Source organism: Hordeum vulgare, chromosome 2H (assembly GCF_904849725.1).
Source record: "Hordeum vulgare subsp. vulgare chromosome 2H, MorexV3_pseudomolecules_assembly, whole genome shotgun sequence".
NCBI classification, from domain to species: domain Eukaryota; kingdom Viridiplantae; phylum Streptophyta; class Magnoliopsida; order Poales; family Poaceae; genus Hordeum; species Hordeum vulgare.
The window spans coordinates 62,819,534-62,891,622 of NC_058519.1; the positions used below are offsets into that span (position 1 = coordinate 62,819,534).

At 45.4% G+C, this 72,089-nt stretch overlaps 2 protein-coding genes across 2 annotated transcripts; both read right to left on the bottom strand.

The window, feature by feature from the left end:
- Positions 1 to 16,802: 16,802 nt before the first annotated feature.
- Positions 16,803 to 18,585, bottom strand: LOC123429563 (hydroquinone glucosyltransferase-like). The gene has a single exon (XM_045113588.1). The coding sequence runs from the start codon at positions 18,547 to 18,549 to the stop codon at positions 17,065 to 17,067; it is 1,485 nt and encodes a 494-aa protein (XP_044969523.1). The 5' UTR covers positions 18,550 to 18,585; the 3' UTR covers positions 16,803 to 17,064.
- An 8,301-nt stretch (positions 18,586 to 26,886) lies between these two features.
- LOC123425006 (tRNA ligase 1) lies at positions 26,887 to 48,969 on the bottom strand. The gene is made up of 27 exons (XM_045108679.1): positions 48,804 to 48,969; positions 48,397 to 48,729; positions 47,075 to 47,125; positions 46,863 to 46,945; positions 46,687 to 46,786; positions 46,116 to 46,194; positions 45,764 to 45,887; positions 45,274 to 45,380; positions 45,029 to 45,157; positions 44,130 to 44,194; positions 43,864 to 44,028; positions 43,553 to 43,713; positions 43,130 to 43,161; positions 42,833 to 43,014; positions 42,432 to 42,511; positions 41,941 to 42,006; positions 41,565 to 41,854; positions 40,729 to 40,836; positions 35,793 to 35,890; positions 35,656 to 35,716; positions 29,096 to 29,172; positions 28,941 to 29,012; positions 28,782 to 28,858; positions 28,356 to 28,436; positions 28,101 to 28,203; positions 27,734 to 27,892; positions 26,887 to 27,571 (listed from the first exon to the last, which is right to left on the bottom strand). Exons 1-27 carry the CDS (start codon positions 48,897 to 48,899, stop codon positions 27,179 to 27,181), a joined length of 3,372 nt encoding a protein of 1,123 aa, XP_044964614.1. The 5' UTR covers positions 48,900 to 48,969; the 3' UTR covers positions 26,887 to 27,178.
- Positions 48,970 to 72,089: the final 23,120 nt, after the last annotated feature.

The following is a 72,089-nucleotide window of genomic DNA, read 5'->3' on the forward strand; positions in this document are numbered from 1 at the left end:
GTCGGCGGCCACGTCGCTGACCTACCCCGGCTCTGATCCATCACCTAGCATAGTGTCGGACCATCACACTCCCACTCCATTACTGCACTCGGCGTGGGGAACAGTGGAGGCGGTCGTACTACCTGCCCATGAAGAATCTCGCGGGGCGGCGCTTGACGTACAGCGCGTGCTCAGCATCAACCTTACGCGAGAGCCTCGTTGGTCAGCCGGCGGGTCCCACAGGCAATCGAGACCATGCAGCCGGCGGGCCCCCCATCGACAAGACAAGACCCTTGTGGGCCCCTGGCTAGCCGGCGAAGCTGCCAGTCGGGTCCCACACTCGTACCCTTTATCCATATTGTAGGCCGGTGGGTTCGTCTATAAAAACCCCCGGTCGCCCTCCATGCAAGGGGGCCGATCATTCACCAGTCATTCAACACAACACATTCACCAACCACAGAGAGAGAGAGGTAGAGATGAGCCGGCTGCTCCCCTCTTCCTCCTCCCAACACAGCTCCAGGAGCGACATTGTACTCTGTTCCTATACATCAAACACTCTGGCAGGATTAGGGGTATTATCTCTACGGAGGGCCCTGAACCTGGGTACATCATGCGTCCCATGCGTGTCCCAACCTCGTTCCCAGCGCCCACCTTTGTCCCTTCGGTTCTCACCGACTTTAGCCTACCTATGGCATATGTTTTGAGTATTCACCGACATTTGGCGCCCACCGTGGGGCCGATCGCGGCATCGGCTGGCTTTACACGTTGGGCGGGGCCCCGCACCTACACTACCGAATGCATCGCGTCCGGATCAGTTTGCATGCCCGTGGAGCCCGCTTTCGACGAGGCAACACCCATAATGATCGACGTCCCCGTCCGCCATGCGGATTCGGACGAAGATTCTGATGACGAGGCGCTCCCTAGCGTCGTCGTCGCTGCTATGGAGAACCTCAGCATTCTCTTCAGCGACCTTCGTCTCAACGACGACACGCGCTACTTCAGCGAGGACTTCGACGTTGAGGCACTCTGCGCCAGCTTCAGCAGTCTCTCTATCGCTGAGACGCCTGCCCACGACGTTTATCCCAGTAACGTCCTCATCTTCGACGGCCCTCCGCCATCGGTGGGGTTCTTCACCCCATACCACGTTGCTGCCGTCTCCAACACCGTGGAGGTGATGGTTATCGGCGCTGGCACCAGCACTGCTCACGGCAAGACCTCCGCAGGCGCTGGCGAGCCTGCTACGGCCACCGCTGATACTCTTCGGGACGCCATCGCCGGCCTGAAGACACCCGTCACCACTTCCGCCGACCCTACTGACGCTCGGGCCTCGCTGGTGGAGGCTCGCAAGCATATCTTGGAGGAGGGCATCGCCGTGGCTTCGGCGAAACGTCGGTTGGAGGCTACGCAGCGCGAGTATAACTTTGCGTACGGTCTCACTCCGATTTCCGAGGCCCCTAGCTGGCTTGGATCGGTCCGCAGCCGCGGCCGGTTCATCGCCGAGGTTCTAGGCGGTGATCTGCCCATCTACGAGACTCCTGCGGCCAACATGTGAGCGGCGCAGGCAGCCATGGAGGAGATGGCAAGCCTGGAAGGCGAGGAGCGCGCCTTCCAGGAGAAGCGGGTCAAGGATCTCCTTGACGCCGCCAACTAGCAACACGCTCGGCTTGACCCCGGTCAGGCTCAATCAGAGTCCCCGGGACCTAACTTGGGGGCACGCCGCAACCCTAGCGGCCAGCACCATGCAGAAGCATCTTCCTCGCATCTCCCTTCCGGTTGGAGGGGCGAGGGAAGCCAAGACCGGCGCTCTCAGCGCCAGAGCGAGCATACTTCGGGCTTGCGTCGCGGAGGCGACGAGGGCGACTCGGAGTGTGAGGTTCTTCCTCCGCGAAGAACTCACGTCTCTGGCTCACGAGGCGCCTCCCCTCTTACCACCGGGGATGGCGCTCACGCCACCCAGGATGAGCGGGACCCCCGCCGGCGTCTCATCGTCCTGGCCCAGTCAGCCCTCCTAGAGGAAGACGGTCCCGTCGGTCCGGCATGCTTCAGCCCCCGGATCCGAAGGGAGCCGTTCCCCCGAGGTTTCACCCTACCTCGGGACACGCCAAAATACAACGGCACGGCCAAGCCAGAAGACTGGCTGATTGACTACACCACGGCCGTAGGCATCGCCAGGGGCAACAAGCGCGTAGCAGTTTGCTACGTGGCACTTATGTTGGCCGGCTCGGCCCGGACTTGGCTTAACAGCCTCCCAGCCGGCAATGTCAACTCCTGGGTGGACTTCGAGGAGGCATTCGTCCGCAACTTCACCGGCACCTACAAGCGCCCTGGCCGGCCCCGCGAGCTGGCTATGTGTGTCCAGAAGGCCGACGAACCCCTTCGCGACTACGTCACCCGGTGGACTGAGCACCGCAACTCCTGCGAGGGGGTGCACGAGGTACAAGCCATCCAGTACTTCATTGACGGTTGCCGAGATGGCACCCTCCTCAAGCACAAGCTCATGTGCGCCGAGCCCACCTCTCTGGCGGTGCTCATGGCCAAGGTGGAGAAGTACGCCACGGCCGACTTCACAATGCGCATCAAGGTGACCGCCTCGGACAAGGTTGTGTCTACGTCGGCTACTCCCAAGCCGGCTAGGGACAACCGAGGTGGCCAGAACAACTACAAGCGCAAGGCGGATCAGATGGATCCCCGCTCCAACAGCAAGTTGGTGGCCAATGTGGAGGGCGAGGCGTCGGCTCCTTAAGCCGGCCCTCCGCGAAAGCGTCCCAACCGGAGCAACCCCAACTGGCTGCCCAAGCAGTCCTTCAAGAGCTGCTCGACACCCCCTGCAAGATACATTTTGGGGCGCAGCCGTCTTCCCATACCCTTCAACAGTGCAGCTTTGCACGCCGGCTGTCGCAAGGGGATGGCCTGCCGACTCCTCCGGGTGCACAGGCGGCACCTCGTGCACCGGCTCCCAACCATGCTCCGCCTCCGCCATCGCCGCCTCGCGATGACGGTCATCACCCAGACGACTATCCTCATCAGGACGGAGCGTTCGTCGTCTTCACCAGCGAAGGCGACGATAAGCACAGCCTGCGCCAGAGGCGGCGCGAGGTAAACGCCACTGTCCCCCCGGTTCCCCAGTACATGCATTGGTCTAACAAACCAATCACATGGAGCCGGGTGGACCATCCTGCGGTGATGCCCAACCCGCGATCATACGCACTCGTCCTCGACCCCACCTTCGCCTCCAAAAGGCTCACCTGCCGATTCTCCCGGTTGCTGGTCGATGGCGGTAGCAGCATCAACATCCTCTACCTCGACACTCTCCTCAAGCTCGGGCTCAAGGATACGGACGTCCTGCCGACCAGCACTGTCTTCCATGGCATCGTGCATGGGCAGTCCTGCTCGCCCATCGGCAAGATCCAGCTGGACGTCCTCTTCGGCGACAAAGCCCACTTCCGCCGAGAGTCCATATGGTTCGAGGTAGTGGACCTCAGTAGCCCGTATCACGCGCTGCTGGGAAGACCGGCTCTGGCCAAGTTCATGGCTATTCTGCATTACGCCTACCTAAAAATGAAGATGCCGGGTCCCAAGGGCATCATCACTATTGTTGGCGACTACAAGAAGTCGCTCGAGTGTGCCCAAGATAGCAGCCGCCTCGCCGACGCCTTGGTGATTGCTGAGGAGAAGCGGCAGATCGACCGGCTCGTGGCCCAGGCTACCGAGCAGCCGGCGATTCCTCCTCCTCCGTCCCAATCGGCCGGCGAGGGCTCTTTCAAGCCGGCTAAAGAGACCAAGCAGGTCCTGCTCGACCCTGCCAACCCGAAGCAGTGCGTCACCATCGGGGCTGGCCTCAACCCCAAATAGGAAGGCGAGCTCGTCGACTTCCTCTGTGAGAATCGGGACATCTTTGCATGGTCCCCCAAGGACATGTCGGGTGTTCCGAGGAAGTACGCCGAGCACAAACTTCACGTACGACCGGGTGCGAAGCCGGTGAAACAACTCCTGCGCCGCTTCGCCGAGGGGAAGCGGCGCACGATCGGAGAAGAAATCACCCGGCTCCTTGCAGCCGGCTTCATCATGGAGGTTTTCCACCCGGACCGGCTGGCTAACCCAGTCCTGGTGTTGAAGAAGAAAAACACATGGCTAATGTGTATCGACTATACTAGCCTGAATAAGGCCTGTACGAAAGACCCTTTCGCGTTGCCTAGGATAGATCAAGTGATCGACTCCACTGCAGGTTGCGAACTGCTTTCGTTTCTGGATGCTTATTCAGGCTACCATCAAATCAAGCTGGATCCAGCTGATCGCCTGAAGACCTCCTTCATCATGCCCTTCGGGGCCTACTGCTAGACCACCATGACGTCCGGTCTAAAGAACGCAGGTGCGACATTCCAACGCTGCATGCAGCAGTGCCTACTGCCACAGATTGGCAGAAACATCCACGTCTATGTGGATGACATCGTCGTCAAGACGAAGCAACACTTCAGCCTCCTCGACGACCTACGGGAGACGTTCGCCAATCTGCGCGAATACAAGATCCGGCTCAACCCTGAGAAGTGTGTCTTCGGGGTCCCAGGCGGCAAACTGTTGGGGTTCTTCGTATCCGCCCGCGGCATCGAAGCGAACCCTGAGAAGATCAGCACCATCGAGCGGATGGTGCGGCCGGCTCGGATCCTCGACGTCCAAAAGTTCGCCGGCTGCTTGGCATCCCTCAGCCGGTTCGTCAGCCGGCTTGGCGAGAAGGCCCTTCCACTCTACCAGCTCATGAAGAAGACGACAAAGTTCGAGTGGAACGACCAGGCGGACGAAGCCTTCCGCGACCTCAAACGGGTAATCTCGAGCCTGCCAATCTTGGCAGCCCCATCTGAAAGGGAAGCCATACTCATATACATCACGGCGACCACTCGTGTGGTCAGCGTAGTGTTGGTAGTTCAGTGTAAAGAGGAAGGCAAGGCCCTGCCAGTGCAGCGCCCTGTCTACTACCTTAGCGAGGTCTTGTCCACCTCTAAGCAGAACTACCCTCATTATCAGAAAATGTGTTATGGTGTTTACCTTGCTGCAAAGAAATTGAAGCAATACTTCCAAGAGCATGCCATCACTGTGGTGAGCACGGCTCCGCTTTCAAAGATCATGGGCAACCGTGATGCCACGGGCAGAATTGCCAAAGGGTCCATCGCCATGGCGGATCATGATATTCGGTACGAGCCTCGCACCGCCATCAAATCACAGGTGGTGGCCGACTTCTTAGTCGACTGGGCCGAGACCCAGTTCGAGCCACCGCCTCGAGACTCCATGCATTGGCAGATGCATTTCGACGGCTCGAAAATGCGGACAGGGCTGGGAGCCGGCATCATCCTGACGTCCCCGAAAGGGGACCAGCTCAAGTACGCTCTCCAGATCCATTTTGCCGCCTCCAACAACGTCGCCGAGTACGAAGCACTAGCTCATGGCCTCCGGCTTGCCAAGGAGATCGGCATCCGGTGGCTCATATGCTTCGGCGATTCAGACTTAGTGGTGCAGCAGGTATCTGGCGAATGGGACGCCAGGGACGCCAACATGGCGAGCTACCGCTTCCTCATCCAACAGCTCAGCGGCCCTTTCGAGGGTTGTGAGTTCCACCACGTTCCCACAGCGGAAAATGAGGCGGCCGATACACTGGCGAAGATCGGCTCCACGAGACAGACCATTCCAGTCGGCGTCTCCCTCGAGCAACTCCATAAGCCGTCTATCAAGCCATCTCCCGAGTCGGCATCGATCATTGTACCGGCCGACTCTATGACACAAGCGTCGTCGGCTCCGCCAGTTACGCCGGCTGCGCTAACGGCACCAACTCCAAATGCGGCACCGACCGAATCCACAGTGCAAGCGTCGTCGGCTCCACCAACTACGCCGGCTGCGGATCCTACACCGGCTCCATTGGTCCCACCGACTCCAATGGCGGCACCGGCTACAACAACAACCCCGGCTCTACCCAGGCTCAAATCCTCCCAGTGGGTGGACGTCATGGAGGTAGACAGTGAGCCGGCTGCAGTAATAGCACCAAAGACACCATCAAGCTCTGGGGCTGCAGAAGCCTCCAACAGTCAAGACGAAGCAGTGGCGACCCTTGTGTCGGCTCCATCATGGGCTCAAGCCATTCTAGCCTTCCTTCTTCACGGCGAACTTCCTCAGAACGAGGCGGAGGCGAGACAGATCCAGCGCAGGTCCGCCGCCTACGCCATCATCAATCACGAACTGGTGCGACGCAGCGCGACCGGTGTGTTCCAACGCTGCGTCGAATCAGAAAAAGGGTAGGAGATCCTCAGAGACATCCACCAGGGGGAGTGTGGGCATCACGCCGCCTCCAGAACCCTGGTGGCCAAAGTATTCTGCCATGGATTCTACTGGCCCATGGCCCTCGAGGAGGTCGTGGATCTGGTGGACAAGTGTGAAGGCTGCCAACGCTTCAGTGCACAGAGCCACATGCCGCCTTCGGCACTCAGAACCATTCCCTTATCATGGCCATTCGCCGTCTGGGGACTGGACATGGTTGGGCCCTTCAAGACGGCTCGCGGAGGGATGACACATCTTTTGGTAGCCATCGACAAGTTCACCAAGTGGATCGAAGCCAGACCTATCAAAAAGCTTGACGGCCCCACTGCTGTCAGGTTCATCACACACACCTCTGTCCGATATGGCGTTCCCCACAGCATCATCACCGACAATGGCACCAACTTCGCCAAGGGCGCCCTGGCGCTCTACTGTTCCAAGGTAGGCATCCGGCTCGACTTGGCTTCAGTGGCACACCCTCAGTCGAATGGCCAAGCAGAGAGGGCCAATGGCCTGATCCTTGCCGGCATCAAGCCAAGGCTGGTGGCACTCAGCCGGCTGCTGGATTGAAGAACTGCCGGTTGTGCTATGGAGCCTCCACACCACACCCAACCGGTCAACCGGCTTCACTCCATTCTTTCTGGTATATGGGTCTGAGGCTATTATTCCCACGAATGTTGAGTTCGACTCGCCTCGGGTCACCCTATACACAGAAACGAAGGCGAAGGAGGCCAGAGAAGACGGTGTGGATCTCCTGGAAGAAGCAAGGGACTTGGCTTTGAGCCGGACGGCCATCTACCAACAGAAGCTGAGATACTACCATAGCAAAAAGATCAGGCATCTCACTTTCAGGGAGGGAGACTTGGTCCTCAGAAGAATCCAGCGCACTGCCGGCCAGCACAAGCTCTCATCCCCCTGGGAGGGACCCTTCATCATCAGTAGGGCACTGCACAACAACGCTTACTACCTGATTGACGCCCAAAAGCCAAGGAAGCGCAAGAGGGACGACTCCGGCCAAGAAACGGAACGTCCATGGAATGCGGCGTTGCTTCGTCCGTTCTATTGCTAAAAGGCAAAAGTCAAGCAAAGGAAAGAGCATGCACATGTATCTTTCTCCCTCTTCAGGGAATAATAAATGCAATAAAAATAGCATGCTTCATGTTTCTTTTTATTGAGAGTTTTCACTCAGTGTACGCCCTCTGACACGCTTCATTAAGCTCGGGTGCTACACCGCGTACAACCTCTCGCTGGCTTAATCAAGCTCGGAGGCTACGCAGCGCACACCCCTTGCTGGCTTTAACAAGCTCGGGGGCTCGCTAGCCGCCCGGACGCCCTCCCTTGTAAATGAACACATAGTGTACCGGCTGATCCCTGGTCACCTCGTACGAGCCTGCGGGCTGGCTCCGGCCGCTCAGTTTGCGAGGTGATGCCAGGTCAGGTCGGATACATGCAAAGTTCGGCTACACTTGGGTCGCCGGCTCGGTCTGGCTCGATCATATATACGATCTCATTCAAGTCGCCTCTGATTGGCTTATGTCTTGTTCTTTATGTCTTGATGGCTTCGGATAAGAGAAGTCAACCAGGAATCAAAAGACAGGATCATAAGACAACACGCTTGGCATACGAATATAATGCTGAATATATACATTCACAAAAGCATTAGCCCACGGCCCACGTTCATTACATCCCTCCGAGGGTAGGACAAAACACAAAAGGACACCGGTTACGGGACTGCGGCCTCATTGGTCGTCCCGGCCGCTGCTCCTGATGTGGTAGCATCACCGCCTCCGGCTGCTCCCGAGGTGGTCGCACCGTCTCCCTCGCCGAGGCCGCCGGCTCCATCCACATCAGAGTTGGCGTACACCGCACCGCTGGAGGCGGCAGCAGATTCCGCAGCCCGGACCGCTTTGTCGGAGCTGCCATCGGCATCATAGGGCTGAAGGCCGTGCCGATCTTCAACGATCACACCGCCATCTTCACCCCGCTCCAAAACAAAGTCGTCCCAGGCTGCGTACTCGGCGACGGCGCTGGCTCTCACACGGAGCTCCTCCTCCATGCCTTGCAGCTCCGCCTCTGAGCCGTCACGCTGGGCAGCCAGCTTGCCCAAGTTCAGGTTCCGATACCATGACTTGGCCAAGCGTAGGGCCATATAAGCCCTAGACCGCGTGGCAGAGGCACGCCAGGCATCCAGGCGCTCTCCACCCACTGCAAGCCAGCGGGCGAGCCGGCTCATGGAAACCGGCTCCACGCCTTCCGGCCACAAGGCCGCCACCATCGACGAGCCTGCGACCTGGAGTTGAGCCACAGACTCGCCCAGGGCGCGCAGGCGGGCCCGAAGTCCCACCCCGATCTCCTCCACGCTCCAGCCGGAGGTAGTATCTACCTCCTGCCCAGCCGCGCGGCGCTCCTCACGGCACACCTCAACGGCGGTGTCGGCCGCGATCTGGGTCTCGGGGAAGAGACCTGGAGTGACGGCAACCACGACGTAAGAGCACGGCAAAAGGAGGAGACGGCAAAAAGACCAAACATAAGACAAGGAAGAGAGACCCACGATGGAAGGCACCGTCGGTCTCATGAGAGACCTCGAGGACCTCGCGCTCCCGCACCTTACTCGCATGAGTAAGGCGGGCAACTTCCTCCTGGAGGGTCGCCGCAGACTCCAGAGCCTTGGCCAGCTGCGTCTGCTTCTGGACAAGGGCCTCATCCTTCTCCCTCAAGGCGGCGTCCTTGAGGTCCACCTCCTTGAGGTGAAGCGACGCGAGGCGGTCCACGTCGGAAGAGTAGGAGGCCTCCTTCTCCTGCAGCATGGCCCACAACCGCTCCAACTCGACCCGGCCGGCCGCCCCGAGCTCCTTCTTCTCCTCCTGAAGAAGGTCCAGCTGCTCTTGCAGCCGGCCGCCGGTGTTGCGCAAGGCGTCACGCTCCGTGGCGACCTCGCCCAGCCGGGCTTCAAGCTCGGCAATCCGGCTATCGGCCCCCAGGTGTTGGGTCCGTAGCTCGTTGTATGCCTGTACCTGAGCATCATAAAGCGCCTGCCAAAAGAGAGAAAAGGGGAACATGATTAAGATTCGACCTGGTTAAAGACCTAACCAGCCCGATTCTTGGGGGCTACACCCAGTGGGTGCGCTAGCGCTCCCCCACTGAAGAAAATTATGCAGGGAAAAGGACCTCCAAGAGATTCGAACCGGTCGGCAATCGACCCGCCCGATTCTCGGGGGCTACACCCAGTGGGTGCGCTGTCGCGCCCCCACTAACGCCAAGAGAAGAGAAAAAAGTACAAAAAACCAAAGAAGGCAATGCCTACCTGGGTGTGGGCTTCCAGGCGCTCCATGTCGCTACATACCACGCGGGCCGACTGCTCCACCTTCGACCGGCTGCTGGAAAACATCGTGACCAACTCCGGTACGCAGAAAGAACGGTGCGAGCGGGCAGTCGCAGGTGGGCCAAGTTCGCCGCCCACCATTTCCTCATAGGTCAGTTCCCAGCCTGGCCCTCGGCTCTTGGCGCAATAGGGCCGTGCTGAGGAACGACGATGGCGCCGGCTCCTGGTGCCGGCTCGACAGCCGGCTCGGGCGCCATCCCGGCCGGCGGAGGCGGATGGGCCGCGTCCGTTGCATCCATGGTCGCCCCTGGGGCGTCAGGGGACGTGTCCGGCACTTCCAAGTCTAGCTCCGGCGCGTTGGGGGCCACCTCGGCCCTGGGAGAGTCAGGGATCGTCTCCAGATCCACCTGTGCCGAGGCTGCCGGTTCGGATGGCTGGGCCCCCTCGGTCCTTGGGGCTGGCCTGGAGGCGGCCTCGCTAGCTGGCTCCTCCGCACGGGCATGTGCGGAGGGGTCATGTCTAGCCTTCGCACGCTTCTCCACCGGCCTCTCGACCCGGCTGGGGCGAGGTTGAACCACGGCGGCCTTCCCCGCAACCGTGTCCCACCGGCACTTGGACTCTATCTCAAGCTCCCTCTCGGCAGCATCAGCTGCTGCCCAGCCAGCCCGCTCGGCTGCGGAGGCAGTCTCTTCATCCGCATCCTCCGCCTCCCTGTCAAGCAAAGCTCCTAAGGAACAAAGCTCATCCCAAGATGGACAAAGGAAACGAGGAGGAAACCGTACCCCGCTACTACAGGGACCTGCCTCCGGCCACCACCACGACGCCTCTTGGCGCCGCCTGCTCGCTTCCCGGCTAGAGGACCTGGCGCCGGCCGCTTAGAGTCCGGCCGGGAAGCTGTGGCACCCTTGCCCTTCTTCCCGGCTGCCTCGTCAGCAGCAGTCGCTCCGCCACCTTGACGCCGGCCACGCGTCAGTGGTGGGCTGGTGACCTCCTCCACCTCATCAGAGTCTTCCTCGAAGGTTGCACCAGAACAGAATGAGGCTACCTCGTCGTCGTCCGTCCAGTCTGCTACGGCGGGCCGTGTGTACTCACCAGACGGCTCGGTCCCTTCCGACTCCAGGGGATCCTCCGAGCCGGCGTAGGAGTCTGAGCGGGGTTCCATCGCGCCCTCGTCCTCAATCTCTGAGGCGTCGGACACCTCCACATCGGGAGCGGGCTGACGGAGGGACCCCTGCAGGGTCTCGAACAACTATGAAAAAGAATTCAAGCAAAGGCTCAGCAACGCCACCAGCTTCGAGACAAAACAACAGAGAAAAAAGGAGTAAAGCTACCATCGGAGGCGGGTGAGCCTTGTTGAACGGGGACATCCCCCACGTCCATTCCCCGCCCTCATCCATGCGGGCGGCGGAGATCAGGTTCACCCTTCGCGCTACAGCGCCCGGGGTGAACCTCTTGGTGGATAGCCAGCATGGATCAAGCCGGCCGCTCATCTGGCAGACCAGATGCGGCCGCCTCTGCAGAGGCAGAATCCGGCGGACCACCATGGTGGCGAGAAGGTCGCGGTCGAGGAGGTCGCTCTTCTCCAAGATGTCGAGGTGGGCACAGATAAGCGCCACCTCAGGATGCGGCCTGGGAGTCTTCGCATCCCAGTTTCGCCGCGTCGGGGGAGCGATGGCAAACGGGGGCATGTTGAGGGTGTCCTGGGCCAGGTCGGCGCTCTTCACGTAGAAGAAACCCTTCTACCAATGCTTGATGGATTCTTGCAGAGGCATCTGGGGGAAGCCAGACTTCAGGCGATGATGCACCAACGCGGCCCCGCATGGTGTCATGGGGCGCGGCCCCTTGAGCTTCTCCACCTCGGATTTCTTCGTGGCGATGGATTGCTGCTTGAAGAAGAATAGGCTGCGCCACAGATCGACGCGAGGCTCGATCACCACGAAGCCCTCGCACAGGACCACGAAGGTGGCCAGCTGCATTATGGCATTCGGCGCCAGATGATGCGGCTGCATGCCGAAGAAATGGAGCCATTCGGCGAAGAAGGAGCTAGACGGGAGCCCGAAGCCCTGGTAGAAGTGCTCGACGAAGACCACGACCTCTCTCGCGGCGGGTGCGGGAGCGGTCTCGGAACTGGGGAGGCGCACCAACACTTGGGAGGCCGGGGGCAGCAGTCGATGGTGACGAAACGCCTCGATGTGCCCCTCGTCGACGTCGCTACCCAACCAGGCTCCCTGCGAGGACGCCTTCTGCGCCGACGACTTCTTCGAGGAAGAACCGCCGGCCATGGCTGCGGGTGGCGAGAGCTCGAAGTGGTCGGCAATGTCGCGACGGCGAAGATGAAGAAGACGAAGGGCGCGACCTCTTCTTCTCAGGACGCAGGGGAGGAAGAGAGCGCAGATGCAGGGCGAGAAGAGGGGGCGAATGGCTTCCTCGGAACCCTCGCGTCCCATTTAAACCCCCCACGATGCATCGTGGGGAGGGGATCCGGTGCGCACCGGGCCCCATTAATCCCGTGTATTACGGGCGGTAACGCTTACCTAAGCCCAACCGCCGCGGAGTAAATCCGTAGAGGATCTCCCGCGCGGAGGCCGAGGGGGCGTCGTGGCAGGACCCAGGGCCCAGGCCCGGTGCCGTCAGCAGTAATCGCCATCATTACGCCAGGCGGGGCCTGGCACGTGGCGTTCTCTGAACAAGTTACGACTAAACCGAGGCGTCGCTTCGAAGCCACCCGGTTTCAAAGCCGGCGTCCTTCGCCGCGAATAGCGGTCAAAATATCAAGACAAATCAACAAGCCGGTGAGGCCGCCCGCCCGCAGGCGGCAGACCTCGCCAGCTTCGGGGACTACTGTCGGGGGGATAACCCCGGGGTAGGCTCATCAAGCCTATTCCTTCATTTCTGGCCCAATGGGCATGGACGTATGAAGATTCCCAAGGCCCAAGTCTTCTGGCCGGCTAGGCATCACCTGCCTGCTAGAGGACGAGACGGCCACCTTTCTGGCCGGCCAGGCAACCCCTGCCGGCTAGAATCCAGGCGGCCTCCTCTTCGGAGCCAGCCTGGTCCCGTCAGCCGGACTGGGGAGGAGGCGGCCACACTTAAGCCGGCTGGCCAAGCAGGCTAGCCGGCCGAGGATCACAAGTCACATCAGATCGTAGGTCAGGAGGAGACCTCACGATTAAAGGTAGCTACGCGTCAGCAAAGGTACTTGATCAGGGCGCCCGGAAGGTACGAGCGTCGGCGGCCACGCCGCTGACCTACCCCGGCTCTGATCCATCACCTAGCATAGTGTCGGACCGTCACACTCCCACTCCATTACTGCACTCGGCGTGGGGAACAGTGAAGGCGGTCGTACTACCTGCCCATGAAGAATCTCGCGGGGTGACGCTTGACGTAAAGCGCGTGCTTAGTGTCAACCTTACGCGAGAGCCTCATTAGCCAGCCGGCGGGCCTCCCATCGACAAGACAAGACCCATGTGGGCCCCTGGCCAGCCGGCGAAGCTGCCAGCCGGGTCCCACACTCGTACCCTTTATCCATATTGTAGGCTGGCGGGTTCATCTATAAAACCCCCCGGTCGCCCTCCATGCAAGGGGGCCGATCATTCACCAGTCATTCAACACAACACATTCACCAACCACAGAGAGAGAGAGAGGTAGAGACGAGCCGGCTGCTCCCCTCTTCCTCCTCCCAACACAGCTCCAGGAGCGACATTGTACTCTGTTCCTATACATCAAACACTCCGGCGGGATTAGGGGTATTATCTCTACGGAGAGCCCTGAACCTGGGTACATCGTGCGTCCCATGCGTGTACCAACCTCGTTCCCAGCGCCCACCTTTGTCCCTTCGGTTCTCACCGACTTTAGCCTACCTATGGCATATGTTGTGAGTAGTCACCGACGGTTCTATACTTGGATATTACAAATTTATTCGACTCAAAGACGAGCTTGTAGCCATCTCTACACAAAAGAGATCCGCTAACAAGATTTTTATTGACGGAGGGGACATAATGCACGTTCTTCAGCCGCACGATCTTCCCCAAAGTAAACTTCAGATCGACCGTGCCAACACCACGAACAGAAGCACTTGAACCATTGCCCATCAGCACAGTGGAAGTCTCTGCGGTCTGATAAGACGAAAACATGGAAATATCACCGCATACATGCACATTAGTACCCGTGTCAATCAACCAATCGGGAAAATGACATACTGAAAGAATAGTGGGAAATATACCATACCCAGCATCCTTCACGTCACTGTCACCAATGACAACATTAGCGGTCTTGCCGCCTTTCCCAAGATGACGCTTGTCATAACGATTAGGGAAATTAGGAGCCCAATGATCAGGATCTCCGCACACATGACAAACACATTTCTTCTTGTCATTCTTCTTCTTAAAGTTGGTGTGTTGTACAACCTTGTTCTTCCCATCAGGCTTTGCTTTACCATCAAACTTGCCCTTGTTCTTGAACTTGTGGGGCTCGAAGTTTTTATTTTGTACCATATTGGCACTAGATCCTCCCTCAATACGTCGAGAACATGTGTCTTTTGCTCTCACCTTTTCTTCCACATCAAGAGTACCAATGAGATCTGGAACGGAAAACTCCTGCCTCTTATGCTTCAGTAAGGTAGCAAAGTTCCTCCAGGACAGAGGAAGCTTAGTGATGATGCCTCTGGCAACAAACCTGTCCGGTAGCATACAATTGAAGTGCTCAAGTTATCTAGCAAATGATTGTATCTCGTGTGCTTGCTCAACCACAGAGCGCTCTTCAGTCATCTTGTGGTCATAGAATTGTTCCATGATGTACAGCTCAGTATCAGCATCCGAGACCCCAAACTTGGCCTCGAATGCATCCCACATATCTTTTCCATTATCAATTGACCATACGCATCAACTATGTTCTCACCAAGAACACTCAAGAGAGCAGCCTTAAATAGGGTATCCATTTTCTGAAAAGCCTGTTCCTCTTGAGCATCATAATCTCCTTCAAGTTTGCCAAGAGTGGCGTCATAACAGCTCATGGTTTGAAACTATAGAACGGCTCTCACGTGCCACCTCTTAAAGTGGATACCGTCAAACATAGGAGGTCTCATGGAAGCAGCAAAACCACTTGGGGTAAATTGCCGATAATAAGGTTTTTGGAGTGTTCGAAATATGAGCAATTTACCATAGGATTTTATTAACAGAAAAGGTAGATAAAACATGACTATCATAATAGAGATGAAACAAGTCGTGTAATATAAAGAGAAGACAGCAAATGGCATGAGCACATATGAACTAAAAGAGAACATATGTAGAACATAGGCTAGAACCAGAAATGGTAGTGCAAGATACTTAGGTAAGATATTAGACAGAGAAAACACAAAGATATACGGAACAACGGCGGAAGCACTTGTCTTGGGGTCGGTGTTCTCGCCAGCCATGTCGTCGAAGAGGTTGTCGACGTCGGGGAAGAAGTTGTCATCACGGAAGTAGTCGTCGAAATCCGTGATGACGAAGTCAGTAGTCGCGCGGAGCGCTCCCCAAAAATCTTATCACCCTTCTCCCGTACAAGACTTGAAGAGGTGCAGTTTCAGAGGCCTACTGCCCCGACTTGCGGTGCACGCCGCAAGCGGGGATGAGGAAGACAGCAGCAACACAGAGATTGGAACCGATGGCGAGAGGAAGAAGTTCTTGTGTGTGTTCTCTGGAGAGGAGCGACCTCTCTTTTATAGGCACAGGAGATGGAGGCGAACATGCACTACAGCAAAACATTTCAGCTCCCGAGCGACCTTTCGTATGCCAGTCGTGCGTGGCAAAATTTAATTAGGCTCATTCCCGCAACCCACGGCGCGACGCGTCGTGACGAGGCGGGCGGCGTCGGAGGAGGAGCGCGTGTGTATGTCTCTTGTTCTCATGCTCATACATATGTGGAAACATCCTTCCTTATAAAGAGGTCCAACTTTCGATAAACTAGCAATGTGGGACTAAAGTTTTTCACCTCTTATCTTACATAAATGGGATGCGTGAGTCTTTAGGATTTATTAAGATTTTCTAAAATTTGTTATTGGGCTGGCAAAAAAAACAAAATTCCAGCATAATATGCTGCCGTATCATTTTTGGAAGTCTTCTTTCATAAGGTTTACTCATACGCGTGCATTTGTATGTATGCACTTACATTACATGCTTTACTGATGGTAAACCCTTTTATTCAACACGCCGGCCGAATCGTTCGGCCGGTAGCGCACGGGCCGCGTGTCTCGCTGGTCAGGTGCATGCAACATTTTTACGTCAGATTTGCTGCAACCATGTGTGAATTTGATACAAACGCTTTCTATTTTGCTATAATCTGTCTATTCAAAAATCTACATCCACGTTTGGTTGCAACTCGAGTTCGTTGGATTTTTGCTACAACCGACGTTTTGATTTTTGCTACAGCTGTGTTATTTTTTGGTACAACCGGCATCATTTTTTGCTGCAATCGTTGACTAAAAAAGTTGCATACACGTTTACGTAGATGTTTGCTACAACTGACGTTTGATTTTTGCTACCACGCACCATCAGCTTCGTTTTTTTGCTACGATAACGTAGATATATTTTTTTCCTACAATTATTTTTGTTGTTGCAACCATTGACGAAAATTGTTGCCGTGAACGAAATTTATTACATCGAGAAAAAATTATTGTATGAAGATCTAACGACTCGGTCCGTCTACAGCCAACGGATCGGGCGGCTGGCGTGCCGGTGCAGAGCATCGTCCTTTACTGATACCGAAAGTTATTTATGCAATTACATTACATGCTTTACTGATCCAGTTCATGGTACAGAATGGGGTTATGCTAATCCCGGACTGCCATATATACTGAATAGGTGGACAAAATTCGCAAGGATAGGTGATATTCCATAGGGAAGACGAGATAGTAACGGTAATGATGCTGAAGTTGCTAGGCCAGTTAGACAGAAAAACATATATTTCCCCACTGTTGACCTAGCAAGCATCGGTGAGTACGATAACGTAGCAGCTGACATGGCAATGAAATAAAAATGCTAGACATATAAAAACTTACAAAAGGTTATACTCTCTCTATTTATATATAGGGCCTAATGCGTTTTTTAAGGTTAATTTTGATCACATATTTGAGTAAATAATATATGACATGCAAGTTACACAAAGCATACCGTTAAATTCGTAAATGAAAGGAGCTCACAATGATATAATTTTTATATTATACATCTTATATAATATTAATCTTATTAATAATCAAACGCAGTTTTAAAAAATACATTAGGTCCTACATATATGGATGGAAGGAGTACATCGAATAGGATTTTCTTTTCTAACTAACTTTCTTCCTGATTTTCAAACGATGGGGCCTTTATCCTTGTAATCTTCAATCAAAATCCATATGTCCATAAAACTTTTGTAAACTCACGTAGTATGTGTACTGCAATGAAAGTAACAGCAAAGTGAAGTACGATGAGAGCACTTTGGGAGGATCATGTGTTGCTTTCTCTACCAAGCGCCGCCTTCCACTTGACGGCGACCTCCTCGAGCGCACGGCGCGACGGTCCCTCCGGTGACCACGCACGTGCTGCCGCTTTCTGCAGGTCCTCGGCCCGGCGCCGCAGCTTCTGGTCGCCCTCCACGACCTCCTTCACAGCTTTGGCGATCTCGTGGCGGGTCACCAAGCCCCCGACCGCCGGCGCCACTCGCAGTGCCACCCCAAGCTTCTCTTCCAGAATAACGGCGTTCATCCTCTGCTCTGCGTACAGCGGCCACGCGAGCATGGGCACGCCGCACCCCACGCTCTCCAGCGTCGAGTTCCACCCGCAGTGCGACACGAAGACGGCGGTCGCGGGGTGGGACAGCACGCGCACCTGAGGCGCCCACGCCGCCACGGCCAAGCCCCTGCCCCTCGTCCTCTCCAAGAAGCCCTCAGGGAGCCACGCCAATGGATCGTCCTCGTCGGAGCCGCCGTCGGTGCTTGGCATCCGCACGACCCAGAGGAACCTTTGGCCGCTCGCCTCCAGCCCGGCCGCGAGCTCGGCCGTCTGCTCCACAGAAAGTGCTCCGCCGCTCCCGAAGGCGACGTACACCACAGAACCGACCGGCTGACGATCGAGCCACTCCAAGCATGGCGTCGACGCGCCGGCAGCGGCCTCGTCGGGATCTGTCGGCCGGACGAACGGCCCCACCGGGAACACCGGCGGGTACGAAAACGCTGACGCGCCAGCGGCTTGCTCCGCCGCCAGCCGCTCGAACGCCTCCGCGGTGGCAGGTTCCATGTCGTAGAACGTGTTCACCAGCATGCCATCGGCGAGGCGATAGCTCCGGACCAGCTCGACAAGCTTCGCGTAACGCGGGTTCGCGAAACTGCCGCGGAACGCGTCCGGGATGTCGGCGCTGCAGAGCGACACGCCGCCGGGAAGCTCGAGAGGCACCGCGACGTCGCGGTAGTCGCCGGGAGCGGCGCCCTCGTGGAGCTCGACGATGTGGCGCGTGAGGGCGACCATGGCCAGGTTGCTGGGGAAGAAGAGGTATCCGGGGACGCCGAGCTCGGCAGTGACGGGCAGCGCCATGGAGCAGAGGAAGTCCGGCACGACCGCGGCGAGCAAGGTGGTGCAGTTGATGGAGCGAAGGAGGGCGCGGATGTTGGGGAGGGAGCGGCGGACGAGCTCCGCGAGGACTCTGCCGTCGTGGACGTTGGCGGGGAGGTCGTCCATCTGGACGGCGGGGAGCGCGGCAACGGCGACAGAGGCGTGGAGGCACGGGGGAAGCTGATGTGCGTCTCCTGGGCCGGAGAGGTTGGTGAAGGTGACGATTGTGGCCGCGAAGCCATGGAGCTCCACGAGGCGCCGCGCCAGCTCGGCCATTGGAATGAGGTGGCCGGCGCCGGGGCTGGGGAGAAGCACGACGTGCGGCCGCGGCCGCTCTTTGGGTGGCGCGGAGGCGGAGCCAGCAGTGTTGGCAAAAGACTCCATTCGCAGTGAGAGAGCAAGGGAGATGCTGCTCGTCGCTGTTCGACTCACTCTCCGTCAACTATAAAGAACTCGGGCCATCACCCGTCAGCAGCAGTGTAGTTAATGTTTGCTTTGATCCTACTCCATCAGTTAACGACAAATTTGTTCGTCCGTAATACAGTACTACTTTGCACATGGATGGTTCGGAAAACAGTGTGCACCGTCTGCTCCACGAACTTCTTGTCAACATCTACCGAGATTCATTAGGCAGATGTCCTTTTCTGGCAGCTGACCTGCTCATGATCCGACTAGCCCCTGTACACTGGAAGGCGTTTAGATGGATGCTTAGATAAATAAATCAGTATTTTTTAAGCATCGATGTTTACTTAAACAGAATAGACGTTTAATTAGATGTTTCTTCGGTTGAAATACAAACTGATGGCAAACAAAGGAGGCGGTGGACGCGAGAGCAGGATCAGACGGTTGGAAGGTAACGTCTACGCGTTCGTCGGATGATCTTTAAAAATTATTCGTCACCTAGCTAGCCGTCGGATGCCGATCTAACGCCCCGCATCCCCGCCGCATGGTCGGTAGTTATTTCCTGAAACGACGTTCGAGTTACGGAATCTTTCGCTTTGTTACAAAAAATAAACTTTGGATTCGTTAATTCCTGAAAACAACGGTCAAGTTTCACAAAACAATTTGCTTGTTACAGAATTTTTTTTCTTCGTCTTTCTGTAACATAGGTATTTTTACGAAAGAATTTTTTGCAACAACGGTCGAGTTTCAGAAATTTTTGCAACGAAAGTCACGTTACAGAAGCACTACCCAGCCGGGATCCATGCTCAACGGAGAGTCGGCACGCGGGCTGGCCTCGGGATGCTGCAGGAACGAGCAGGGAAGCTCCCCGGCGGCGGGATCCGACCACGGGAGGCGGCGTGGTCCCGTTGCTTGCCGGACTGGAGAGGAGGCGGCCGGCGAGCTCTTAATTTGCTCCGGTGAAAGTAATTGTCGTCACGCAAGCTGCAGGAACAACGTCCTGAAACAATGAAATTGTTTGAGGAAAAACGGTCACGGCTCGTCCGCCCAGCCACGTGGCAAACAAAAGAGACGGTGAACGCGAGAGCATGATCAACAGGTTGGAAGGTAACGTTTTTCTTTAAAAAAACTAATTTATATTTCTAAGCATCTTCCTAAACATCTACCATTGTACAAGGCCTTAGATGGTCTGAATTGCATCAAGTCCAATCGATTCCTTAACTTTGTTATTTTATTAAGTATACTCCTTATTTTCCCTCTGCTTCGACCTGCACCTCAAATGTCACTCCTAAGACCTTGCTGATAATATTCTAGTCGTATTAATTTCATGTAACAAAATTACTCTTTCGCATTTAGATGTAATATAATATCTTAAATCTAAACTTCATTTATTCGCTTTTTTTCATGCAAGCTGTCGAATCGTGTCGGTGGCCGACCCTGCCTTGTTGTTTTGTTTTGTTTTATCTGCGTTGTGTGCGTATTTTTTTCACTGACCCATTATCCATTGATTCCAGGCTTTTTGACCTGTTTTCTATTTTTGTTTTTCACTGGTCTCATTTAAAAGCAACTTCAACGCGCCGATTTATTTCGTCAGCGCACGTCTATTTCAGTCACGGTAGATATAAAAGCTGACCTAACGCGTCGATTCAAACGGACGTGCGTTCCCTTTTCATCCTGTTCGCGACCTATTCTAGATGCAAATTTAGACGTCATTTACGTCGCCGCAGACACGGAACGGACACACGCCTCGTCTGTGTTTTCCTTCCCTAGCCCGCTAGTCGGCCTCCCAATCTCTCCTTATCCCCTCCCCCCCCCCACACACACACTCACCCATCGCCCGCAACCACACAAACCCTAGGCCGGCGACCCCATTTCACTCGGCCACCCTAGCTCTCTAGCAGCAAATCCATCGGCGGGGTGCTTCATTCGTCCCGGTGTGGGAGGCCTATTGATGGATCTGCAACGGTTTTGGGATTTGATGGAATTTTGCACATCATGTCGACGGGATTTGCCGAATCAGGTCATCGGTGGACTGCGCTTGCCATGGACTGGCCGGGTGTCGGTCCACCAGGTCTGGGCAATCCCTCGGTGTCAAATGCAGGCGCTCGGTCCGCCTCTAGCCGCTCGGGTCTGAACCGTCGCAGGTTCGCCGGCAAGGCGACGGCCGGCCACCGCCCTGGCTTGGTGTTCGCCCAAAAGCATGTCGGCTCATCTTTGCCGTTCATACAGTGCGACGAATGCTCGTTGCAAGTCATCCGACGCATTTCTTTGATGCCCCAACATCCCGGTTGGGCGTTCGTAAAGTGCAAAAACAATGGGGCATGATTTTCATTCGGTCATTTGCTTTTTGCTTGATGCAATTTATGTAGCTTATATTTGCTTAATATTGTGTGTAGGATGGATGTAATTTTTGATACTGGGAAAAAAATACATCGATCTATTGATTTCAATAAATTTGCTAGATGTTCATGATTTTTTGTCTAATGAAGGTATAGATGAGACTAAAAAAGAGACCAAAGGGGAAGCAGCATCTAATTCTTTAGCATTGAAGAAGAAAGACCTTGTGCTCAAGAATCCACAAATCAACAACGAAGACATAGAGAAGATCTTAGTCTTAGTCCAACTAGTAAGAGCAGTTAAGGAAGTTGGACATCTTTGAAAATGTGTAATTGTGGTTCTTGTTTTCTTTGATATTATATTCATAAGAAGAAATGGTAAAAATGTATGTTGTATTTGATATAAAAATAATGTTCAAATCCGATTCAAAATGAATGCTGGCTGGCCAAGCGAACGAAAAATGGGTCGGCGTGTTGGACGTTCAGCCGACCCAAATCTTAAATTGAACGAACGTTGAACGGACGGTCGACCCAAACAGATAAAAAGCGAACAAATACGACGTTCGTTTAGGTCGACGCGTTGAATTTGCTCTAACCATCACGTTTTTATTTTCACCATCGTTTTTGTGTTGTCTTGTTTTTCATCTCGGCTACGAAGAGAATGTAAAGAGTGCGCACGATGGAAACGTGATCACACTGAGTTTTATTGTCATTTTACTCTTTTCCTTTTTTCCTTTATTTCATTTATTCATTATAAATATGTTACTTTTTTGAATTTGCTAAATTCATCTAGACAAGGTTTATTGTTGTCTTATATAAGTTGATGTCCGTTGGGTTTCTCTGCTATATTTTCTGGTACAAACTCTTGATCTTGCTTCATCGGCGACGTTTTCATATATCTTCTTGTTCTGTTTGTTCAGATGTAGCCTCCATTCGTGTCATGCATCTGTTTGTTTGAAGGTTATTTTTTGCTTGTACTCTTTTATGGCCTATTTTATTTGATATGCGTTGTAGAAATGGAAGAGAGAAACGGTTTTGCTGCTTCTTGTTGTCTATTTAAAAAAAATCACTGTAAAAAACACATGCTCTATGGAAGAGAACGTGTTCTTTGTGTACTCGATACGCAACTGGACACGACTAATTTTTTCCAGAGTTGCAAGTTCACTTTCGATTTACAATTGTGGCTCAATTTTTTTGTCCCAGTTGCAAATTTGTTCTCGAATCCCAATCGAGACCTGACCTTTTTTCATCTACTCCTTCCGTTTTTAAATATAAGTTTTTTAAAAAAATTCACTAGAAGTCTACATACGGAGGAAAACGAATGAATCTACACTTTAAAATATGTTTATATACATCCATATGTAGTTTACTAGTAAAATCTTTCGAAAGACTTATATTTATGAACGGAGGGAGTAAGTTGTAAGTCCACGTCGACTCGCAAATGGGCTCCGGCCTTTTTTTTAGTTGCTAATCTACCATCGACTTGTAACAGGGGCTAGTCCTTTTTTTATTCCTCTTGCAATCTCACCCTTGACTCATAACTAGGACATGATCTTTTTTGTCCTAGTTGCAAATCCACCCTCAACATAACTAAAGGTTCAAATTGTTTCTGTCATAGTTGCAAGTTTACACTCAAGTGGCACCTCGGGACCCTCATTTTCTCTCCCGGTTGCAATTCTACTCTAGAGTAGCAAAGGGACCCTGGGATTTTTTGGGTCCAAATTGCAAGTCCACTCTCGACTCGTAACTGGGTTTCAACCTTTTTTTGTCCCATTTTCGAAGTCCACCCTCGGTTTGTAACTGAGGCCCAACCTTTTTTGTCCTAGTTGCAAGTCCACTCTTGACTCATAAATGGGGTCAAGTCTTCTTTTTGTCCAAGTTGCAAGTCCATCCTCGACTCAAAACTGGAGCACAATCATTTTTATCTGAGTTGCAAGTCCACCCTCGATTCGCAACTAGGGCCAACCTTTTTTCTCTAAGTTGCACATACACCTCCGACTTGGAACTAGGGTCCATCCTTTTTTGTGAGTTGCATGTCCACCCTCGACTCGCACCTAGGGCATGAGTTTTTCATCGCAATTGTAACTCCATCCTCGATTCGCAACCGGGGTCCGACTTTCTTTTCTCCTGGTTGCAACTTGCAAGTCCATTCTCGACTCGCAACCGGGGCCTGACTTTCTTTTGTCCCAGCTGTAAGCCCATCATCAACTCGCAATTGGGCCTCAACTTTTTCTTGTCCGAGTTGCAAGTCTACCCTCAACTCGTAATTAGGTCCCAATCTTTGTTGTACGAGTTGTCGTCCACCCTCGACTCGTAACTGGGGCCTGAGTTTTTGTAGTCCCTGCATGCAAGTCCACCCTTGATTCGTAACTAGGGACCAACCTTTTTTGCCCGAGTTGCAAGTCCACCCTTGACTCGCAACTGCGGCCCAGATTTTTTTAGTCCCAGTTGCAAGTCCATCCTCAACTCGCAACTAGGGACCAACAGTTTTTTGTCCGAGTTGCTAGTCCACCCTCAAGTCACAACTAGGGCTCGAATTTTTCTTGTCCTAGTTTCAAGTTCACCCTCGACTAAGCGCAACTGTGTGCAGACCTTTTTATCCTAGTTCCTAGTCCAAACTCGACTCACAACTAGGACCTAACCTTTTTTAGTCCCAATTGCGAGTCCACTCTCGACTTGCCACTCGGGGGTTCGTCCTTCTTTTGTCCTCGTTGCAAGTCAACCATCGGCTCTTAACCGGGCGAACCTTTTCTTTTGTCCAAGATGAAAATATACCATTGACATGCAACGAGACCCTTAATCTTTTTTCTTCACAGTTGCAAGTCCATCCTTGACTCACAACTAGGCATGACGTTCTTAAACCAATTGCAAGTCCACCATCTCGCTAAAAACACAACAAGGACATTGCCACCCCCCCCCCCCCCCGAGGGGGGGGGGAGGTATAGAAAACAGGATCCCTAAGTGTAGTGATCACTCACCATTCGGTCATAGCGGGCTAACCAGTTTGTGTTGTTAGTGAGTTGTTTTCTGAAAAGCAAACATGGATTACTAGGAGCAATATGGGTTTGGGAATCCGGTTTTCGGATGATTGCAACCACTTTTTTCTCTCTTCTTATTTAGCTATTTGGTGTTCTCTTTTTTCCCTATTCGCTTTTTATTATTTTCTTCTACTTTTCCTTTTCTTCTTCTTTTTAAACTTTCTGAACCTTTTTCAAAAGTATGAACATTTTTTCAATCATCAATGTTTTTAAATTTTATGAACATATGTTTTGAATCTACAAACAAATTTTGAGTCATGAATATTTTTTATAATCCATTAACATTTTTTGACTGAACAATCAATTATTTATTACATGTTTTAAAACAATTTAGTGTATTTAAATAAATCTTCGTTGTGTATGGTTAAAAAAGTTCATCGTATATAAAAAAGTTCACTTTATTGCGAATAAAATAGTGTGCATTCATAAAATGATCATCATATATCAGAGGATTGTTCACCATATAATAGAATATTTTTGGTATTCGCTAACTTTACGATTTGTAAAAAATATGTAAATTCATGAACATTTTTTTGGAATATGTTCTGATCAAACTTTGCTCCTTACTGAAAATTAATTATATAAATATAAAAGTAAAAAACGCAAAAACCAAAAGGCAAAAGAAAAATAGTTGATAGTCTAGAAGCTAGCGATGAGAGGCGTACTTGTAAATATATAACTATCAGACGCACTAGGATCTGTTTATCTTTTCTTTAGAAAAAGCTAGCGATCACAGACGCACTAGCGATCTGTTTTTCTTTTTTGTAGAAAAACGATCAGGTTTCTTTGTACGGGTATTTAGTAACCAGATATTTTTTTTTCAGGGGAACTAGGCCGATCACACTGACTGGGCAAGCTGTTTTTGGTCTTGGGCTTTGACAAATTAAAATCTGACACATATTGAAAAATAATAAGATAACACTGACATCATATTTAAATGTGAGACATTATCTTACATCTAAATGTGACATAGACGGGTCCATAAATCAAATGTCTTTCCTAGGTCTGGACTCCTTTATTTGACATGCATATACAGATTAATAGCAATTTATATGAAGTTCAAACGATCATAACCAAAATGCATCAAATGTCGGATGTTCAAGTTTTGTACATGTGGCCGAGCATGAACTTGACATAGAAGTGCTCCGAGGCCGAATTCACCGTATCTGCTTCAAAGTAAAGAACGAAAACATCAATAAATTTGGCTATGACATATGGGATATGGCCCAACACTTGCCTAGAGTGGTGTCTGTCATGGAAGGCAATGTGTAGCGGGCGGAGGATGCATGGGCAGCGACTGGACCAGGGGTGGAAGGGAGGGGTAGGCAAATAGGCTGGCACCCGGGTGAAGCGGAGGAGGTCCGGCAAGGCGTGGACGGTGGAGCGGGTGCAACGGCGCCGACGGTGTCAGCCTATGTTGATACACAACAAGGGCAGAGGGACGGAGAGGGAGGAGCAGGATGAGAAAAACATTGCTTTGTGTGGGTCGAGGGGTGTCGAAGTCCAACATGTCGGTTGTCCCGACTCCCCCAAATTTCCTCCATGTTTTCTTTCAACTTACGGTAATTCATACATGTGAAAATGCGAAAAATGCTAGATGTTAACTGATAAAAGAGTAACCAGAGTGATAGGCGCGCTTTGTTGTGCCAGAAGATTGTTGTGATGATATATCAAGTATTTGCATATTCATCATTTTTGGTGATATTTATGCTTATGCTTTAAAGATGAGCATTTGTCTTTGGCCCAAGGTTCATATTTCAACTGTGCCAAACTAAATTTACTCAAACAATGGTGGCTTTGGCCATAGCGTTCCTCTTGTGAGGAGGTTGGAGCTTATTTGGTTCTTGTTTGAGTATATTTTGGACCTTTAAATCGTCGAATGCTAATATGGTCATTCCATTCATCATTTGGTTTCTCTTTTCCCGCAAATATGGGTGCATAGGTTCCATCCCAAGCCTGTCTTCCCAAGGCGTGTTTTTCATCAAAGCGTGTTTTTCATCTTTGCACGAGTTCCTTTTGAGCGTGCTTTTCATCCTTGCACGAGTTCCTTTTGAGCGTGCTTTTCATCCCTGCACGAGTTCCTTACCCCATCCTCGCAAGGTGCCCTTGACCGGTTGGGAAAATTCAGGGTTATGTCATAATAAACAGATAGCCGGCGAAGTGATTTGCCTGCGGTTGATATACGTTATTCAACTGAAAAAAAAATCAGTACTCCCTCCGTCATGATTTAAAGGACATGCATAGAAATTCTCTAAAATCTACTCCCTCCGTTCCTAAATATAAGTCTTTCTAGAGGTTTCACTAATGGACTACATATGAATGTATATAGACATACTTTATAGTATAGATCCATTCACTTTGCTTCGTATGTAGAAATATCTTAAAAAGACTTATATTTAGATACTGAGGGAGTAGGTGGTTATTGATTGACTAAGAAATAAGTTAAAAAATAACATTCAGACTACACATGCATATAAAAGTAGTACTCCCTCCGTCACGGTTTAGAAGACGTGCATGGAAATTCTTTAGAACCTAGATGGTTATTGATTGACTATGAAATGAATTAAAAAATAACATCCACACTAGACATGCATACAACGGAGTACTAATTAGAAGCTAGGAGTAAATGCAATGCGCCTTAAACCTTGTCTATTGTGGAAATGCACGCAAATTTAACTGTATTTTTTAAACCATGACGGAGGTAGTACTACAACAAAGTATTAATTACTCCCTCCGTCCGAAATTACTTATCATAAAAGTGAATAATAACAAATGTATCTAAAAATAAAATACATCTATATACATTCATTATTATTCATTTTTGTGACAAGTAATTCCGGACGAAGGGAGTAGAAGGTAAGAGTAAATGCAATGCATCTTAAACCTTGTTTATTATAAAAATGCACGTAAATTTAACTATGCCTTTTAAACCATGACAAAGGTAGTAGTTATTATCTAGGAGTATTTATTAATTTTGATTGATGATAATTCTTAGGGGCACATGTTTCACCTACCCATGTCTAAAGACTGGTATCGCGACCTCCATGAATCCTAACCTCAACATATTTACATAGTTGTTGCCATGACTCCTAAGATCCTTTAATAATCCCTTGAAAATTTCGTGGCATGGAACTCAACATATTTACAAAGCTGTTTGGCCTCTAGCAATAACCCGATGACTCCTGATTCTATCTATGCTCAAGTCCACACCATCAAATTCTAAAACCAAGACAGGAATCAGTAGAAGTCCAGCACTCCTGAGATGGTGATGGGAGGGTCGATCAGTACACGTTTCGCTTGTCCTGATGAAAACAGCTGCGGCAGCTTGTTTGCTTCCTTTGGTGCAACACCAGGGGCTGTCCAAAGAGTAACATGTGGCCAATCATTTTTGGAATCGATCTTCTCGCCATTTACCTCTCCAAGTTGTGCCTCAAGAGCAGCCATCTTATCAGCGTAGAGGAAGGCGTTGAACGACACAGGGACTTCCTGGTTCTGGTAGACTCCATAGCTAGCAACTGCAGCTACACCATGGGCTCTTTTGTGGGCAAGGGTAACATGAGCCTTGTTTAGGTTGTCCTCCACTTTTATGCCGTTGAGAAAATTGTTTACATCGCCATCACTCTCGCCCAACTGTTACAGTTACGCAATGTGTAAATGGTTAAATTAGAGCATCATCCATCCATGACTGCTTCATGATGACAAAACCTAGCGGTAGCAGTCACATGACTACCAAGACTAGAACTGGTAAAGTGCAATACACCTTAAGGACTAAGTTGAGCATGCATATCTTACCTTTCGGAGAAGGCTCAATATATCTGCCTGGGGTACTGTAACTGCAGCAAAAACGATATTCCCAAACCTTCGCTTTTCAGTATCAGGAGTTTTGATATCACCTTTTGCAACAGCCTTTAACTGCTCCAGTACTTCTTTCACCGCAGCATCAAATGGAACCTAATAAATGAGACATTATAACACAAGAAATGCATCCTCTCTTTCCATGCAGTGAAATTTGTAAATTTGTAAATGTCACAGTGAAATTTATGATTCCAGAGAATACCAGTGCAAGTCCCTAATTAAAGGTCATCATTCATAAACTACAAATTGCAAAACCATTCTATTGCTAAAACAGAGAAAGTAAATCTAGAACTAACATGGTTACCTGAATGGAGGTTAGATAATTAGCATTCCTTGACAAGACCACACGTAGTCTTTTCTCCCACTGAGCCCATTCTTGAGCATATGAACCTTTTGATGGCTCCGCTCTGATATGACATTATTATGAAAATCAGCCAGCACATAAATAATCATGAATTTGATTATGCGTCGCTAGTTATGTAAACGATGGCAGCTGAAACTGCACTAAGTCAGTACTCCGAGAAGGGTGTACAATGAAAACTGGTTAACAATTTCATACCTCCCATGCCTGCTTTGATGCAGTCTGAATAAGCTCATTCCCTCGTTTAAGATAGTTTTGACATCACCAGGCAATGGAGCTCTGCATGAAATTTAAGTAGCAAAAAGCAATTCAGTGGATACAAGTATGCAAAGCAACATATCAATCAGAATGTACAAAGAGGACATAGCCGTTTTCTCTCGCACATGACATGAAAAACCACACATTTTCCTGGATAACAAATCTATAAAACAAGTTGTTTTTTTAAATGGTTCCTCAAGTGAAAATGAAATAAAATGTATAGTTCTACTAACATGGTATTGTAGAGACATGGAAATGAAAAGTGCATTTCCCAGCCACATATAAAAGAATGAGAGAAACAGTATCAAGAATATAAGAAACAGGACATTTGATAAACTAGTGGCGGAAATAGTGACATAACCTTACCTCTCTGGCTTCAGGAGAGGCATCTTAACCAAAGAGCCAAAACGCTCATACAATTCACTTTCAAATTCTCTTCGACACTGAAATTAGTTTGTTGATGAACATTGATAATTTGGTATATTCCAGCAGGAGTTGAAACAGTTTTTCATTAAATGTACATACCTTGCCATCATAGAGGTTGTAAAACATTAGCAAAATATAGCCAGCATTTGGTGATGCTTTGTCCAGATTTCCCTTTTATAAAATGTGGAAACAATTTAGAATGTATCACGGTTAGTATCAACCAACTTGTGTAAGAGTAAATATCGTGTGCATACCGGATGATTGACCCGCTGGAGTACACGAAACATGAAAACCGCAAGAGCTTCAAGAGAGAATGGATTTGAATCGGTGCCTGTTGATTCAAGGAACAAGAAGAAAACTTATTCAAGAACAAGGCATGACCAATCGTAAACAGATATGTATGCAATAAAATTTGTATTGTTGATCCAGAATTTTAACAAGCCCCTAGCAGGATAAATGGAAGAGTGGATTTTCAGAGGACGAGCGCCTTCAGTAGATTTATCTGGGCCACTGAATCCGGTCTCACGATTAGGGAACCCGTTGTCCACGCTGGATTTTCGCACAGCTGGTTTGTTGAATACGAGTAGAACTTGACGCGTTGTTTCCTTCAAGGAACAGGGACTGGTACTGGAAAGGGTGGTGATGCAAAGCCGGCATGGGAGGCTCTACTGCCCGGCATGGGATACTGGCCCTCTCCTATATTTCTGCCGATGCCCGCTTTCTCTCTAGACAGCGCTATAACTCTGATGACGAAAAAAATCAAGATACTTCTTTAAGAGGAGAAGGTCTAGATCCATAATGGTCTTCCAGAGTCTCATCCCAGCACATATGTGGTGCTGGGCTGCAACATCAGGAGTGAAGGCAGTAACCAACAATGGAGCTATGGAGCTCACGACTGTCTTCTTCGTCAACTCCGACATCCAGCAATGAGGACAGTGCTAAGTTCCCGCTAATGGAGGTGGCCAGGAGTGCATGATGGTCGTGGAGACCGCTTAGCGCCACCAGATCAGGTGGCATAGACACTGACCCTGCCAAGATCTCAGCCGGTATTAGCATGGCTAGATCTGACCTTTGGTCCCGTCAGTTCAGAATTGATTGTTCACGGTAGGGTAGATTCAACCAATTGTTTCTGTATATTACTATTCTTGACCATATCTTACCTAATTGAGTTTTTCTAGGATTCAGGGGAAATATGGTCATATCTGTGCCTTGCAAATCTTTGAGGTTAGTTTTGAAGATTTTGTCTGACCTTTACAAGTCAGATCCGTAAATCTGGTGGCGAACCAGTGCATGTATTCTTACTGAAATTTGGTTGGACTCCATTTCCTGATAGTTATCTATTTGTTCATGTGTTAGGGCCTCTAAATCCAGTCTCGCCACTGATTGCATGGATTCAAATGGAATTGACACTAAATTGCAAATCGGCTCTCACTTAATTGAGTTACTGCTTCTAAATGGTGATGCTTTGTTCGTGTTAATACGGCAATGGTTCATGTCATGAGATTTTTTTTTAAATCAATCTCCCCTAATAATAAAGCGCGCAGCGCTTCTTTCGTCCGTCGCGGCATTTTTGCAAAAACACCCTTCGATTTTCCGGTATTCAACCCACGGTACGTTTTTAAGTGATACAAACAGAAAAACGTTTCGTTTTTGTAGAAACACCCCTGTAGTTTTCGGAATTCAACCCGCAGTTACCTCCCCATCCCCATGTACCTGCTCCGTCCCCGCGAACCCCTGGCCGCATCCACCCACCATGCCGCCGCCGCTGCCGGACGAGCTCCTCGAGGAGGTCTTCTTCCGCCTCCCGCCGGACGAGCCCGAGCACCTCCTTTGCACCTCCCTCGTCAGCAAGGTCTGGCTCGCCCCCACCGCGAAACCCTGGCCGCATCCACCCACCATGCCGCCGCCGCTGCCGAACGAGATCCTCGAGGAAGTCTTCTTCCGCCTCCCGCCGGACGAGCCCGAGCACCTCCTTTGCGCCTCCCTCGTCAGCAAGGTCTGGCTCGCCCTCCTCTCCGACCCTCGCTTCCATGCTCGCTACCGCGACTTCCATGGAGCTCCCCCCATGCTGGGCTTCCATTGTTCTTGGCGCTCCATCTCTGAAGATAACCACCCGTACTTCTTCCCCACCATGAGATTCCGTGCGTGCATCCCCGACGACGACTGGGAGAACTTCCGCTACGCTGCGTGGGACTGCCACCATGGCCGCGTTCTCCTCGCCGATGAGGCGATGACTGTTTCGACCCCGATTCCCTCGTCGTTTGGAACCCCATGACGGGCTGCCGGAGGGAGCTGGACCGGCCCGGCCATGTCGGCAGCATCTATGCGGCAGCGGTGCTCTGTGCGGTGGCCGGCTGTGACCACCGTGCGTGCCACGCAGGCCCCTTCCAGGTGATTGATTGATTGATTGATAATTAGATGGTTGATGTTGTAGTCTGATGAGATTTCGGGGGTGTGGCTGATCTGCTGAATTTTTGACACCACCAGCTCCTGGTGAGTTTGCTCCCCTGAGTCATAATAGAGGGAGTGAGAAGAAAAGACCTTGCCGTTGGAGACGACATCTACACCATTTTTGTGTGTTGGAGTGAGTGAAGCATCACAATCAAAGCCGACATCACATCTCCTTTCTAATACACTTTTTTGGTAGTTGTGCATCTGCAATGTTTGGTAGTTTTGGACCGGACTGGATGGTCCATTGTTAGCATGTTCATTTCTGGTTCCTGGGTGAAGTTGGCAGCGGTCAGTAGTAAGGGAATGGGAGCCACAGATGTGGCCCCTGTCAGCTGTCCGGGAACGAGTGCTGGCTCTGAACCTGTATCATGAGCTTGCCGGAATACCGGCATCCATGGGTATCCTTGGCTGGATTTGTTTCCTTTTTCGTGGTGCTTGCTTCGTGTGTTTTAGCAAGGATTTTTCTTTTCCAGAGCGGGTTAAAAAGGGCTTCGACAAGTGGCCATCGTCATCTCGTGGAGTCTATGAAAGCAACGCAACACTAGGGTGTGCTCAAATGTAGACTAGCACTATATATTCCATTCTGTACAGCAAGAGATAATGTTATTTTCCTTTTACGAAACTGAACTATGTTCGAAGTTACTGTTTACTGAAGCAGTTACGGTTGCGTAGTACATCGTTATCATTCTCAACAACTTCATTCATGAGACCTTTGATACTCATGTATGAGAAAGAACTTTTGGAAATTGAGTTACTTTATTGGACGTTATCTGGGAGGCGGGACAGCGAGCAGCGGCATTCTATACGGGGTTGCATGGATCTGGTGATGCTGGAGCATGGGAACGGGGAACATCACCTCCGCCACGACATTTCAAGTATCCAAGTTACCTTTCTCCCTGAAGATTTCTTACCCTGCTGTCAGTATCACTAGGCTTGGGGTTTTGATTTTGTTAGTATCAAAATCTTGGTACTTACCAGCAAACGAGTTGTTGATCTTGGAGTATTTACTTAGTCAAGTTCATTTCTGTGATGTTCTTCAGTCAAGCTTCAGATTCTAGCCTTGATTAAATGGGAATGATATTATATAAAACCTACTAATGTTAGAAATCCTGCTACCCAACAGGATTTCCAGAATTGTGGTAGATCTGGTTTCTATAACATGGTCTGCCAGCCACTTTGAGCATTGATTAGTGTGTGGCAGTTGTTTATTAGGATTGGAAAGAAGATTTGAGTTGTAGGTGTAGGTCAATTTTTGCAAAATTATGGGTGTGCAGGTACAAAGTTATATGTAGGCAATTTTACGATATTCTGCGACTAAAGATTCAAGCATGAATTTGAATATAGTTTCATGGTTTTTTTGCTCACAAGTTTTTTTATACTTACTTCTCTTTCTATGATATTGGAATCTATGTGCTTACTTAACTGTTCAAAGGTATTTGTTTTGTTTATTGATTGGGAGTTACCACATATAAGCTTGATCCCATGTGAACTGACACACTGTTTGGAACAAAACAGAACTTAGTACTGTAGTACAGTTTGGTGGTTAAACTACTCCTTACCTCGACATTCTAATAATCTGTAATAATGATAGTTGGCATTGGTTATGCAAGATCACTTGCAGGAAAATGGTGGCTTGCTACTGTTGTACTTCCTCCGTTCCTAAATATAAGTCTTTTAAGAGATTGCACTACGGACTACATACGGATGTATATAGATATACTCATTTTGGTCCGTATGTAGTCCATAGTGTAGATTCACTCATTTTGGTCCGTATGTAGTCCATAGTGTAATATCTTAAAAGACTTATATTTAGAAATGGAGGGAGTACTTCACAATTTCTGTTGCTTCTGTTTATTTTGCATTTTTTTATTTACTGCAATTTGCAAACAAAAGTACTAGCGTGAGTGGAATATTTGTTTGTGTTGTTTACACAGGGAACATAGTCTGATGGGACAGCTCCTGAATCAAAGTCACATGAGGAAACAACTCACTTGAAGGAGTTGAAACGAATTGATCATATCCTCATGTGTCTTTGCAAGTTGCAATGGAGGTAGTATGCTTTTTTCTAGCAAAACATTCTTACTTTAGAAAGAAAAACATATTTCCTATTACTTACCTAGGTACATAATGGCAGCCGTCACACAAAAGGAAGATGGGGGCACATGAGATTTCCTGACCACTTTTTAGTCCAAAGAACAGGAGTAAAATGTTTATGAAGTTCTGCTGTTGTATTGTACTCGGAACCCTAAGTTTCTATTGCACATGAGATTTCCTGACCACTCCTTAGTCCCAAGAACAACAGTAAAATGTTTCTCAAATTCTGCTGTTATATTGTACCTAGAAGTGTATTCATCAAACTGCCTTGTCAACCATTTGTTGTTTACTCTTAAACTTGTAACATATTTCTTCTCAGTTACCTTCTGCCCTACCCTCCATCCTTTCCAGATAACTATATATGTCCTACCATCTGCGTCAGAACAAGAGAAAGAGACAGATGATCTATTACCACAGAGGCATTTTTCCTGTCATTGACCATATTATTTACCAATGACTAGAAAAAATACAGAGATTTCAATGAAATTGTACTGAGCTCAAGTAAACTGTGTAATTTGTGAGCTGGGATAACGACTATAGAGAAGAAGATAATGTTGTCTGGTGTGCATGAGGATTTAGTACACGTTCGCCATAAGAGTATATGTATCTTCAAGCATGATTTTCGTGCCTTGCATGTTGTGTTCTTTTAGTATATTTTCTTCCGTTGCAACGCACGGGCATTTTTATACTATATATATATATATACTAATAAAGCAATTAGTGCTTCTGTCGTCCGTCATTAACATTGCCCATAAAGTTGATGAAAATTACCCACAATTGCCACTTATAAGTCATAGAAAACGTTTCAAACAAGAAAATCTCCGGACTGGGCCGGCCCATGTAGGCACCTCCTATATTACGCTCTGGGCATTGGAAAAAGATGCAACACACCTATTTGGGCCGGCCCATGCGTGGCCGCCTGTTCTTTTAGTTTAGTTTTTTTATTTTACTTTTCGGTTCCATTTTTTCTACTTTAAATAATTTAGAACTTCAAATAACTTTTCTGAAATTTAAGAAACTGAGAATTTTGAAATAAAATATTAAAAAAACATAATTTTTTTGAGAATTCAAAAACTACTCAGGAGTTTTGAAAAATGTTTGCATATGCAAAATAATATTTAAATTTTTAGAAAATGTCTGTAAAATGAAAAAAGTTAATAATTTTAAACAAAAGTCCGTGTAAAAATCTTAAAAACAGTCCATGCCTCTGTTTTTAGTCTCATTTTTTATTTTCATTTTCTGTTCCATTTTTTAAATTTAAATAATATCGACTTTTGAAAGACTTTTGCAACTTATAAAACTGAGATTTTTGAAATAGAATTTTGAAGAAAACATAAAATGTTTGTGAATTCAAAAAATGCTCGGGATATTTGTAAAAGTATTCCCATATTCAGAAAAATGTTCATAATTTTGAGAACAATGTTGGTGAAAACAATAAAAGTCCATGATTTTGAGAAAAAAGTTTGTGTATTTTTTTTGAGTGCAATTGAAAAAAATGTTTGCTAATTCAAAAAATGTTCATGCATTTCAAGAAATGTCTTAAAATTTGAAGGACGTAATATGATCAGCATCCTTGAAGATTATAATTATTTTTCTCCCATTGCAACGCACGGGCCCTTTTGCTAGTTAGTGGTGATTTAAGCATAAAGTTTTGATGCTCAGAATATTGATGTCTTGTGCACACCTGCTGTTAAATGCAAATCATGACACTGTTAATTTAGATTAGTCAAGCCAATATTGCAGCAAGCTTTTTCTCCTTGAAAAAAAGGAATCAATAGTGATGTCAATTGCAAATCTTATAATCATGAACTATTCAAATTTTGAAGTAAGACCCATGCATGTGTGTCAGTGGGCATGCCCCGGCACAAAACATGTTTAGCCCCATTGACTGCCGTGGCCTATGGGCCAGGCCACCCTTTCCGTGGATGAAATAGGACATCAAGTAATCGATCTGCCCTACCTATACTGCTGGTGAATATATCAACATAGCCGACTGTGCGGCCATGATTGTGAACTATCAGGTGCTCGTCCACCAAAACGACTATTGTGGCAAGTCAATAAGAGGCCTCACTGAGACTATCAATGAAGTCATGGCGTCCACATGATCTCTAGATTGATTTGAGTGTGATGTGTCACATTTCTATCACAATTCAAACAGATGCAAAAGTTCCCAAAGAAATGAAATTTGATGTTTCTCTTTTGAGTTCCTTGCGAAGTGAAGAACGTAAACTTGAGACAATAGAAAGATGAATAATGAAGCATAAGTTACCTTCAGAATCAGGAATAACAGGAACAGCAGCAGCCTTTGTCGTCCCACACATATCCTCAATCTGGAATAAATGAATTTATCAGTTCAGTTCTTCCTATATTGTCAGAACCAATTTCAAGGGGAAACAGTAATCTTGCCTGCCGCCAGACTTCCTCATTTGGTGCATTTTTGTCAGCGAGGGTTATTCTAAATGGTTTCTTTTTTCGCTCATCAGCAACCTTTTGCCAGTATCTTCCTGTAAGGGTGGACAGTTAACAAAATGATCAAAATAAATAATGTATTAATTTGGCCGAAATATAGCACCTAAAACAGCAAAAAAAATCCAAAGCATAGGTAGCGACACAAAATTTGTGGCAATCTAAAAAATACTCACACTGATATACTGATAAATCTCTACTGCTATAATACAGTAGTTTTGAAATTGGATTAACACACTTCTTGTGTTTTCGCGCCAACACAACATTGGCAGTCCATCTCTCTTGTTGTGTTTTTCTCAGCTATCTAACAGGCATACAGACGCGTAATCGAACAGCTAAGAACTGCCGGGTTCGCTCCCTGTTCTGGCATCCCAGGGGCATGCACATGCCAAACTCTGTACAATAATAAACAAAAATAAAATTCAAACTACATCTGCATCCCATGCGAGGGGGGTTAAGAATATTCCTGCCACCTCACAATATGCATGTGCGGCACCGGCACAGCAACATAACTTTGCGTGTTTTACTCCTCTCTGTATGTAAATAATACTAGCTCTGAACATGTTTCTTGATCCGAAAGTGCTCCGAAGATGTAAACTGGGCATGATGTTCTATCTCTAATTAACGCTGGCTGAAGTGGTCTACTGTGAATGGGAGCCTTGGCGCAGCGGTAAAGTTGTTGCCTTGTGACCATGAGGTCATGGGTAGTTGTTGCCTTGTGACCATGAGGTCATGGGTCCGAGTCCTGGAAACAGCCTCTTGCGGAAATGTAGGGAAAGGCTGTGTACTATAGACCCAAAGCGGTCGGACCCTTCCCCAGACCCTGCGCAAGCAGGAGCTACGTGCACCTGGTTGCCCTTTAAAGTGGTCTACTGTCCATGGAAAAATCATTTCTTGGCAAAAGCAAAGCTTACCAGCTGCTATTTAGAGAATGGCGGCTGCTAGGCGTCATCCGGATGTACTGAAGAAAAAAACATCCGCCTTGTCCATCGTCCGACTAATCCTGATCAGAGAATCTAGTCTAAGCCAACACTCCCATACATTGGTCAGTTGATGTACTCGCTCGCAGCACGGCGACGCCGTCGCAGCACCATCGTGCCATCCGAGCATCACCTTGCCGGCGTTTAGCAACAACTCATTGCCAAACACTGTTGCTGCAACTCCCTCGTCGCAGCAGTCGACGTTGTTGCAGCCGGCTTTGCCGGCCGTCACCGCTGCTGCAACCCCCCTCATTGCAGCAGCCGGCATGGCTGCAGCCAGCTTGTCACCGGCCACCACTGCTGCGACCCCGCCTCGCCGCCGGACACCGCTGCAAACTCCCCTTGTCGCAGCACCGTCGGTTCCCTCGCCATACCCGTCATTGATCTTGCAGCATCTCACCGCCATGCTTCTTCATATGTCCTTGCAGCATCACCGGCTCGCCGGAGTGCCGCTCGCAGCTCGAGGCACGGTGCCGTCCTCACCGCAGCTCTGCGAGGCGTGGTGGCGCAGCTTGCAGCACTGGTGAAGCCTCGCCGTCGCCGGTCTCTGTGGGATTGCAGCACTGGCCATGGAGAGGAGCGCGGAGCTCGCATCTGAGCAGGAAAGAGGATAATGGAAAGGAGAGGGGATGTTGTCATGTGTGGGGAGGAGATAAGGAAGAAAGTGTATGTGGGCGGGCCCATACGATGCCTGTCGAATGGACGAGTCGGCTGGCAAATGAGCACTGTGCATCCGGCTGTAATCAAGCAGTTTCCTTAAAGAATAGTGAATAATGCACGCACCAATAATCAATTGGAGAAGGCACAGCTGTGATGGTCTACCATATGCTACCACTAGAAAACTGCAACAATTGAACCCATCCACACTCCAATTTGTAGAAGATCTAAGAACAAGTTGGGCCCGATGAACAACAACAACAACAACCAAGCCTTTCAGTTCCAAACAAGTTGGGGTAGGCTAGAGTTGAAACCCATAAGATCTCGAAGCCAAGTCATGGCTCTGGAACGTGGATAGCTAACTTCCACGCACCCCTGTCCATGGCTAAGTCTTTGTCGATATTCCAAACCTTCAGGTCTCTCTTAACGGACTCCTCCCATGTCAAGTTTGGTCTACCACGACCCCTCTTAACATTCTCAGCACGCTTTATCCGTCCGCTATGCACCGGCGCTTCCGGTGGCCTCCGTTGAATATGTCCAAACCATCTGAGACGATGCTGGACCAGCTTCTCTTCAATCGGTGCTACCCCAAGTCTCTCTCATATATCGTCATTTCGTACCCGATCCTTCCTTGTGTGGCCACATATCCATCTCAACATGCGCATCTCTGCTACACCTAACTGTTGGATATGTCATCTCTTGGTTGGCCAACACTCCGCGCCATACAACATCGCAGGTCGGATAGCTGTCCTATAAAACCTGCCTTTTAGCTTTTGTGGCACTCTCTTGTCACAGAGTACGCCAGAAGCTTGGCGCCACTTCATCCACCCAGCCTTGATTCGGTGACCCACGTCTTCATCGATATCGCCATCCTTCTGCAACATGGACCCCAAATATCGAAACGTGTCTCTCTCCGGTACCACCTGCCCACCAAGGCTAACCTCTCCATCCTCGTGCCTAGTAGCATTAAAACTGCACCTCATGTATTCAGTTTTAGTTCTACTAAGCCTAAAACCTTTCGATTCTAGAGTCCGCCTCCATAACCCTAACTTTCTATTAACCCCCGTTCGGCTATCATCGACTAGCACCACATCATCCGCAAAGAGCATACACCATGGGATATCTCCTTGTATATCCCTTGTGACCTCATCCATCACCAAATCAAAAAGATAAAGGCTCAAAGCTGACCCTTGGTGTAGCCCTATTCTAATCGGGAAGTCATCGGTGTCGCCATCACTTGTTCGAACACTTGTCACAACATTATCATACATATCCTTGATGAGGGTAATGTACTTTATTGGGACTTTGTGTTTCTCCAAGGCCCACCACATGACATTCCGAGGTATCTTATCATAGGCCTTCTCCAAATCAATGAACACCATATGAAGGTCCTTCTTTTGCTCCATGTATCTCTCCATCAGGTTTTTGGTCACGCTTGTCAACCTTCTTAAGCGGTGTTCAATGACTCTCTCCCATAGCTTCATGGTATGGCTCATCAGCTTGATTCCACGGTAATTAGACCCTGTTTGGTGCCAATAAGTCAGGTGACTTAAAACCAGTGACTTATAAGTCACCCTTGTTTGGTTGTCACCTGACTTATAAGTCACCTGACCACACCGGCGACCTCGTTGTCGAACTGGACAGACCTCGCCGCGCTCTGGACGCCGCCCGGCACGACGGCGCTGTGGTCGTCGTCGACCTCGCCGAAGAACGGCTCGCCGGAGTAGCGGAGCATGCAGGCGTCGAGCCAGACGACGGCGTCCTTCTTGGACGAGCAGAGGCGGTGCTGCAGCCGGCGGGACGGGGCGGGGCGCGGCGCGGCGGCCGGCGGGCGGGGCGCTGCAGCCGGCGGGGCGCGGCGGCCGGCGGGCGGGGCGGGGCGAGACGGCCGGCGGGGCGGTGCTGCAGCCGGCTGGGGCGGGGCAGGGCGCGGCGCGGCGGCCGGCTGGCGGGGCGGGGCGCTGCAGCCGCGGGGCGGGGCGCTGCTGGGACGGGGCAGACGGGACGGTGGGCTGGCTGAAAAAGTGGTGGGACCCACCCAAAAGTAAGTGACTTATAAGTTATAAGTTGGGGTGGAGCAACTTATGACTTATAAGTTGGGGTGACTTATAAGTTGAACCTGTTTAGCAAAATAAGTCACTTTTTGCACTTTTTAACTTATAAGTTGGTGACTTATTTGGAACCAAACAGGGCCTTAGTACAACTTTGAACACCCCCCTTGTTCTTAAAGATTGGTACTAAAATACTCCGCCTCCATTCTTCGGGTATCTTGTTTGACCGAAAAATGAGGTTGAAAAGCTTAGTTAGCCATACTATCGCTATGTCTCCAAGGCCTCTCCACACCTCGATGGGGATACCATCAGGACCCATCGCCTTGCCTACTTTCATCCTTTTTAACGCCTCCTTAACCTCACACTCCTGGATACGTCGCACAAAGCACATGCTGGTATCATCAAAGGAGTCGTCTAGCTCAATGGTAGAGTTGTCAACCTCTCCGTTGTAAAGGTTGTCAAAGTACTCCCGCCATCTACGCTTGATCGCCTCATCCTTCACAAGAAGCTGATCATCTCCGTCCTTGATGCATTTGACTTCACCGACATCCCTCGTCTTCCTCTCCCTAATCTTGGCCATCTTATAGATGTCCCTTTCGCCTTCCTTAGTGTTTAAACGTTGGTAGAGGTCCTCATACGCCCGACCTCTCGCTTCACTCACCGCCCGCTTTGCAGCCTTCTTCGCCACCTTATACTTCTCCATGTTAGCTGCGCTCCTGTCCAGATATAGGCATCTGAAACAGTCCTTCTTCTCCCTAATAACCTTCTGGACCTCATCGTTCCACCACCAGGTGTCCTTAGCTTCCCTTCTACTTCCCTTGGTCACCCCAAACTCCTCTACAGCGACCTTCCGCAAGAAGGTCGCCATACTCGTCCACATCAAGTTTGCATCGCCTCCTTCCTCCCAAGGGCCCTCCTTAATGACCCTCTCCCTGAAAGCCTGGGATGCCTCCCCCTTGAGCTTCCACCACTTCGTTCTAGCGACTTTGGCGCGCTTATCCCGTTGGACACGAATCCTAAAGCGGAAGTCAGCAACCACAAGCTTATGTTGAGGGACAACACTCTCTCCAGGTATCGCTTTACAATCAATGCAAGCGCGTCTGTCTTCTCTTCTAGAGAGGACAAAATCAATCTAGTTAAGTTGGGCCCGATGAACATCACTGGAAAATGTTACCAAATGTTCCATACCTTTAGTACGATCTCCCATCAAACTGTGAAGAGGACGATTATCACCAAGCCCACCGGGTGTGCTTAATATTTGCTCACATAAAGCAGACTTCGCACAACCAGGTATACCTGAAAGAAGAATAAACATGACAAAAGAAGATAATGAGCAATAGTAATTAGTAAGCAAGAAATGTTTGGCAGCGCATATATTTTATCAAAAACTGTTTCAGGTATGAACCAAGTGTTGTATGACTTTATGTGATACGTTGATAATAGAGATAAGAGGAAATATATACAAACACAGAACAGATAATAGCAAGATAAGATGTATGTAAATAAAAAACAATCGCATTTTATGAAGAATGTAATAAAATTGTAGGCACAACACGCCATTACTGAACAAACAAGGTTTTTCTGGCATTGAGGCATACTGACACCAACCTTAGGGCCTATTTGATCTGGCATAAGCATATGCTCATTCGATTTATAAGATTAATCCAAGCAGCCAAAGCCCAAAGAACAAGTAGTTTTTATGCTTACGGCTAATATTATGAACATCACCATCCACTGACAGCTGCTAGTACCCAACTTCTATCACTAACTAATCTGATTTATCTGGTTTATAAGCTATTAAGCTCGATAACTGACATAAGCCAAAGCTACGCCAAATAGGGTTCCTGCATCTTATGAATGCTCAAGCATGTTCAAAAATTCAGAACCAACAATCTGTGCCGTCCTTTTTTATCTTTCTTGAGCAGTGATAAACATTCTCAGTATCCTGATTATTAAAATCACTGAGTACAATTCAAAATCAAGAAACTTAAGTCTCAGAATCTGGTATCAGAAATCAAATTTACCAGGAAAGAAGACAATAAGGCCCTCAGTTTTCGAAACAACATCCAGGGATGTCGATGTAGGACTAGAAGGAGCTGTCCCACGTTCTGGCTGAAGGTCACCCTCTTCATCTCTCTGTGCATCAAGTATGGCCAAGAAATTTTCTGTTTGAACCAAATCACCAGCAGCCCCTATCAAAGCCTGGTTTGCAGGACTACGCTTAGCATATTGTTCAAGGAAAGGTTCTGCTTCGCTAAGATATGTTGAGGATAGCAGCTGCTTGTTTTCATACTTTCTTCTGATGTATACAGCCCTACAATGGGTAACCAGTTTTATTTAACACAAACATTTGTAAGAAACTAATGATACATGCTATGAAGAGAGAATTGAGCAATATACCATTCATCCAACATTTTGGTAAGCTCTTTCTGCTTACTTGCTGATGTTCCCCAAATCTTCATTTGCCTATTAACACATTCAGGAACATTAATATCAGGGGAAGCACTGTTTGTACTGAATACAAAAGCAGCAAGACCATGTAAGTAGTCACAGTTGACAACTCAGATACAGCAAATCAAGCATGAAATCATCACTTGCCGAAGAAAATTCTTGAATTTCAGGAAGTTATAGACATCTGTGTATGTCCCTGCCTTGTACGTATTGACATTCGCTGTTATATGTATACCAACTAGGTAGAAGGATGGAGGATGTGTTACAACTGTTTTCTGAAATTACATAAATTATGAAGAACACGAAGCTAAACCAGCAATGATAAAGTTCACAAAATAGTTAATTGTCACAATTGGCATTGATTTATTATCAATTGTTCAAAGAGACGCAGAGGAAAGCTGAAGCTTGAAATTTAGATAAGATTGGCCTACATGGCATACCTCAGGTAATAAGTTCTATACGCAGATGGGCCATCTTTGAAGAGGGTGGATAGGCCATTTCGAATTAAAAATGTTCTTATCTGTCAGGTAGAAATACAAGAAAATTGTTAGAAAATACATATTCAGCAAAGTTAAACCTATATAGTTGTAGACCTCTCCCATGTGCAAGAATAAAAAATCTACTGAAGGAAAGGGAGTCCATACAAAAATGTCAGAGGGAGATCCCCTGGAAGTAACAGGAATGCACAACCATAAGCATATTATTACCATTGCAAAACTTAATTAGCGAAGTCAACATGGAAGTAACCAATCCAAAGTAAAAAAAAAGAGCATAGTATTCATATCTCAAGAAGTTGACCAAGCCAAGTAACAAAAGAAGCTGAAAACAATAGTAAAGGTACCTTATAGGTCAGGAATTTTAGTTTAACCATCAAATTTGAATCCTCAACTGCCAGACCATCCTTACTTGACAAACTTGAATCCAAAGCACCATTGATATTTTTCAGTAAAGTGTTACTGTCTTTGGCAAGTTCAGCAGCCTTCTTATTATTCGCCTTGAACAGGTTTACATCAACGAAGAAACCTAGCCATGGAACATAGATCAGTCAAAGGCACATCAGTGCATGTTTTAATTGCAAGAACTAAAAACTGATTGTCATGAGAGGCGAGAATTTTATATAACAAAAGGTTCATCTTACCTCTGTACAGTGGCCACAACTCTTGATTTTTCCTATAAAGGAAAATGCAGGATTCATTAGACCTATATAAATCTCAAAAAGAGAAGAATAGAGAAAATACTTTCATAAGCTAATGAGATACTCTCTCCCCATTTCATATTACAAGGCATAACTTAGTCAGGCGTGGGAATTAAATAAGCCATTAATAGTATAGGAAAATGACCATGGTGGCCATGAAGTCATCGTCTATGGAAGGAGAAAACAATTAGTATGAGTATTTAACCATAAAAGTGAAGGGAGATGAAAGATGAACGGTGGCAAAAGCGAGAAAATAATTATTACTTCCAAATGCAGGACTTATATTTTTAAAAAGGGTGCAAAATTAAACTTTATAGTTCGATGAAATGGAGGGAGTCGTACACAAGGATGATTTCACAAGCTTACCTCATCTCTTGCTGATAGCGTCTAAAAACAGAATCACTGTACACATGAATAACCATCTTGTAACACAAGTTATCATTTGAAAGAGAATCAACCTTTTGATAATTCCAGGAACATTTGAAAGATGCATGGAAATTTTTCCGCTTCATCAGACCAATCATCTCCTGTAACAGTCCAGAACAGGACAAAGTGAATTACATATAACAAGCTATTGGCTTACTGGTGTTGCAGTTATCATGCATTTAAAACGGAAGTATCTCTATTAAAGTCTAGAACAATCTATTGTTGGACAAGAACCAGTAAAATATGCTAACCTGTAATTTCTTAGTTGCATAGTCCGTCGGATGTGCTTGCAAAAAATGAGTGACAACTGATTTATCAGCATTTCGAGACTGAGCCTCGAGACCACTGTTTCCAAACCAATCACAGTGGTCCGGACACATTGAAGATCCAACGTTTTCAATAAGTGCTTTAATTTGCTGTCATGTATAAGTAGAAGTTACAGCAAGGTAGAACCAATACAAAGTTAAGACAAATGATGAAGGAGAGGGGAATAGCACTTCACAACATTAAATATTACCTGCTTCTCATCTGACCTATTAGCAGCACATATTTCTCGTAAACTTGGTCCTAAATCAGAGTCGCCTGCATATAATAGTAACTCTGTGAATCAGTAGACATAAGTGTTTACAACTTCACAGATCAGAAGCCTCAAACAATCTCAGAACATGATCAAATACATCAGAAAATCTTTGTTAGGATAGCACATTGTACTGACATTAAGGTTCCTAGATTTGTGACACCCCTTTCCAAGAGTGAATGTTTCTTCTTTTTTGTTAGTTTGAACTTGAATCATTTAAGGTTCCTAGATCTGTGACACCCCTTTCCAAGAGTAAATATTTCTTCTTTTTTGTTAGTTTGAACTTGAATCACCTATGACAAATTGATAGGTTGAATTTAAAACCACACAAACGTTCATACTCTGTACTTTCATGTTTGCTGAATCGATTCTTTTGTATTCACTTGAGAAGAATTGATCGGTTGTGATCAACCTCTGTGATCTACAGGTCCAACCATGATATATCAATTGCTAATGATTACAAAATAGTTATGCATGTAATGTGTAGGCATTTTTTCGGAAAAAAGCAAATCTCTGTATCTGTAACGGACTATCGGGTCAATGTGTATTTGACTATAAGCATTGGTGTTGCAGAGTTTAGCTCAGAGTCGGAAGCAGACTAAGTGACTGGTACGATTAGCACTGCAATATGGTATAAAAACTACAAATACAATAAAACAAAAACAAAAAGGTAGCGTGGTTTTCGTTGGAGAGGAAGTCTTATTAGGTGACTTCAAAATTAAAGAAAGTTAATATTGAGATGAAAGCTTGGTCAATGTCATCTATAAATAAACTGAAACCTTCCTAAATAACTCATCCATTCACTCAAACAACAAGATAACTTCATTATAGTGGCTTACCTCCATCTAGCGAAGGTTTTGGTAAGTTCCTCAAAACTTCTTCCATCTGAACTGAACTTTCACGATTGACAATACGGGCAACCAGACCTTCAAGAATCTCACCCTGCACCATTACATGATCCTTTGACCCTAGAACAAATAGTTAGTACTTTGATGGTGAGGAGAGATAAAAATATACCAGCCCAGTTTAGAGCGCCATTGAAAACTAGAGTCTCAAGAAAAAAAATCTTTCAAGATAGTCATACCTGGCACAGATATATCAGCTATTTCATCAAGGGCTTTGCATACAGGTGTGGCAGTACCCTCTTCACACAAAGCGTCGTAGGCAGCAAAGAACGAAGTGGCGGATTTCCTAATGGGGATGTAAGCAGAAAGCATAATAATGTTATGGGCAGACCTAGAGCCAAATAAATATACTGGATGATTGCAAAACATGGGATGCCACAATTAAGAAGTGGATTGGAGGTCTTCTCTCCTCCGTACGGTGCGACTACATGAGGTGCCATTATTAAATTAATTAATTGTACCAAGTATTCCGCCCTCCCTATTAGTCCTATTAAATGGGCAATGCACAAGTATATCATGTCAAACGCCTTATTTGTACTGTGAGTGTGCATATGTGAGCGTCTGCGTTTGTAATTTTGTACTGTGTTTCTAAAAGTATATAGTGTCAAACAAGGCAGCCAAACACTATAGGCGGAGAACTTTCCACACATGAAGTTATCAGATGAGCACCTCGTGGAAAATAGCCAGATATGGTTTGTTGGTAGGCGCCATTTCCGACAAAATGAAATCAACTCTGGGGTAGAATAGAATTGAGGCTTGCCATGGCCCAATTCTGTCACAGCTGTAACTACAGCTGCAAAAAAGCCAAAATATAATTCATACAACATCATACCAAAGGAGATTATCAATAATGTGGAAGTTGATGAACTGGAACAAATGCAGCAAGTGACTTCATACTTCAGAAGGAAAGTGTAAGAATAATGCATCATTTACAGCTTGAATACATTATCAGAATGAAATAATGGCGAACAAAGTATACACTGAACAGTGAACACTTTAGTCAGGAGAAAAATAGGCATACCATAATCATCCTTCGGCCTTTGCCCATGATCTCCTAATACAGCTGTGACAAGTTCCATCGAAATGCATATTCGGTTTTTCTAGAAGCACAAAACAGTGGGAAAATCAGAAACCTTAAGAGAACTGCTGGGAACAAAAGGCAAAAAGGATACGGTAAGGATGCTTGATTGTGTTTAATTCGAACAAACTAGCTCCAACAGTTTAACTACCTAGGCGTGTTATAATTTAATTGGTAAGCATTAGATTTTATATTTGCTTATGTGAGTTTGTACAAATTAGGAAACATGTCAAATTAAAGAGCTGAGCTGAAAAAAATCAAAGTGCAAAAATACATATAAAATAATACTCCCTCCGTACGGAAATACTTGTTATTGAAATGGATAAAAATGGATGTATCTAGAACTAAAATACGTCTAGATACATCCATTTCTCCGACAAGTATTTCCAGGCACTCATACTATATGCTAAAGAATTGATGTGTATCAAGTACTGAAAGGACCAGACACGGGAACATGGAAAACAAAAGTCAACAAATGAATTTTTTGACAAAAGCTGCAATGGGTGTGGAATACCTCAAGAAAATCATTGAATTCCGATTGCATTTTAGGAGCTTTGCTGCCCCAAGCTTCACGAAACAAACGACCCAGGACAAAGACGCCCACAGCAGTGAAGCTACAAGCAGAATTTATGCCTTCAGTCAGAACACAAGTAGCTCAAGAAATAGTGCAGAAAAAAGCGCAGTGCGTACATATTTCCAAAGCTGTTCTTGGCATATGCACCACCTCGGTGACCCGCATACATGAATAGGGATCCTGAATGTTTGAGCGTAACCTGAGGAAAACAAAATATCTTAGCAGGACAAACACTTCTTATTAGGCAGCAGGCTACGAACAAACAGTATACTCTAGTATTAGTTCCCAAAATGCAATTAATTAGAAGGAAGTGACGAATTATATATACCTCAATGGTAGCTAATCCCTGCGATACAATCTCAATCATCCGAGTTCTTGTCTGCAATCACACAGGTAGGGTCACAGTGAAAATTCTAGAGTCAATATTCCATTTACTAAATGGGAATAAGAGACACTAAATGAGCCTACTGTTACTAAAATATCTCCTGTATAGTTAGTTCTTTAACATATTCTCATCAAGAACAACTAAATACGTTTACATTAATCAAATCCATCAAGGTCTATACAGCTACATTGCAGATTGCAGACATCATGTTCAAGCATCCAATGGCTGAAAGTACAGTGGAGTGCATGGATTACTCAGTAAAAAGAAAAAGTCATATTGTCAGAAATGTGATGGAAACCTAGCAAAGTAAGCAATACTGATTTAAAAAGTTGGAAACTAGGCTCCTTTTACTTTTTTAGCATTGCGGCAGATTCTGGTAGTTCCACTGAACTGCTTTTAGATATTCGTATATTTTGTTTGTTGTGTTCCAAATTATACAAGGACAATCACTGAAAAACTGAATTTATCTATTGATCTGATTTACTAAAAGGAGTAATAGACTTCCAACACGCTCTTTTCCCAACCAACTTAAACACATCAACCGCAAACTGAGCCCAAGTGTAGCAGGATAATTAAGGTGGCCTATCTTCATAACCATTATAAAGTATGGCTACTGGAAATAGCGGAACAAGGTTTCAAATCATGATGTTCAAGGTCTCTACAGCTGCAATGCAGATTGCAGACATCACTCTCAAGCATCCAATTGGCTGAAAGTACAGTGGAGTGCATTGATTACTCTGAAAAAACTCTGTTTCGGCAAAGTGGAATAGAAACCTAGAAAAAAATGAGCAATGCTCTTTTAGCATTACAGTAGATTATGAAGTTCCACTGAACCGCTTTAAATAGTCGTGTCTTCCATTTCTTGTGTTCCAAAATCATATATGAGAACAATCAGTGGAAAACAGAAATTATGTATTAATCAGAAACAGAGTAATAGACTTCTCACACGTTCTTCTCCAAACCAACTTGTAAACAAGCACATCACATCAAACGCAAACTGAGCCCAGGTGTAGCTGAACAGTTATGGTGGGCAGACCCCATCAACTAATAATTAACTAAAGTTGGGTCAAAGTCAAACTGTGGAACTGAAGTCAATGCTCATAATGTGAAACGTGTCCACGAGCATCAAATGATCATGAACGCAGAGCGGTTCCCCGACGGTTACTCGGGAGACACCTGTGTCGATTGTCACAGGGTGGTCGAAGCAACGGGCAATTCAACAAACACCTAGATGATGATGAAGGGGAACCGAACCAAGCACGCACCTCCTGATCAGATTTCTCGTTCTCGAACTTGGGGTAGAAGGTGGCCCTGATCTGCGCCTCGGCGAAGGTGTTGTTGTCCACCGAGAACTCCGCGGCCCCCTTGATCAGCCTGGAGAGCTTGTCGCTGGCGCCGCCCTGCTCGGCGGTGACGACGGAGGACGAGGACGAGGAAGCCGATGTCGCGTAGCCCCTGGGCACCCACGCCTGCGCCGCCCCCGCCGCTCTCGTCTCTAGGGACATCCTCTCGACGGCCGCGGACGAGGGGGCGGGGGCGGGGGCGGGTGCAGGGGCGGGGGCGGCCTTTGGCTTCCATCTCTGCTGCGTCTGCTTGCCCTGCGGGAGACACGGTTAGGGTTTGGGGCGCTCGAGGGGAGGGAGGGGGAGGAGGAGAGATGGGAGAGGCGTACGTGGTCGCGGCGAGGAGGCATTGCGAAGGGCGGGGCGGGGAGGAGGAGGGGGAGGAACCGCCTGGGGCTGTGGGAGAGAGAGAGGGAGAGCGACATATAAGTGCTGGCCGCGACGCCGGGGCGAGGGATGGAGGTCGGTGTCGGTGGGGGGAGTGGCGCCGCCGAAGGCACGGCGGGGTCAGGAGAGTTTAGCGGCGATGGAAGGAAATGGTAATGCTAAGACTTGGGCCAGGCCATTTCGGCATTATTGTGGGACGGCCCGCTAAAATATTAACGACACTACAATAGTGTCAAAAAAAAAAACACAAAATCACTAGTTAACGAATACATCTTCCAACGATTACTTCCACTATCACAGGTTGTGACAAGTGACGCATTGCATGCGTGCCACATGTCACAACCGGGTTTTCCCTTTTTTCGTAGATCCGTATTTTCAAAACGTTTTATCTCCTAAACCGTGCGTTCAAATCTCGAACCGTTTTCACCGTTGACTTTCTCGCGTTGAGATCTTTAAAACTAGATCCCATGTTGATTAGTTTTGACGAACTTTTTTTTCATGAAAAAACCGAAACGAAAAAACCGTGCCTCACGCGATAGAAGAAAAAAAAACAGAAAACGCGTTTTTTTCCCTTTACGAGAGGCACGGGTCATGTCTCTCACTAAGGAAAACCGTGCCTCTCACGGGAAAAAAAAGAGCAAAAAGAAAGCAAAAAACCGTGCCTCCCCCTTTTCGAAAGAGGCGCGTCCGTGCCTTTCGCAAAGGCAAAAACATGCATTTTGCGGAAGAAAAACCGTGCCTCTTCCTTTTTGAAAGAGGCACGGGCGTGCCTTTCGCAAAGGCAAAATCATGCCTTTTGCGGAAGCAAAACCGTGCCTCTCACAAAAAACAGAAAATGCATTTTTTTTCCTTTCGGGAGAGGCACGCCCGTGCCTCTCGCGAAGGCAAAACCGTGTCTTTTGCTGAAGCAAAACCGTGTCTCTCGGTAAAAAAAACAGAAAATTCGTGAAAAAAAAATAAAAAAATTCGTCGAAAAATTACAAAAGACCGGTGAAAAACCATAAACTAAAAAAATTGAAAAAAAAATCACTTAAAAAACGAAAACGTGTGCGAAAAAATAAAAATAAAATCAAAGGGAACGCTCAGAGCGCGACACGTGACGTCGGCTGGTAACGCGCCAAGTGGCGGCGCGCGGAAGCGATCGCTGAAAGGCTCGTTAGGGAGCGCTTCCTAACTAATTGCTCCCCAAAAAACGTCTTATATTTGTTTCAAAGAAAAACGTCTTATATTTTGATCCCAGCGTGTTTTATTTTTCAGTGAGCAAGCTCTGGTTCTTTTAGCATTAGTTTTTCTTGTTTCATCGTTATTTTTTTTCTTGCTTACATGTGGATTCTGAAACTAAAAGTGTTTATGGCACATTTAAATAATGTTCATGCAGTGTAAAAAGAATGTTTGCGCAACTACAATGTCAATATCATTAAAAATATTGCTGACATTTTTATAAATGTCCATGCATTACAAAAATGTGCTCGTGGCATCTTAAAAAGATGTTTATGCGTGAAAAAGATGTTTGTGTACTTTAAAAAATGCTGCATACCATTCAAAAAACATTCAGTGTTTATTTTAAAAAGCAAATACATTTATTCGAAAAATACTCTGACATGTATTTGAAACAAGTATCTATCGTGTATTTGAAAAAAATACAATGTAAAAACTATATATATACAATGTAAAAAGTATATCAAAAAAAGTTTTGTGTGAAGACAAAAAATGTACAGCATGTATTAAAAAAACTGATAAAAATACATCTAGTCAAAGAAGAAGAAAATATATTGAAATTATTTTAGCAGTAGCAGGCTCTACCCCAAATTGAATAGATATCTGACTATTCATATGCAACATGAGTTAGTTCCTTCAATAGTCTGAATATTGAAATGCAACATGGAAGATCTATCAACAACGACAAGGATGTAACCAGCAATGCAACAAAAACAACGATGAACCTTTTTTCTGCGGAAGAAAAACAACAATGAACCCAACAAAGGATACACGATCTTGTAAGTGAAAATGTACCAATGCGTTGATTATGATCTACAACTGTTGTATATGAGGTTAGTAATGTATGTGTATGCCATGAAATGCAATGTAAATGAATTTGTATGCGTGCATATAAGATGGAGTATAGACAATATTTGTATGTCATGTTGATACTAGGGATGCATTGCTAGTAGTAGTCCCACTGAACTGCTACTGTTGGCAGCGCAATCCAAAGATGTCAATGATGAAATTATGCTTAAGGCCGTCGTGATAGTCATCACTTGTCGACCAACCCGTCTATCATGATTCGGTTTGGTAGGTCCGTGCTATTTGGCCCTGAAGTACTGATTGCATTAGATATACAAATACACGCTACAAGAAGAAAACAATTCGTGGCACTTCTTAAAAAATAAAGTTATATTATAGTAACAACGCTTTCATGACAAAAACAAACTTGGAAAAACATGTATTGTCATGAGTGTGTTTACAAATTAAGGACGGTAAAACTGCACCTAATCCCTGCCCTCTCAGCGATTAGGCGTTTTCGGCCGTCCGTTTTGACGATCTGGGATTTTTGGTCGTCGGGTTTCATGTTAAAATGGATCTGATCTGTAGTCAGCTTAATCTAGCCCAGCTGTCGTGTGGCTGCTGCTCCAGAGGCCGAAACCCATGCATGTGGTGCATTGGGCCTTCTGCCAGCCCACTCGAACGAAGCCCAGTTCTGTAACACGAGGCCTACGAGCGACCGCGTGAACCCGAACGGTGACCGTCCACTCGCCAACCCTAATCCAATCCCCGAGCTGCAGCTCAGGGTCCAATCCCGATCGATGCTGAGGATGAATCGAGTCGTAGAGAGGAGGACCGATGCGGCCGGTTCCATTCCGTCCAACGCGCCGGTGCGGTCGAGTCCATCTGAGCTTAGGGATGGGGTCGTTCCAACGCGCCACTGCGACCAGTTCCAGATCGCTAAAGGGTGGTTCGGAGGAGCGACATGGTCCTTTCGAGTGCGGATGCGAGACGCAGAAAAGAGCGGCTGTTTCATCCAGTCCCGATGCGAGGCACCGATCACTCAGTTGGATCCAGGATGGGAGGTGCTCGATTGGATCAACCGGATATAGCCCGGGATGGATCGGGGGTGCGAGATGTGAATCGATCAGAGGCGTGGGGTGCTCAAAGCCGGTCGACACGAGGGGTAAGAGGATCCGTCGCCGCAGGGGATTCTGCCTAACGCCCTGGCTGCTCGTCCAGTGAAACTCCTCCGGTGAAGTTGTGCAGTGCAGCCGCCGCCACGACCACCACCACAGCTACCGCTCAAGGTCAGACCCTCCCTGCATCCCACCCCTTCTGATTTCTCTCCTCTCGTGACACATGTAGAGCAAGCCCAAGCAGTCCTAGTTTAGGGGTCAAGTTGCATCTGATCCTATCCTCGCCGCGCTCCATTCGGTGACTAGATTTATTCTACTAATATTTTTGCTAGGTTTTCTCCTTGTTTCAAATGATTAACAAAAATCTAATCTGATGATGAGATGATGTTTAAAGGTTTTGACTGAATGTTTGTGACAAGACATGAAACTATAATCGAATATTTGCTTAGGTGGTCCCACGGCAGAGACGCATTCACCTCCTCCTGGGCCTCTTCCTCTTCATCTACCATGTAATGAAAACATGCCCGGCCGCTGGAGCGACCTATCTGCCAAGGATACAAGGCGAGGGAGGACGATCTCGCCATTGAGAAGACCGTGAAGGCAGCACATCACGCAGGTGGCGCACGATGAGGCAGAATGAAAGCGATATAATTCAAGGTATCCAAATTCCAGTAAAAACTAGCAGCACATGTGGGGACAAAGGATCCACGGGTTGATTAGATGATTTTGTTGGAGGTATGTTGAATAAATTGATGCTACATTTATTGTCTTCAACTCCTTTAGTTTCTCCATGAACATTTTTGCATATTGTGCATGTATCTCACCATACATCTTATTTCCCTTTTTTTGAAAATTAGGAGTACATACAATCAGTATCCGTAGTATAGCACATGATAAACTATAACACGTATCGAACTATACAGAAACCTCCTTATCATTGAAGACAATCTTAAGGTGCATAAATTCATTGTCTTCACTGAAATCCCAAACACGAGCCACGTGCGCAAGGATAGTGACGCATCTCAGAGATGTACTAAGGTCCAACGAAGCAAAGTCGCCTGAAATTCCAGACATATAGTCAATAAAATCATGTGCTATGAATGTGAATCAATTGTGTAAATGGAACTAACTGACCTTAAGCAGAGGGAAACTTAAAATGTATCCATGTGTTATTGTTGTTGTGGCAGAGTGGATCACCTGGAGCACATGGCTTCGGTGTTGTAACCAGTTTGTACTTTCGTTCTTCCTTTATTTCTTAATGGATAACAAAGAAGGCTCTAGCTTGTGCTGCAAAAAGAAAAAATAAATACAAGACCAGTGAGATGAAGAGGTCAAGACTTCTATACTTTTCTTTATTCATATGGTTTACCTGTTTAGAGCTATAATGAAAAACATGCTAATCTCCAGGAAGTAGACACGTAGGAACAATTAAACAATATCTCTTCTGGTATTAGCTAACTGTGGTATTGTCATCTCTATTCAGTTCTCGTGTTTTCAGGATCTACAATGCATGCCTTATATTATTTTGTGTAGAGGTGGCATTTGTTGGAAGGAACTAAGAATAGAGAGTAACCATTTGTTTACTTGAGATCATGCACACTTCATTGTTTGTTGTTTAGTGGACATTTCATACACGAACGCCAACATTTTTCATTCTGCAGTAAATTGCTGAACCTCTTGAGCGTAATACTAATACCATATATTTTTCTCATTTATTTCCCTCTATTTTAGCTTCCAGGTAACAACAATTCATATGCAATTTATCGAAGGAAAGCCTAGACATGCATAAATAGGGCATTTGAATCATCTACTTGATAACATGCAAACATATTTAAATTTTATTTGAACCCTAATTAGTATCTCCCATGTACTTTCAGTACTTACAATATGCTCTTCAACTTATCATATGCTCTTTTGCTGCATTTTTTCCCTCTGCGGCAGATTAAGGAACTAAAAGCCAACCAATGGCTATATATGAAGGGGTCAGCTAATTGACATCCATAATTTTCTTCTTCTTGTCATATTGATTATATTTCTCTGAATCATGTCGACCATTTTCATATATGGATAGTGAAGTACTACATGAAGGTAACGTTAGGTACCACCATTTTTGCTCTGTATTTGCGTGTGCCTATGTTGTTACCGGCATACAAAATCTTGATCTAATTTCTTGATGGCCTGCTTGATTCCGCACAAAATGTTATTAAAACTCACAAGCTAGGCATGTAGCACTATTATCTATGGAGGTAATGTTAGGTAAGGCATGGAGTGTATCCATGGAATGTTGCAACAATGGATTGTGCGTCATTGAAAATCAGAAGGTTGCATCAATTTTGGCTTTCATGTAAAGAATCGGAAACAATCGGATGCCAAATGGTGCAAGACGATGAAGATGACAAGGAGATTGAGGTGTCACCGGTGAAGCAAAAGGCGGTCAAGAATGGCGAGTACAAGGGAAACTGAAGAATGCCAAACCCGTCGACCATCCTAAGGACTAATCCATGTTTGGCACAGGAGAGGAAAGGCTATAGAATTTAAGAGACACAACCTTTTATATAGGGTAAAATTATGTTCATGGATACTTTTGCTATTTATCCTCAGTTTATCAAATTTGCTTTCGGTCTGACTTTTGATTTGCCAATACATAATTGCTACGTGGATTGACATCACATGAGCATAAGTGTATCCATTTTCATAGACCTATATTTCGAGGTGAAGTTTCAAAATTATTGTTGATATTTACTAAATAACATTTATGTGATATTGGTATGTTGTTTTTTATCCTTGCACTTTTATTTAGTTCTTTTCTAATTTATTGAATTACGATGGTCTGTAAAGGGGTTGGTGCCCATGATCCCTATGCCGATACACGCTCACATTTATTACTCCCCACCATAGACACAAACATTTCAATAAAACCATCTAATTCTTAGTTAAAATTGAAACACCGCCATAATATGTTAGGTAGTCTGTTGACAAGTAAAATCCATCCATGTATACATGTTGATCCCCAACAAAGCGTAGAAATGGACGGACGCCCCTGCGAACTAGGACGCTTCCCAGTTAGAATGCATGTTGGTGTAGGTTGATGGCATGGTCACCCGCTTAGCCCTAAGATTTCGCTACTAAATGTATCCGTGTGATTTGGCCTTATAGGCCCTACCATGTGAACTTGACCATTCGGTCATGTGATGTAATAATTCGGTATTTGGATGTAAGACTCTCAATATTAAGTATCTCTATGTTCGGTGAACATTGATCTCTGGAATCACTGAGCACGTTCATTCGGCAATCTCGACTCGTAAGTCGGGGTCCCCACATATTAGAATTTATTAATCCCATTGATGACCCTTCCATGGATCAAGTCCCTACTACTAACACCCACACTACTCTAAATTCTAAATTTTACATGTGGGTAGTGGGAACATTATTGGAAACAATTTCATCCCGAAATTCTTTGAGTGTTCGTTAGCTTCACCTCTTATTAAAGAATCTATACTTGATGAAACAAATTGTAATGTCGATGCTATCACTATGGTTATTTTGAAAATGGAAAGAAAATTTATGCATCTCCATCCTATGCTTCAAAAGATATTCTTGGGACTTCTAGCTTGCATAATTCCGAGATTAAGGAATTTTCCACCACCATCCTTATTCATGAATTTGATTATATTTTGCATGAAGCAAAGGAATTTTTTATATTCTATGGAATAAAATATGAATGTCCTCCCATAGAAGCTATCCTCCATAATAAAGATGTTATGCGTAGGATGGAATCTAATGACTAACACGGACTTGATATCAATATGGAAGGAATGTTCTTCCCAAAAAATCAACACAATATTTGTTTCTCCACACTTGTGATAAATATGAATGGATTTATAAAGTAATCAATGACTGGGTTAGTGAATATTGGCAAGAAAATACTATTAGGGAACCTATTAGTGATGAAATACATGTCCTATATGAAGAGCCCTTAGATGATAGTGATGTTAGCAATGGTTGTATAAATCCCTTTGATTACTTGAGTGCCTCGACTAAGATGGACAAGGGTGATTTATTAAGTAAAATTTTGGAGGAACTATTTTTGAAAGATATGAAGGGATGCAACATTTGCAACTATGTAATATGCGTAGCTAGGGGCGTAAAACAATAGCGCTTGTTGGGAGGCAACCCAATAGTTATCTTAATTTTTTCCTTTACTTTCTGTTAGTGTGTGATAACATGATTATTTCTGCTATAATGATTGTGTTTTTTTTTTAGTTAGTGTTTGTGCCAAGTAAATCCTTTGGGGTGATTTTGCATGATGAGTAGAATTGATACGGTGCAAAAGCAGAAACTTTGATGCTAGGTGCAGAATTTCTAAGATTTTACTCGAATGTCTTTTTTATGCTGATTTTTTTACACAGTACCGGCATGCAAATTACCCAGGTAGTCCAAAATTTTCAATTTTTTTGGAGTTACAGAAGTATGATAATTAAATATATTACTACACACTATTCTGTTTTAAACAGATTTTGTTTTTGCATGCATAGTTTGCTTGTTTTGATTATGCTATGGATTATATCGGGGGTATAAGCCATGGAGAAATTAGAATACAGTACCTTGCTACCTCTTCAGCTTACGTTGGTTTTTCCCTTGAAGAGGAAAGGGTGATGCAGCACAGTAGCAGTAAGTATTTCCCTCAGTTTGAGAACCAAGGTATCAATCGAGTAGGAGTATCAAGACAAGTCTCCAATGTACCTGCGCAAAAACAAACAAACTTGCACCCAACTCTATAAAGTGGTTGTCAATCCCTTCACGATTAACTGCAAGGTGAGATGTGAAGGTGGAAAGTGCAACAAAGTAAAAGTGTAGAGCTGAAAATATGATGTGAAGTAGACCCGGGGGCCATAGTGTTCACTAGAGGCTTCTCTCAAGATAGCAAGTATTACGATGGGTGAACGAATTACTGTCGAGCAATTGATAGAATCGCGCAAAGTCATGATGATATCTAAGGCAATGATCATACATATAGGCATCATGTCCGAGACAAGTAGACCGATACTGTCTGCATCTACTACTAATACTCCACACATCGACCGCTATCGAGCATGCATCTAGTGTATTGAGTTCATAACAAACAGAGTAACGCCTTAAGCAAGATGACATGATGTAGAGAGATAAATTCATGCAATAGGTATAAACCCCATCTTTTTACCCTTGATGGAAACAACACGATGCGGGCCTCGCTACCCTTCTGTCACTGGGTGAGGACACCGCATGGTATGAACCCAAAACCAAGCACTTCTCCCATTGCAAGAATTATAGATCAAGTTGGCCAAACGAAACCCACAACTCGAAGAGAATTACAAGGATATGAAATCATGCATATAAGAGATCAGAGAAGACTCAAATAATATTCATAGATAATCTGATCATAAATCCACAATTCATCGGATCTCGACAAACACACCGCAAAAGAAGATCACATCGGATAGATCTCCATGAAGATCATGGAGAACTTTGTATTGAAGATCCAAGAGAGAGAAGAAGCCATCTAGCTACTAGCTATGGACCCGAAGGTCTGTGGTGAACTACTCACGCATCATCGGAGAGGTAATGGTGTTGATGAAGAAGCCCTCCGTGTCCGAATCCCCCCTCCGGCAGGGCACCAGAACGTGCCCCAGATGGGATCTTGCGGAGACACAAGCTTGCGGCGGCGGAAAAGTATTTTCGTGGCTCTCTCTGGCAGTTTTTGATTTTTAGAGAATTTATAGGCGGAAGAATTATGGCAAAGGAGCCACGGGGGGCCCACAAGCCTGCTAGGCGCACCCCCTAGGCCGCGGCTAGGGGGCTTGTGACCTCCCCCGGGGTCCTTTGCCTTGGTTCCCAAGTCCCCTGCGTATCTTCTGTTATGGAAAAAATCATTCCGCAGGTTTTATTCCGTTTGGACTCCGTTTAATATTCTTCTCTGAAAAAGGTCAAAAACACGAAAAAATAGAAAATGGCACGTGGCACTGAGTTAATAGGTTAGTCCCCAAAAAGATATAAAATAGCATATTCATGCGTACAAAACATCTAAAGTTGACAAGATAATAGCATGGAACCATAAAAATTTATAGATACGTTGGAGACGTATCATACCTTATGCTAAAATAAAATAAGAATCAATTTATAGCAGTACATAAAAGTGTTTATTATGTTTTCTATACTAACGGATCTCACAAAATTTTGATGAGTTTTGTGTGATTGAAGTTTTCAAGTTTTAAGTATTATTTTGATGGACAAAGGAATGAGAAGTGGCAAGAGCCTAAGCTTGGGGATTCCCAAGGCACCCCCAAGGTAATATTTTAGGAAGACTCAAGCGTGTAAGCTTGGGGATGTCCCGGGAAGGCATCCCCTCTTTCGTCTGAGTCCATCGGTATGTTACTTGGAGCTACATTTCTATTCATCACATGATATGAGTTTTGCTTGAATCGTCATTTGCTTTTGTTTAATTTTACTTCTAGTTTGCCACAATCAGTGTTTGCTGGACACACCTATTTGAGAGAGAGATACACCATCATCATGATTTGTTAGAATACTCTATGTGCTTCGCTTATATCTTTTGAGCTTACAATTTCTCTAGTACTTCACTTATATCTTGTTGAGCATGGTGGCGTATATATTTTATAGAAATAATATGCTCTCATTGTTCACTTATATTTGTTTGAGAGCTGGAAAAATAGTTACGGTAATTTGCATGGGTCATAAGACTAGATGAAAAATAATGAGTGTTCAATAAGTGATAATTAAAACCATCATGTAGCACATATAGAGAAATTTTGGTTAATGATATTGATGTGGTGATATGAAAAGGTGTGAGTTCATAACTATTAATTAAGAGAGGTGTTGATATTAAGAGATGTTAAAACTTCTTGTATATCTGAAAAAATAATAGGGCATGGTGATGATGTGGGAGCATTTCTATTCCTCGTTGAAAACCTAGTGCTGTTTTGAGTCGGAGTCACGCGATGGTTAATTCCTACCAACCCTCTCCCTCGGGGCATGCGAGTAGTACTTTGATTTGTGATAAGACTAATAAAACTTTCCAAAAATTATATGAGTTCTTTATGAGTAATGTGACACGATGGATAAGCAATCTCACCTCCTCATTTTTGCTAGCTTCTCTAGTACCGCGCATAGCCCATTCTCACCTCGAGGATTGGTGTGACTTTCACCGGTGCATACAAACCCCATGACATGATACACTCTGTTGCACATAAGCCTTATTATATCCTCTTCAAAACAGCCACCATACCTACCTATTATGGCATTTCCATAGCCATTTCGAGATATATTGCCATGCAAATTCCATCGTCACTTCACATGACTAGTTCATTCATCATCCTATTGATTTGCATGATCATATAGAGCTAACATAGTATTTGTTGCAAAGCCATCATTCATAATAGCATTTGTGGCAAAGCCACCAAAAATTCATATGTTGAATACATGTCATGCTAGATCATTGCACATCCTGGTACACTGCCAGAGGCATTAATATTGGAGTCATGTTGCTTCATTCATCATGCCGGGAAGACCTTGCCGGCCAGCACCAGCCTTCGTACTACAACGAGCGGAGACCGGAAACAATGCCCCGATGAACCACCTTGCCGGGAGGAGGAAAGCCATACAACGATCTTGCACGACAAGGCCCCTCCAGATCTCAGTCGCTCTACCTCATAGGTTTGATTGTCAGCATCAGCGGGGTGTCGAGCGGGCAGATGGTTAGGTGGGTCTAGTCAGAGGGATGGAGTCACTTTAATGACACCCGTCTCGCGGAGTGTCAAGCAAATAGAAGGCAGTTGGGCAAACTACACAGAAGGAGAGACAGTCCTTGCCGGGGAGCATCGCGAGCGCGCCACCTCATGGCATATTTAATGCGTTTTTCTCCACTCGTTAGAGTTAGGTATTTCCCACTGTTGCTTCTCTCAGTAGTTTTGGTAGTTGCTGGTGGACTATTTTCCCACAAAAAGACCAACTTAGCCACTTTGGTAACCCCTTTGACTATAAAAGGAGGACCATGGCTACCTTTAGAATGGTCGATAGTCCATTCATTCCACGCACGTAGTTACTGCCATCGAGCATCCTTGCCGGGCGAGCGCGTTTGTATTGTGATCATCCACATAATCCACCAAAACATGGGACGTAGGGTTTTACGCTCCGAGCGGCCCGAACCTGTCTACACCCTCGTTTATGCTGCTCTCGGTAATGCTCTTTGTGCATCCATAATCCCCACATAACTGTAGTAAAGGGACCTTTCTGGTCCCATAGATCGTCAATTCAACCCCGACAATTGCATAAACCAAAAGGCATACGTTTATAAGCATAAGTTCCAAAAGGGCATGTGAAAGTAGTTGTATCTTGGTCTTCTTTTGACAGAGGTATTTGAGATAAACCAAAATATCCATCAAGAAAACAAAAATGTGTGTGCTTAGACAATATTTCTAACATTAATAAAAGGCAAGGGCTAATTTTCTTTTCTAGTAGTTTTGTTTAATTTCTTGAAACCAATTACCATTCTATAACCAATTACGATTCTTTGTGGGATAAGTTCATTTTTATCATTATGAACAACACCTAGATCTCTCCTTTCTTAGGAACACAATGAACAAGACTTACCCATCTACTATCAGCAATAGGATAAATTATACATGCCTCCAGCAGTTTTAGTATTTTAGCTTTTACTACTTCCTTCATCTTGGGGTTCAAGCGATGTTTATGATCAACGAGAGGTTTAGCATCAGGTTCCATATTAATCTTGTGCTGACATAGAGTGGGGCTTATGCCCTTAAGATCATCTATAGTATGTCGAGTAGCAGCCATTTGCTTCTTCAGAGTTCTAAGTAATCTCTTTTCTTCATGCCCTGAAAGGTGAGCACTAATAATAATAGGATATATCTTCTTTTCATCAAGATAAGCATATTTCAAAGTATTAGGTAATTTCTTTAGATCAAACACGGGATCTCCACTCGATGGAGGAGGATCCCCTAAGATAACAGCTCGTATGTTGTGTTTAAGAATAGGTGTTTGTCTAAGAAATATATCATCTATCTCATTTCTTTCATTCATATTTATGTCATTTTCATGGTCTACCAAATATTGTTCTAATGGATTGGTAGGAGGCATGATAATAGAAGCAAGACCAATTATATCATCCTTACTAGGTAATTCCTTTTCATGTTATTGTCTACCAAACTTAGAGAAATTAAATTCACGAGACTCCTTGATACGTATCCAACGTATCTATACTTTTTGATTGTTCCATGATATTATATTATCAACTTGGGATGTTTTACATGCATTTATATGCTATTTTATATCATTTTTGGGACTAACCTATTAACTCAGTGCCCAGTGCCAGTTTCTGTTTTTTTCCGTGTTTTTGACCTTTTTCAAATAAGAATATTAAACGGAGTCCAAACGGAATAAAACCTTCGGGATGATTTTTTCCATAACAGAAGGGATCCAGAAGACTTGAGAACGAAGGCACAGGGCCACGGAGGAGGCCACGAGCCCCCTAGGCGCGCCCGAGGGGGGCTAGCAGGCTCGTGCCCCTCCGTGCCTCCTTTGCCCTATCTCTTTTGCCTATAAATTCCCTAAAGTCCCCAAACCAATAGGGAGAGCCACAAAAATACTTTTTTGCCGCTGCAAGCTTCTGTTTCCGCGAGATCCCATCTAGGGACTATTCTGGTGCCCTGCCGGAGGGGGATTCGGACACGGAGGGCTTCTTCATCAATGCTACGACAACAGACAACAGCGCCAGAAATTGACACGTTGAGGGAGACTAGGCTTGCGTTGGTTTTTTCCCTTGAAGAGGAAAGGGTGATGCAGCACAGGAGCAGTAAGTATTTCCCTCAGTTTGAGAACCAAGGTATCAATCCAGTAGGAGAATCTTGTCAAGTCCAGAGTACCTGCGCAAACACAAAAGAGCTTGCACCCAACGCTTTAAAGGGGTTGTCAATCCCTTCAAGATTGATTGCAATGTGAGATCTGAAGGCGGAAAGTGCAACGAAGTAAAAAGTGTAAGGCTGAAAATATGGTGTGGAGTAGACCCGAGGGCCATAGTGTTCACTAGAGGCTTCTCTCAAAATAGCAAATATCACGGTGGGTGAACAAATTACTGTCGAGCAATTGATAGAACCGCGCAAAGTCATGACAATATCTAAGGCAATGAGCATACATATAGGCATCACGTCCGAGACAAGTAGACCGATACTTTCTGCATCTACTACTATTACTCCACACATCGACCGCTATCCAGCATGCATCTAGTGTATTGAGTTCATGACGAATAGAGTAACGCCTTAAGCAAGATAACATGATGTAGAGGGATAATCTGAAACCAATGATGAAAACCCCATCTTTTTACCCTTGATGGCAACAACACGATGCGTGCCTCGCTACCCCTTCTGTCACTGGGTGAGGTCACCGCACGGTATGAAACCAAAACCAAGCACTTCTCCCATTGCAAGAATCATAGATCTAGTTGGCCAAACAAAACCCACAACTCGAAGGGAATTACAAGGATATGAAATCATGCATAAGAGAGATGAGAAGAAACTCAAATAAGATTCATAGATAATCTGATCATAAATCCACAATTCATCGGATCTCGACAAACACACCACAAAAGAAGATTACATCGGAGAGATCTCCATGAAGATCATGGAGAACTTTGTATTGAAGATCCAAGAGAGAGAAGAAGCCATCTAGCTACTAGCTATGGACCCGTAGGTCTATGGTGAACTACTCACGCATCATCGAAGAGGTCATGGTGTTGATGAAGAAGCCCTTCGTATCCGAATCCCCCTCCGGCAGGGCACCAGAACGTGCCCCATATGGGATCTTGCAGAGACAGAAGCTTGCGGTGGCGGAAAAGTACTTTCGATGATCTCCTGATTTTTTATGGAATTTTAGGGAATATATAGGCGCAAAACCTAGGGCAAAGGAGCCTCAGGGAGCCCATAAGCCAGGGGGTCGTGGGCCCCCTAGCCGCGCCATGAGGGCTTGTGGGGTCCCTGGTGGCCCCTGCCCTGATTCTCCGGCTCCCCGATCTTTTTCTGTTCCGGAAAAAATCTTTTTGACAGTATCATTCTGTTTGGACTCCGTTCAAAATCCTCCTTTGAAAGGGGTCAAAAACATGAAAAAACAGGAACTGACACTTGGCACTGAGTTAATAAGTTAGTCCCAAATAATATATAAAAGGCATGCAAAACATCCAAAGTTTGACAAGATAATAGCATGAAACCATCAAAAATTATAGATACGTTGGAGACGTATCAATCAACACCATTGCCTCTCCGATGATGCGTGAGTAGTTCACCACAGACCTTCGAGTCCATAGCTAGTAGCTAGATGGCTTCTTCTCTCTCTTGGATCTTCAATACAAAGTTCCCCATGATCTTCATGGAGATCTATCCGATGTAAAAAAAAATGCGGTGTGTTTGTCGAGATCCGACGAATTGTGGATTTATGATCAGATTAACTATGAATATTATTTGAGTCTCCTCTGATTTCTTATATGCATGATTTCATATCCTTGTAATTCTCTTCGCGTTATGGGTTTCGTTTGGCCAACTTGATCTATAATTCTTGCAATGGGAGAAGTGCTTGGTTTTGGTTTCATACCGTGTGGTGTCCTCACCTAGTGACAGAAGGGGTAGCGAGGCACGCATCGAGTTGTTGCCATCAACGGTAAAAATATGGGGTTTATATCATATTGCATGAATTTATCCCTCTACATCATGTCATCTTGCTTAAGGCGTTACTCTGTTTGTTATGAACTTAATACACTAGATGCATGCTGGATAGCGGTCGATGTGTGGAGTAATAGTAGTAGATGCAGAAAGTATCGGTCTACTTGTCTTGGACGTGATGTCTATATGTATGATCATTGCCTTAGATATCGTCATGACCTTGCGCGATTTTATCAATTGCTCGAGAGTAATTCGTTCACCCATCGTAATACTTGCTATCATGAGAGAAGCCTCTAATGAACACTATGGCCCCCGGGTCTATTTTACACATTATATATTCCGATCTACATACAAAATAAAAAAAATACCTTACTGCACTTTTATTTATTTATTTATATTTACCTATTATCACTATCAGATCTCACCTTGCAAGTAATCGTAAAGGGATTGACAACCCCTTTATCGCGTTGGGTGCAAGTTTGTTTGTTTTTATGCAGGTGCCTTGGTGACTCATCTTGATACTCCTAGTGGATTGATATCTTGGTTCTCAAACTAAGGGAAATACTTATCTCTACTTTGCTGCATCACCCTTTCCTCTTCAAGGGAAAAACCAACGCAAGCTCAAGAAGTAGCAGGAAGAATTTCTGGCGCCGTTGTCGGGGAGTATTCAAGTGAAGCATATCTACCAAGTACCTATCGCAAACTCATATCTTGCATTTACATTATTTGCCATTTGCCTCTCGTTTTCCTCTCCCCCACTTCTAAAACAAAATTTACAAAAATATTTGCCTTTCTTTATTTGCCTTTTCGTTTGCCCCTTTCTTTTGCTTGTTTTCGGTTTGCTCGTGTGTGCTATCTTATTTATCCTCATGGCCCAACCAAATGATTATGATGCTTACTATAAAAAGTTGGAAGATGAGTGGGAACCTACTATAAAAATTAAGATTAAAAATTATGAATGTCATGCTTTGTGTGATTTGGGTGTTAGTGTTTCCACAATTCCAAAATCTTTATGTGATGTTCTAGGTTTCAATGAGATTGATGAGTGCTCTCTTAATTTGCATCTTGTGGATTCTACTATTAAGAAACCTATGGGAAGGACCAATGATGTTCTTATTATTGCAAATAGGAACTATGTGCCCGTAGATTTCATTGTGCTTGATATGGATTGCAATCCGACATGTCCCATTTATTCTTGGTAGACCTTTCCTAAGGACTATTGGTGCTGTTATTGATATGAAGGAAGGGAATATTAAATTTCAATTTCCATTAAAGAAGGGCATGGAACACTTTCCTAGAAATAAAATAAAATTGCCTTATGAATCCATTATGAAAGCTACTTACGGTTTGAGCTCTAAAGATGACAATACTTGATTCTATTGCCTTACGCCTAGCTAAGGGCCTTAAACGATAGCGCTTGTCGGGAGGCAACCCAATGAATAAATTTATTTTTTTCTTTTTTCTGTTTTGTTGAGTCCACACCATCATGATTCTGTTATGGTTGTGTTTTTTATGTTTTAATTAGTGTTTGTGCCAAGTAGAACCTTTATGATTAGTTTTGGTGATAGTTGTTTAATCATGCTGAAAAAAAGACATAAACTTTCTGCTCACAAAATTATTTTTAATTCCTATCCAGAAAGAGCTTTTGAGTTGATTATTTTTTCCGCTGATTTATATGCAAATTGCCCTAATTTTCATAATTGTTTCAGAATTTTTGGGATAGCATAGCTATACGAAATATACAGATTGCTACAGACTGTTCAGTTTTTGACAGATTCTGTTTTTGTTGTGTTGATTGCTTATTTTGATGAAACTATGGTTAGTATCGGAGGTATGAGCCATGTAGAAGTGAGAGTACAGTAATACAACATCAATCTAAATGGAAATTAAGTTTACTACAATACCTAAAAAGTTGGTGGTTTGTTTTCTTATGCTAATGATATCATGAGTTTCTGTTTAAGTTTTGTGTTGTGAAGTTTTAAAGTTTTGGGTGATGTTCTTATGGAAAATGGAATAAAGAGTGGGAAGAGCCTAAGCTTGGGGATTCCCAAGTCATCCTAAGACAAATTCAAGGACACCAAAAAGCCTAAGCTTGGGGATGCCCCGGGAAGGCATCCCCTCTTTCGTCTTCAATCCATCGGTAACGTTACTTAGAGCTATATTTTTATTTACCACATGATATGTGTTTTGCTTGGAGCGTCGTGTATTATAGGAGTCTTTGATTTTCGTTTTATCACAATCATCTTTGCTGCACACCTTTTGAGAGGGACATGCACTCATCGTGAATTTGTTAGAATACTCAATGAGCTTCACTTATATCTTTTGAGTTAGGCAACTTAGCTCGCATGTGCTTCACTTATATCTTTTGAGCTAGACAATTTAGCTCGCATGTGCTTCACTTATATCTTTTGAGCTAGTTTTGCTCCCATGAGCTTCACTTATATCTTTTGAGCTAGATAATTTTGCTCTAGTGCTTCACTTAAATCTTTGTAGAGCACGGCGGTGTCATATTTTGTAGAAATAAAAACTCTCAATCTTCACTTATATCATTTTGAGAGCGCTCTCTCTAAGTAACTTGGTAATTGGCGTGTGTTATGAAATTATTCCTAAATATGATAGGCATCCAAAGAGGATATAATATAAACTTTCATATCCAAGCGCATTGATTAGTAAGAGAAGTTTGATTCCTCACAATTAGTTTTGAGATATGGATATGGTAATATTAGAGTTATGTTAGTAGGGTGTTGTGAATCTAGAAATACTTGTGTTGAGGTTAGTGATTCCCATAGCATGCACGTATGGTGAACCACTATGTTATGAAGTCGGAGCATAATTGAGTTATTGATTGTCATCCTTTGTGTGGCGGTCGGGATCGCGCGATGGTTAACTCCTACCAACCCTTCCCCTAGGAGTAAGCGTTTAGCACTTTGTTTCGATTACTAATAAAACTTTCGCAATAAGTATATGAGTTCTTCATGACTAATGTGAGTCCATGGTATAGATGCGCTCTCACCCTTCCACCATTTCTAGCCTCTCTAGTGTCGCGCAACTTTCGCCAGTGCACAAAACCACCATATACCTTCCTCAAAACAGCCACCATACCTACCTATTATGGCATTTTCATAGCCATTTCGAGATATATTGCCATGCAACTTCCACCGTTCCATCTCATGACATGTGCCATCACTTTCATATTTCCATTGCATGATCTTAAGATAGCTAGTGAGATGTTTCAACGTCATACGCTAAGCTAGATCGTTGCACATCCCGACACACTACCAGAGGCATTTCATATAGAGTCATTATTGTTCTAAGTATCGAGTTGTAAGTAAATAAAAGTGTGAGGATCATCATTATTAGAGCATTGTCCCATGTGAGGAAATAATAAAAGATGCTAGCGAAGCCCAAATAAAAAATAGAGGCCAAAGATGCCCACCAAAAAAAAGAAAAAAAGGAAATGAAAAAAAGAGGCCAAAGAGCCCAAACAAAAAAATGAGAGAAAAAGAGAGAAGGGACAATGCTACTATCTTTTTTCCACAATCGTGCTTCAAAATAGCACCATGTTCTTCATGATAGAGAGTCTCTTGTTTTGTCACTTTCATATACTAGTGGGAATTTTCATTATATAACTTGGCTTGTATATTCCAATGATGGGCTTCCTCAAAATTGCCCTAGGTCTTCGTGAGCAAGCAAGTTGGGTGCACACCCACTAGTTTTTATTTTTGAGCTTTCATACACTTATAGCTCTAGTGCATCCGTTGCATGACAATCCCTACTCATTCACATTGATATCTATTGGTGGGCATCTCCATAACCCATTGATACGCCAAGTCGATGTGACCGTCTCCTCCTTTTTTCCTCACAACCTCCACCACACTCTATTCCACCTATAATGCTATACCCATGGCTCACACTCATGTATTGCATGAGATTTGAAAAAGTTTGAGAAGGTAAGAGTGCGAAAACAATTACTTGGTCGATACCGGGGTTGTGCATGATTTAAATTCATTGTGTGGGGATGATGGAGCATATCCAGACTATATGATTTTGTAGTGATAACTTTCTTTGGCCTTGTTATTTCAAAAGTTCATGATTACTTTGCTAGTATGCTTGAAGTATTATTGTTTTCATGTCAATATTAAACTATTGTTTTGAATCTTATGGATCTGAACATTCATGCCACAATAAAGAAGTTACAAAGAACAAATATGTTAGGTAACATTCCACATCAAAAATTCGGTCTTTATCACTTCCCTACTCGAGGACGAACATGAGTTAAGCTTGGGGATGCTTGATACGTCTCCAACCTATCTATAATTTTTGATTGTTCCATGCTATTATATTATCAACTTGGGATGTTTTATATGCATTTATATGCTATTATATATCATTTTTGGGACAAACCTATTAACTCAGTGCCTAGTGCCAGTTTCTATTTTTTTTCGTGTTTTTGACCTTTTTCAGATAAGAATATTAAACGGAGTCCAAACGGAATAAAACCTTTTGGATGATTTTTTTCCATAACAGAAGGGATCCAGAAGACTTGAGAACCAAGGCAGAGGGCCACGGAGGAGGCCACGAGCCCCCTAGGCGCGCCCTAGGGGAGGCGCCTAGCAGGCTCGTGGGCCCCCCGTGCCTCCTTTGCCCTACCTCTTTCGCCTATAAATTCCCTAAAATCCCCAAACCAACAGGGAGAGCCACGAAAATACTTTTCCGCCGCCTCAAGCTTCTGTTTCCGCGATATCCCATCCGGGGACCGTTCTGGTGCCCTGCCGGAGGGGGATTCAGACATGGAGGGCTTCTTGATCAACACCATTGCCAATCCGATGATGCGTGAGTAGTTCACCACAGACCTTCAGGTCCATAGCTAGTAGCTAGATGGCTTCTTCTCTCTCTTGGATCTTCAATACAAAGTTCTCCATGATCTTCATGGAGATCTATCCGATGTAACTTTCTTTTGCGGTGTGTTTGTCGAGATCCGATGAATTGTGGATTTATGATCAGGTTATCTATGAATATTATTTGATTCTCCTCTGATTTCTTATATGCATGATTTCGTATCCTTATAATTGTCTTCGAGTTATGGGTTTCGTTTGGCCAACTTGATCTATAATTCTTGCAATGGGAGAAGTACTTGGTTTTGGGTTCATACCGTGCGGTGTCCTCACCTAGTGACAGAAGGGGTAGCGAGGCACGCATCGAGTTGTTGCCATCAAGGGTAAAATGATGGGGTTTATATCACATTGCATGAATTTATCCCTCTACATCATGTCATCTTGCTTAAGGCGTTACTCTGTTTGTTATGAACTTAATACACTAGATGCATGCTGGATAGCGGTCGATGTGTGGAGTAATAGTAGTAGATGCATAAAGTATCGGTCTACTTGTCTCAGACGTGATGCCTATATGTATGATCATTGCCTTAGATATCATCATGACCTTGCGTGATTTTATCAATTGCTCGACAGTAATTCGTTCACCCCCCGTAATACTTGTTGTCATGAGAGAAGCCTCTAGTGAACACTATGGCCCCCGGGTCTATTTTACACATTATATATTCAGATCTACATACAAAAATACCAAAAATACCTTGCTGCACTTTTATTTATTTATTTATATTTACCTATTATCACTATCATATCTCACCTTGCAAGTAATCGTAAAGGGATTGACAACCCCTTTATCGCGTTGGGTGCAAGTTTGTTTGTTTTCGCGGAGGTGCCTTGGTGCCTCATCTTGATACTCCTACTGGATTGATACCTTGGTTCTCAAACTGAGGGAAATACTTATCTCTACTTTGTTGCATCACCCTTTCCTCTTCAAGGGAAAAACCAACGCAAGCTCAATAAGTAGGACTCCTCACCAAAGCTTAGTTTGACCTTGTGAGTAACACAATTAATTTTAGCATTAACAATATTGAAGAAAGATCTACCGAATATAATGGGACATAAGTTGTCTTGTTCTGAACCAAGCACTAAGAAATCAGTAGGTTAATTAATTTTTCCACACAAGACTTCAACATCTCTAACAATCCCAAGTGGTGAAATAGCATCTCTATTTGCAAGTTTGATAGTGACATCAATATCTTCAATCTTGACGGGTGCTATGTCATGCATAGTTTCTTGATATAGAGTAAAAGGTATAGCAGTAACACTAGCACCCATTTCACACAAGCCATGATAACAATGATCTCCAATCTTAACAGAAAAACAGGCCTATAAACAATTGGTATATTTTTGTCTAACTTATCCTGATGGTTTCTAACCTATTTTGCAATTCTAGCAGCTTCATCACAGAAATAAATAACCTGACCATCAATGTTATTGACTAAGAATCCTTAACCATAGCAATACGAGGCTCAATATTTATTTCTTCAGAGGGTTTACGCATTCTAATATAACTTCTATTAACCACAAATTGCAGCTTTAGAATGTTCCTTAATCCTAATAGGAAAAGGAGGTTTCTCAATATAAGCACTAGGTACAACTCGATCAACATGATAAACAACTGTCTCCTCTTTAACTTTAACAGGTTCCTCTAATGGTTTTTCAATAGGTGGATGATATAAAAAGGAGGTTTCTTAATCTTAGGGAGATCAACATGAGCAGCAAATGATTCACACAAAGAAGCTACTATCTCGGAGTCAAGCCCATATTTATTGCTAAACTCATGGAAGGTATCAGTTTCCATAAAAGCTTTAACACAATCAATGTTAAGCTTTATACCTGACTCTGTACCTTTGTAGAATTATAAATATTTTTAGAGTTATGTTTAATCCTTTCGAGAAGATCCCAGCCTATCATGTAGGAACAAGTAGAAGAAGAATCGAGTTGTAATTGATCATCATGAGAAAGTCGGGCATAACTTTTTTGTATAATCATTTCTCTTGGGAGATTATGGTTGGGGAAAGTGAGCATCATAGATTTAAGCCTCCCCCAAGATTGAGCGATTCTTTCTCCTTCATGAGGCCAACAATTATATATAAAGTTCCGATCACGATGGACTAGATGCATAGGATAAAACTTCTAATGAAATTCTAGGTTCATGTGATTCTAGTCCCATGATACAATATCATCCAATAGAATATACCACATCAATGCTCTTCCCTCCAAAGATAAAGGGAAAACCTTCTTATTAACTTTCTCTCTGGATAAACCTGCAATCTTAAATAATCCACAAATCTCATCGACATATATCAAGTGGTAATCAGGATGAGTTATACCATCATAAGGATTAGCTAGCAGTTTCTCCAACATACCGAAGGAATATCATAATACATATTTTCAGTAGGTTCAGCAGGTTGATACGCAAACTTTTCCACTTCCGTTCAAGGCAAAGATGCCCCGAACAAGCAACTCAAAGGGTGACCGTCCATAGTAACAAGCAACCGTAAATTTCAGCATGTACCAAAAATGTTTCCTTACCAGGTTCCACTCACCAAAGGCGCTTCACACCCCCGGCAACGACACCAAAAAAGAGTGTTGATGACCCAAAAGTATAGGGTATCAATCATTGTCATTTGTATAAGTAAGAGTGTTGAACCCAACGAGGAGCGGAAGGAAATGATAAGCAATTTCAGCAAGGTATTCTTTGCGAGTCTTATAAGTAACAATGATAGATATGTAGCAGGATAATTCATAATAATTGAGAAGTAACAATAGTAGAAGGTGTGCAGCAAGATAGCCCAATCCTTTTTATAGCAAAGGACATGCCTGAAAGTACTCTTATATAAAGCAAGCGCTTCCGAGGACACATGGGAATTTCTATCTAGTCATGTTCATCATGTTTGAGTTGATTCACGTTCATTACTTTGATAATTTGTTATGTGGGTGGACCGATGCTAAGTTGTTATTATTACTTGAACAAGTGCCCCACTTATGATTACCCCCTCTCACAAGAATCGTAATTACGAAAGAAGAATGAAGATAAATCTAACCATAACATGAAACGTGTGGATCCAAATCAGCCTCTTATGAAGCAACGCATAAACTCGATCTAAGGTTCTGTCACTCTTGAAACCCATCATATATTTGTTACCCCACAATGCCTTCCCTTAGGCCCATAACATGGTAAAGTGTCATCTAGTCGTTGTTCACGCGACACCAGTAAGAGAAGCAACACCATACACATCATCAAAATATCGAATGGATACCAACTTCACATGATTACTTATAACAAGACTTCTCCCATGACCTCGGTAACAATAGTAACTATTCACACCTCATCAACATGTTCAAGATCAGAGGTATAATAATGGTGATTAAGGATCTGAACATAATATATTCCACCAAGTAAACCAACAAGCATCAACTATGAGATGTAATCAACACTACTAGTAACCCACATGTACCAATATGAGGTTTTGAGACAAAGATTGAATACA

What these genes read in the sequence shown, in the direction of transcription:
- LOC123429563 (XM_045113588.1), bottom strand. Translation starts at nt 18,549, where the DNA reads ATGGAGTCTTTTGCCAACACTGCTGGCTCCGCCTCCGCGCCACCCAAA.
- LOC123425006 (XM_045108679.1), bottom strand. Translation starts at nt 48,899, where the DNA reads ATGTCGCTCTCCCTCTCTCTCTCCCACAGCCCCAGGCGGTTCCTCCCC. An exon ending in ATGAGGAAGTCTGGCGGCAG is followed by an intron (nt 35,717 to 35,792) that starts GCAAGATTACTG and finishes CATTTATTCCAG; the next exon opens with ATTGAGGATATGTGTGGGAC. An exon ending in TATTGAGCCTTCTCCGAAAG is followed by an intron (nt 27,572 to 27,733) that starts GTAAGATATGCA and finishes TAACTGTAACAG; the next exon opens with TTGGGCGAGAGTGATGGCGA.